General features: G+C 54.6%; 1 protein-coding gene across 5 annotated transcripts; it reads right to left on the reverse strand.

Annotated features, from left to right (window-relative positions):
- Nucleotides 1–6,076: 6,076 nt before the first annotated feature.
- On the reverse strand, nt 6,077–49,009 carry LOC137846115 (uncharacterized). 5 transcript variants are annotated; one of them, XM_068663813.1, is made up of 5 exons: nt 48,823–49,009; nt 48,566–48,622; nt 48,090–48,383; nt 6,457–6,501; nt 6,077–6,358 (listed from the first exon to the last, which is right to left on the reverse strand). In XM_068663813.1, the coding sequence occupies exons 1-5, from the start codon at nt 48,887–48,889 to the stop codon at nt 6,087–6,089; spliced, it is 735 nt and encodes a 244-aa protein (XP_068519914.1). In that variant the 5' UTR covers nt 48,890–49,009; the 3' UTR covers nt 6,077–6,086. The 5 variants fall into 5 exon arrangements, with proteins under 5 accessions (XP_068519914.1, XP_068519913.1, XP_068519915.1 ...); XM_068663812.1 differs by lacking the exons at nt 48,090–48,383; nt 48,566–48,622; nt 48,823–49,009 and adding exons at nt 7,021–7,314; nt 7,497–7,553; nt 7,754–8,818; XM_068663814.1 differs by lacking the exons at nt 48,090–48,383; nt 48,566–48,622; nt 48,823–49,009 and adding exons at nt 7,021–7,314; nt 7,497–7,553; nt 7,754–8,813 and having other exon boundaries at nt 6,457–6,495.
- Nucleotides 49,010–70,335: the final 21,326 nt, after the last annotated feature.

Genomic DNA, 70,335 nt, shown 5'->3' on the forward strand with positions numbered 1-70,335 from the left:
AGGTCCCAGCTGAACTGCAAGCCTGTGCCCCACCGTCCCCAGCTCAGAGCAAAGCAGAAACTCGAAGGAGATGGTGCTCCCCAAAAGCAGCACCCAAAAGATGCTGGGGCAGGTGCCATGGGCAAGGCTGTCTCTTTCTGGCCCTGCCATCCTGCTGCTGGCACTCTGTGAGTTGGGGCATTGCTGGGTGTTGGGGCTGAGGGCTGGAAGGCTGCTGTTAGGGGCAGGACAAGCCCGTGGTGGGCACAGGGGAGGATGGGGACAGCGTGTGTGGGGCAGTGTTGCAACAGTGTGGGGCAGAGTTTGTTTGGGGAAGGCAGGATTGGGATGGCTTCCTCCAGGAATGATACAGATATGAGCAAGGGGCACACATCTCCAGCACCATGGATTGTTCTGGAGTGTTGCTCTGAGGCTCTAGGACTGCTGAGTTTTTTAAGGACATAAGGGACTTACCTGGAACAAAGAAATCCACACAAAATAGGATTGGGTTTGGGATTGTTCAAGAGGTTATTGAAGATATACAGCATGAGAACACGCAGGTGTGATGATGCCTGCTTAGCAGTGAGGATTTGGTCAGGGGCATCAGGATGAGCCTGGACACTGCCCCTCTCAGGGAATCCCTCTCTGCCCCTTGGTACAGGTGGCAGCATGAGCTCCCAGGACATCTGCAGCTCCCCAGGTACTCGTGAGTCCTTCCCTCCCAGACCCAGGGCACTTGGAAGCCCCACCACTGTGAGCTCTGCCCTATGGCAACCCTTCACTGCTGTGTCTCCTCCAGGGGATCTCCGAGCTCCTGTTCTCCAAATGAACTCAATGTCTACTCAGCCAGGTAAAATAATTTTGCTTCAGTGTATTCTCCCTGTGGTGTCACCTGTAAGACGAATCATCTTCTGCAAGGATGGGAAGGAGCTGTACAGCCACAAAGCCCAGCAAGGGCAGCTGAGCTACTCCGTGGTCCTGAACATCACATCAAGAAGCACAGAAAGATATAGATTTGGGTACCGGGAGTGGAATGTGATTAAACAGAGGAGGAGCTCTGCCCTCAGTGCTGGCCGCATCCTGAATGTCCCTGGTGAGTCATGGCCCCGGGCTGGAGGGTTGAGAAGGGACGGAGGCACTTGCCACCACATGGCTGTGCTGAGGCTGGAGCTGTGTGCTGCAGCAGGCTCTGGGGTGGTTCCCCCATGGGAGTGTTCCCTCTCCTCCAAGGCACCCCCTAGAGAGAGAGAGTTGCTCTCAATGGATTCCCGTGTCCCTGCAGCACCACCTCTGCTTCAGAGATGGGGCTGTGCAGATCCCGGGTAGAGAGAGTAAAGACTGAGGATGTGTATGAATGCTGGATGAGCCAGGGATGCTCCAAGGTCTGCCCTGTACATTTATGAGCCTATGGCAAGGCAAGTGGGATGACTGTCATGAGCTGGGCAAGGACACAGAAGTAAGGACATGGCAAGGAGCCAGCAGCAGGGACATGGGCACAAGCGTGTGGGTGCCCCAGCTCTCACTCCCTCTAAACAAAACCCTCTGTGCCCCAAGGTGCAGCTGCTGGCGTGACCACCCAGGACATCGGCAGCTCCCCAGGTGAGGTTGAGCATGGGGATGGGTGACTGAAGAGAGGTGTGTGTGGGGTGGTGATGGCAAGGGAGAGGGAATTTGTTCTCTTTGTTTGAGCTCCTGGGAAGGAATCACTTCCCTGCATGGAACACAAAGCATTTTGTGTCCAGTTCTGGGATTCCCTGTTCAGGAGGGGCATAGAACTACTGGAGAGAGTCCAGAGGAGGTCTTAAAATATGATCAGAGGACCGGAGCCAAGAGAACTGAGCCTGTATAGCCTGGAAAAAAGGAGACTGAGGGGAGACCTCATCCGTGTCTATAAATATCTGAGGGGAGGGTGTTGAGAGAATGGAGCTGGTCTCTTTTCGGTTTTGTCCAGGAAAAGAGCGAGAGACAATGGTCTCAAATTGAAGCACAGAAAGTTCCATCTGAATATGAGGGGCATTTCTTTACTGGGAGGGTGACAGAGCACTGGAACAGGCTGCCCAGAGACGCTGTGGAGTCTCCTCTGTAGATATTCCAAATCCACCTGGATGCCATTCTGTGCAGTCTGTCCCAGCTGATCCTGCTCAGCACAAGGCTGGACTCCATGACTTTCAGAGGTCCCTTTCAACTTTGGCCATTCTGTGATTGTGTGATCCTCTAGCCCTCCAAATCACAGAGAGATGAGAGTGGTGGTGTTAAATAACAGGCACACCTCTGCCATGTCGTTTTTAATCATTCAGAAAAGCATTTAGACACTGGATCTGTAGTGGTCCAGGTTGGCTCAGATACCACGGACAATTTTGTGACTCCCCTGGGGATGGTGCTGGCTGTTGGTGGGGGGATGTGGCCACGGGGCTGAGGCTCATTCTGAGAAAGAGGTGGGTGCACTGTAGAGGCTAAGCCTGTCCTTTTATCCTGCCAGACTATGTGGCGAGTTCCCCAGCAAGTCCATCACCCACAGGTGAGTGATTCCCACCTACACCCCCAGAAACCCGAGCATTGGGAGTGGGAGTGCTGTGCTTTCTTCCCCAGTGCATGGGGACAAGCAGGAGCTTCACCAGGCAGGAGCTGTGCCAGCTGCATGGGCACGTCCTGCACCCTGCCTCTCCCCATCACACCCCGCTGCCCTCACACCCTCTGTCCCCCAGCTCCAAATTCCCGGATCCCACACGCCCTCCCCACAGGCACGGCGCTGGCAGTGGCGGCCGTCGGCCTCGTCCTCCTGGCTGCAGGCAGCTGGTTTGTCATCAGGAAAGGTGAGGGAGTGGGGGAAAGTGGGAGGAAAGGCTGAGGCTGTGGTGGTCCAGCTGCGGGACTGGTGCACTAGGAAATGCAGTGGGGGGAACCTGGGGGTGCGCAGCTGGGGCAGACGGTGCCTGGGGGCAATGGCTGTGTGCAGCCCAGCTGGGGAGGCTGCTGAGAGAGTTGAGGAGCTTCAGCCTTCGTCCCCCAGTCCCGAGATGGGAGCCAGGGCTGGGCAGCACCTTGGCCTGTGCGCCTCAGCCCCTGTTCTTCTTTCAGGTGCCTGCAGAGGGAGATGCCCAAGGTGAGCACCAAGGGCTGCTGGCTGTGGGGTATTGGGGAGGGAACTGGGGGCATGGCAGGGCCCTGGGGTGCTGCATGACCAGGGGCAGATTTGTCCTTCTGTGTGACTGCATTCCCTGTGCAGAAGGCATGGGAGAAGTGGCTTGCTGTGGGATGGACTTCAGCTGAATCCTGGAAGGATTATAGCATCATCCATGGGAATGGCCCAAATGGCCCTGTGCTTCTTTGTGGCAGTGGTGCTGCAGACCTTCAGGACATTTTTTCTCTCCTCTCTCTAGGCCTCTGTGTGGTGCTGGCAGTGCTCAGGACTCTTCTGCTGACCCCAGCCATTTCTGTAAGTGCCAGTCCCTTCTTCACCCTTCTCCTCTAGGCACTGTGTGAAGTGCTGATGCCTTTGCCATGGCAAGCTGTAGCCATGGGAGCTACTGTGGTGAGGGGTGGGAAAGCCCTACCTGCTGTGTGTGGCTGGACACTAACTCAGGTTCTCCCTCCAGATGCCAACGTGGATGAGATGGGCAGAGTGAAGGTGAGTTCAGCCCAAGCCCAGCCTTCCAGGCTGAGCGTGCACGTGATGGTTGTGAGAGGGCAGGCTGTTGGAGAGCAAATGGAAGCCAAAAGTGCATCCGAATGCAGGAGCCTGGGAGCTTCGCGTGGCTGTGCTCTGGCTGAATCTCCCTCCTTCCATGCTCCCAGCATTTTCCCATGGTGGGCACCGCCAGAGCAAGTCCACATCTTGTTCTCCCTTGTGTTTTGCAGCTCTCTCAATCCAACTGCTCTCAACACCCACTGCATGCCTAAAGCTGAGCAAGTGAGAGGTGATGCAGCTGGTTCTCTGAGAGGCAGAGAGCATTGGGGAAAGCCGTGCTGATCTGCGAGCTCTGAATAAAGCCACCTCAAACAGGAAGGAGCTGGTGTAGTTCTTCTCGGCAAGGTCTGTCTGCAAGGCTCTTCACATCCCTTCAGATCGATACCACCAGCCCTTTGTGTATCGGTGTCTGTCTGTCTGCTCTGTCACATTTCTGATATGGGTGCATGAGACGGAGGTGCCATCAGGAACACAAAGTCAGAGATGTGTATTTGTCATCAAAGCAAAACCACATCTGCAGTGCACACACACTATTGACACACACATGCGAGGACATCCCTGCAGTGATATCTGCCCATGTAGGTCAAAAATGGGCATCTCCGTAGGTGGGTAGAATAACATTCCCATGAAATTATAATGCAATTTAGGTTTACACGACATCCACTGAGCACAGCAAGATGTTTTCTTTTATTCAGAAAAAATCAATGCACTCACAGTAAGATTTGGTATAGCTCATATATTTTAGAAGTATTTATGTCTTGTAGATGGAGGTATGAGTCCTATATCGTCTTGGCTAGACACTCACAGCCCTTCCCTGTGACAAAAAAAAAGAAAAGAAACAAAGAAGACCAAAGTGCAACCCCAGCTCCACGTTATGGCTGCACAAGCCCTCTTGAACAGAGCAAAGGTATCTGTGGACAAGGCTCCTGTGCCCTTGCCCTGTGGCAGCTCTATCGGGTCTGGGTGTGGGTCACCGTGGCATACGTTGTGGTGTCGCTCATGTGCTGCACAGGACCAGGCTTTAGGGAGAAATGAAACCCTGTTACTTCAGCTGCTGACTGTGAGCCCTGCACAATGTGCGGGCACCAGGTTGCAGAATTGCAGAAAGGAGCTGTGCACAGCTGTGCCATGACTCACCCTGTCCCGTCGAACATGGGCGATGGTGGAGTCTGTGGGGGCAAAAAAAACACACCATGATCCCTTGCTGCCTGTTGGTGGAGGGCTGAAACTCACACTGACCTTGGGCAGCAGCTGCATGTGGTCAGCTCTCAAAGCCCGGCCACATTTCCTCTCCCATCACCCTGAACTGGGATGAAAATTAAGCAGCAGCGATGGAGCAGAGATGCTGAGGTTTTGGTGTATTTCCAGCTTTCTGTGGAATCTCCTCTCTTTGCACAGCCAGCACACCTTGCGAGCTGCTCTGTGCAAGCGTGGGTAAACAAGGTTGTGCTGCAACTTGAGTGAGGTGCAAGTAGGGTGGGGATATATATATAGCCTGTCACCCAACCACAACATCCTCCCTTGACTGCTGTCTGTGGTTTCAGAGCAAGCTCTAAAATGCTTTCCCCACCAGGGCAAGGAGCCACATCTTTCATTGCTGCGCGGTGCTTTTTGCTTCTCTGAGCAGAAATTCCTCTGACAGGAAACTGAAGAAAGGACAAAAGCAGAGGCTGGAGCAGGGGAATTGAAGCCTGGGGCTGGAGCTGGTGTGGAAGGAACCCCCACGCAAATGGGCTTTGTCCCTGGGAGCACTGGGATGCTGCCATGTCCCTTGTGCAGGCAGCAGCCATACTCTGCATGCAAGGAATAAGCAGGACATGAGGTGCTGGAGAGAAACCTGGCCTTGATGAACGGGCAGGGATTTTGTATGTCCCAGTGGGAAATGAAGTGGTGGGATTGCACAGGGAATGTACAAGCAGGGGTGACCATGGTCAGAGGGGCATGTGGCTTCCCCCAAGGGAGGAGGTAGTACTCACACTGGACTTCGCCTTTGCTGGTGTCTTCCATCTGTGGTCTGCCAACGTGCTGATGCCTGGAGAGGAATGGAATCATTCTGGAGTGTATATTTGTGGACAAGAGGCACAGTGAGAAACTCTTTCGGGTGGTGCTTTCCTACATGAGGTATGGAGCTGAAATCCACGCCTTGACAAACCCCGTCCTCCATGCCCCAGCACAGGGAATGCAGCCACACACACACAGAGAATGCTGCTCCTGCTCAGGAAGCACCCCACGACCTCAATATGCCCCCAACTACCTCCCCCATACCCCACAGCCAGCAGCCCTTGGTGCTCACCTTCGGCATCTCCCTCTGCACGCACCTGCAAGAAGAACAGGGGCTGAGGTGCACAGGCCAAGGTGCTGCCCAGCCCTGGCTCCCATCTCAGGGCTGGGGGATGAAGGCTGAAGCTCCCCAGCTCCCTCAGGAGCCTTCCCAGCTGGGCTGCCCACAGCCATCGCCCCCAGGCACCGTCTGGCCCAGCCGCACACACCCAGGTTTCCCCCCACCGCCTTTCCTAGCGCACCAGTCCCGCAGCAGGACCCCCACAGCCTCAGGCTTCCCTCCTTCTTCTCCCTCTCCCTCACCTTTCCTGATGGCAAACCAGCTGCCTGCAGCCAGGAGGACGAGGCCGACGGCCGCCACTGCCAGCACCGTGCCTGTGGGGAAGGTGTGTGGGATCCGGGCATGTGGAGCTGGGGGACAGAGGGTGTGAGTGCAGCGGGGTGTGATGGGGAGAGGTAGGGAGCAGGACGTGCCCATGTAAACCGCACACCCTCATGCTTGTCCTCACCTTTGGAGCTGTGGATATCAGTGGTGGTCTCACCAGCACCTGCACCTTTGGGCAAAAGGGGTTTTTCTTAGTGGGGCCAAGACCTGGCACGCCGCCACACCCGACTCCTTTTTCTTCCTGTTTGTTCTTGCTGAGCTGGCACCTTTCTGTGTCTCAAGCCAGCACCACTGTGGTCTCCATTCTGGAACCATCCCACACTGTTGCTGATGTACAGGCTATAGCCTGTCTCATGACAATCACACCACTTCCCCTGCCATAGGCTCATCAATGTACAGGGCAGATCTTGGAACATGCCAGGCTGAACCCAGGGTCCATCAACATCCCCAGCTCTTGCTCTCTCTGCATGGGAACTGCACAGCCCCATGCCTCGGCTGAGCTGCTGCTGCAGGGATGGGGACAGCCCTTGAGAGCAGCTTTCTCTCTGTAGGGGCTGCCTCTGAAGAGAGGGAACACTCCTGAGGGGGAACCATCCCAGAGCCATGCCCTGCCTGCTGCAGCACACAGCTCCAGCCCCAGCAGTTTTCTGAAAACTTCTACTCTCACCACCCTAAGGCCGTGTCTCACCTGCCACAGACAAGGTCTGGGGAGCACTGAGAGCAGAGTTCCTCACATAGTTTTTCTTGTTCCTCTGCTGGTACCCACACGTGTACGTCCCAGCACTTCTGGAGGTGATGTTCAGGACCAGAGTGTAGATGAGCCTGCCCTGCTGGGCTTTCAGGATGAACTCCTCCAGCCCATTCTTGCAGAAGACAACTCGTGTAGGAGGAAACTGCTCATCGAGGATACATTGAAGCAGCACTATTTCCCCCTCCTTGGCACTGGAAGCATTGAGGTACAGGACTGGAGTCTGGTCGTTACCTGGAGAGAAGGCAGAGGGATTCCCCAGGCAAGCATTAGTGATGGCCAGGTGGCAAAACCAACTGCATGCCAAGGCTGGAAGAATCTGCTCTCCTGGGGCTTCACAGGGGGAACTGCGAGGGAATAACCCCCTTCTCTCTTCCCACCTCCTTCCCCAGGACACGTTCATTTTTGGGACCCACCTCCATGCACCTGAAATCCTTGAGAGCTGCAGATGTCCTCGGTGATCACGCCAGTACCTGCAGCATGGGGCAGAGAGAGCTTTGCTTAGAGGGGTCATGGCCTCCTGCTTTCCCCCAAACAACGATGCCCCACAGTGCTGCACGCCTGCCCCACACACGCTATCCGCAACTTCCCCTGTACCCACCACGGATCTATCCTGCCCCCAGCAGCAGCCCTCCAGCCCTCAGCCCCAACACCGAGCAATGCCCCAACTCACAGAGGGCCAGCAGCAGGACGGCAGGACCAGAAGGAGACAGCCTTGCCCATGGCACCTGCCGTAGCATCATTTTGGCGCTGCTTTTGGGGAGCACCGTCTGCTTCGAGTTTCTGCTTTGCTCTGAGCTGGGGACGGTGGGACAGAGGCTTGTAGCGCAGCTGGGATCTGCCCTGTGGGCTTTCTGTGGCCGCCTGAGCCTGGCCCACAGCCAGAGGCTCTCTTCAATGAGTAACCTGCCTCAGCCCCTGCTACATCCGCTGCTTTTGTTGAGCTCCCGCTGTTATTTCTGTCCTCTCACACACTGCAACTCTTGCTGTTTTTACCTGTATCTCAAGGGCAGTATTCTTCCTACATGGCCTCCTGTCCCTTTTCCCTTTGCCAGATTTGTCTCGTAGTTTTGCAACTTTCCAATAATCTAGGAAGCATGTACAGCTTCTCCCAAATACATTTCTGTCCCTTCCACGGCTGCATCCCCTGCCGATGCTCAGCCTCTGTACTGTTGCTTGTGCAATGCTGTGCAGCCTGAGCCCCTCTGCCAGCCAGTGGTACTATTATCATCACTGTTGTTAATATTATTGTTGTAATAAATGGCTCAGTCTTCAAAATAGGACTATAATCAAAGTTTACAATTTATTAAAGGAATAGAGGTAAGCAAAGAGCGCTGGGTGCACCAGCAGCCTCTGCTCCACCAAGGTGCACACCGGTTACATCAAGCAGCTGATTTTTATGCTCTAGGCTAATACATATTCATAACCACTTCTGAAAAACCAGGGTTATTATAATTAGTTTCCGGAATCCAAACCCTCCAACTGGAGCATGCGTATCAGTCTCTGGTGGTCCCTCTGGGAGTCTGTCATGCTGAAGGCTCCTAGTCTTCCTCCCTCTTGTCCTTCTCCTTTGTCCTACTTGGCTGGATGTCAGAGACTTGTACAGAGTCCCCTGCAAGCTTTGTCTTTTAGTCGTTCTTCACCTTTCCCCTTCTCCTTAATCTCCTGGCCAGATATGAGAGACTTGCATAGAGTCCCATGCAATAGTCATAATAGTTAGCAGTTATTCTGAACACCCTCCCCCCCGTCCCCCGAGATATTAGAGACTTCAAGGAAAAGCCTACAAATACATTTCCCTTCAAGCTCTCTATTGACACGAATTGCTGGAGCATTCCTTTGCAAGATGCAAGAACGATATACATTAACCACTCTTGGTTAATGTATATTAACCAAGTCATTAACCAGATGAGCCTGGACACTGCTCCTCTCAGCAAATCCCTCTCTGCCTTTTGGTACAGGTAGCAGCATGAGCTCCCAGGACATCTGCAGCTTCCCAGGTACTCGTGAGTCCTTCCCTCCCACACCCAGGGCACTTGGAAACCCAACCACTGTGAGCTCTGCCCTATGGCAGCCCTTCACTGCTGTATCTCCTGCAGGGGATCTCCAAGCTCCTGCTCTCCAAATGAACTCAACTTCTGCTCAGCCAGATACCACAGTTGTGCTCCAGTGTATTCTCCATGTGGTGTCACATGCAAGACGAATCATCTTCTGTAAGGATGGGATGGAGGCGTACAGCCAGAAAGCCCATCAAGGGCAGCTGAGCTATTCCGTGGTCCTGAACATCACATCAGGAAATGCAGGAAGATATACCTGTGGGTACCAGGCACTGAATGAGAAGAAACATATGAGTTCTGCCCTCAGTGCTGGCCAAATCCTGGATGTCCCTGGTGAGTCATGGACCCGGGCTGGACTGGTGAGAAGGGACAGAGGCCCTTGCCACTACATGGCTGTGCTGAGAGTGGAGTTGTGTGCTGCAGCAGGCTCTGGGGTGGTTCCCTCACGGGAGTGTTCCCTCTCCTCAGAGGCAACCATGAGAGGAAACTGCTCTGAAGGGATCCCCGTGTTCCTGCAGCATCACCTCTGCTGCAGACATGGGGCTGTGCAGGGCCCAGGCACAGGGAACAAGGGCTGGGGATGTGGATGAATGCTGGGTTGAGCCAGGGATGCTCCAAGGTCTGCCCTGTGCATTGATGAGCCTATGGCAGGGCAAGTGGGATGACTGTCATGAGCTCTGCAAGGACACAGCAGTGAGGACATGGCAAGGACCCAGCAGCAGGGACATGGGCACAAGCATGTGGGTGCCCCAGCTCTCACTCCCTCTAAGCAAAACCCTCTGTGCCCCAAGGTGCAGGTGCTGGCGTAACCACCCAGGATATCGGAAGCTCCCCAGGTGAGGTTGAGCTTGGGGATGGGTGACTGAAGAGAGGTGTGTGTGGGGTGGTGATGGCAAGGGAGATGAAATTTGTTCCCTTGGCGAGAGCTCCTGGGAAGCAATCGTTTCCCTGCATGGAACACAAAGCATTTTGTGCCCAGTTCTGGGATTCCCTGTTCAGGAGGGGCATAGAACTACTGGAGAGAGTCCAGAGGAGGGCTGCAAAGATGGTCAGAGGTCTAGAGCTGAGAGAACTGAGCCTGTTTAGCCTGGAAAAGAGGAGACTGAGGGGAGACCTCATCCATACCTATAAATATCTGAGGGAAGGGTGTTGAGAGCTGGTCTCTTTTCAGTTGTGCCCAGGGAAAGGGTGAGAGGCAACAGGCCCAAATGGGAGCGCAGAAAGTTCCATCTGAATATGAGGGGCATTTCTTTACAGGGAGGGTGACAGAGCACTGGAACAGGCTGCCCAGAGAGGTTGTGGAGTCTCCTCTGGAGATTTTCCAAATCCACCTGGATGCCATTCTGTGCAAGGTGCTCTAGGTGATCCTGCTCAGCAGAAGGCTGGACTCCATGACTTTCAGAGGTCCCTTCCAACCTTGGCCATTCTGTGATTGTGGGATCCTCTAGCACCAAGAATCACAGACAGATGAGAGTGGTGGTGCCATATTTAATGGGCAGGCACACCTTGGCCAAGCTATACTTAACCACTCACGAGGGAATTTAGACAGCAGATCCATGGGGGCCCATGTTGGCACAACAGCCGCGGGCACTTTTATGCCTCCCCTGGGGATGGTGCTGGCTGTCGGTGGAGGGATGTGGCCATGGGGCTGAGGCTCATTCTGGGAAGGATCTGGGTGCACTGTAGACACTAAGCCTGTCCTTTTATCCTGCCAGGCAATGTGGTGAGTTCCCCAGCAAGTCCATCACCCCCAGATGAGTGATTCCCTCCTGCACCCCCAGAAACCCGAGCATGGGGAGTGGGCGTGCTGTGCTGCCTTCCGAAGGGCATGGGGACAAGCAGGAGCTTTACCAGGCAGGAGCTGTGCCAGCTGCAGGGGCACCTCCTGCTCCCTGCCTCGCCCCATCATACCCCATTGCCCTCACAACCTCTGTCCCCCAGCTCCACATAACTGGATCCCACACGCCCTCCCCACAGGCATGGCGCTGGCAGTGGCGGCCGTCGGCCTCGTCCTCCTGTCTGCAGGCAGCTGGTTTTCCATCAGGAAAGGTGAGGGAGTGGGGGAATGTGGGGAAAAGGCTGAGGCCATGGAGGTCCTGCTATGGGGCTGGTGCAGTGGCAGAGGAGTTGGGGGGAACCTGGGGGTGTGCAGCTGGGGGAGACGGTGCCTGGGAGTGATGGCTGTGGGCAGCCCAACTGGGGAGGCTGCTGAGGGAGCTGGGGAGCTTCAGCCTTTGTCCCCCAGCCCCGAGATGGGAGCCAGGGCTGGTCAGCACCTTGGCCTGTGCACCTCAGCCCCTGTTCTTCTTGCAGGTGCGTGCAGAGGGAGATGCCCAAGGTGAGCACCAAGGGCTCCTTCCTTTGGGGTATTGGGGAGGGATTTGGGGGCATGGCGGGGCTGTCGGGTGCTCCTTGGCAGGGGCAGCATTCTCTGTGTGTGTGTGGCTGCATTCCCTGTGCTGGAAACAGGGAGGATGGGGCTTGCTATTTGCTGCACTCCAGTTCACCACATGATGTAGGAAAGCACAACCCAAGTGCGTTTCTCATGTGGCAACCTCACCACAAATGCACACCGAACAACCATTCCATTCCTCTACAGGCAGCAGCAGGTTGACAGACCACAGATGGAAACCATAGACCATGGCGAAGTCACATGTGAGTACTACCTCCTCCACTGGCGGAATCCTACACCCGTCTCAGGTGGAATCCCACCACTTCATTTCCCACTGGGACATACAAAATCCCTGCCCGTTCATCAAGGCCAGGTTTCCCTCCAGCACCTCATGTCCTGCTTCTTCCTTGCATGCAGGGTGTGGCTGCTGGCTGCACAAGGGACATGGCAGCATCCCAGTGCTCCCAGGGACAAAGCCCATTTGCCTGGGGGGTCCTTCCACACCAACTCCAGCCCCAGGCTGCATTTCCCCTGCTTCAGCCTCTGCTTTTGTCCTTTCTTCAGTTTCTCTTCAGTGTCATTTCTGCTTCAAGAACTACACAAAGCACATCACAGCAATGAAAGATGTGGCTCTGTTTCCTTGCACTGCTGGGGAAAACATATTATAGCTCATTCTGAAACCAAAGGCAGTAGCCAAGGGAGGATGTTGTGGTTGGGTGACAGGCTACAGATATATACCTACCTGACGTGCACTTAGCTTGAGTTGCAGCTTGACCTTTTTTACCCACGCTTGCACAGCGCATTTTGCAAGGTGTGCTGGCTGTACAAAGAGAGGCAAGGCCACAGAAAGCTGGAAATACACCAAAACCTCAGCATCTCTGCTCCACTGCTGCTTAGTGCATATCGCAGATCAGGGTGATGGGAGGGGAAATGTGGTCAGGCGTTGAGTGTTAACCCCTGGCAGCTGATGCCCAAAGCTTGTGGGGGTTCACCCCACTCCAATCAGCAAGGGCTCATGGTGTGTTTTTTCCCCACATACTCCACCATAGCCCACGTTCGACGGGACAGGGTGAGTTGTGGCACAGCTGTGCACAGCTCCTTTCTGCACTCCTGCAGCCTGGTGCCCGCACATTGTGCAGGGCTCACAGTCAGCAGCTGAAGTAACAGGGTTTCTTTTCCTCCCTAAAGCCTCGTTCTGTGCAGAAGATGAGCGACACCACGACGTATGCCACGGTGGCCCACACCCAGACCCGATAGCGCTGCCACAGGGCAAGGGCACAGGAGCCTTGCCCACAGCTGCCTTTGCTCTCTTCAAGAGGGCTCATGCAGCTGTAAGGTGGGGCTGGGGTGTGCACTTTGTACTTCCTTGGGGTTTGTTGTCACAGGGAAGGGCTGTGTGTGTCTAGCCAAGACAATGTAGGAATCTCACCTCTACCTACAATACATTAATACTTCTAAAGCATATGAGTTATACCAAATCATAATGTGAGTGTATGTTTTCTGAATAGAAGAAAACAACTCACTGTGCTCAGTGGATTACGTGTACACCTAAATTGCACTATAACTTCGCAGGTGTGTTCTTTTACCCACCCATGGAGATGCACATTTGCACCTGCTGGGACAGATAGGACTGCAGGGATGTGCTGACATGTGTGTGCCAATAGGTGTGTACACTACAGATACGGTTTTGGTTAGATGACAAATAAACATCTCTGACTTGACCTGAGGTGCAGGTGGGAATCACTCTCCTGAGGATGATGGTCCTGCCAGGGAGTTGGACACACTGCCTGGCAGGACAAGGGGACAGGCTGAGAGTCCACGGTGCACCCAGTTCCTTCCCTGAATGAGCCTAAGCCCTCAGGAGCGAGGAACAGCCTTGCAGGTGCCAAGGGCAGTGAAGAAAGAGGGGCAGAGGTGCTCCAGGTGCCGGAGCAGAAGTCCCCTGCGGCCTGTGGTGAGGACCATGGTGAAGCAGGATGTCCCCCTGCAGCCCATGGAGTACCACAGTGGAGCAGGGTTCCACGCTGCAGCCCGTGGAGGAGACCACAGTGGAGCAGGTGGCCCTGCACCGACGGAGGCTGCCATCTGTGGAAGACCCCTGCCCGAGCAGATTCTGGGCGGGACCTGTAGCCGTGGAGAGGAGCCGATGCAGGAGCAGGTGACCTGGCAGGAGCTGCTGCCCATAGGGAAGCCAGGTTGGAGCAGTTTACTCCTGAGGGATGGACCCCGTGGTACGGACCCATACCTGGAGCAGCTCTGGAAGAGCTGCTGCCTGTGGGAAGCCCACGCCAGATCAGTTCGTCAAGGACTGCATCCAGTGGGTGGGACCCCACAGCACAGGGGTCGAGAGTGACCGAGAAGGAGTGGCAAAGACGCGCTGTAGACTGACCATAATTCCCATTCCCCCATTCCCCTGCGCCACTCGGAGGGAGGAGGTGGAAGAGGCTGGTTTGGGGGGAAGGTTCTTTTGGTTTCTTTTTTTTTATTTCTCACTTCTCTAGCTCGTTAATAACAGGTAATAAATCTTACTATCTCTCTATGCTGAGCCTCTTTTGCCCTCCATGATAATTACTGCGCCATATCCTCAACCTAATCTCAACCCTGGAGCCCTTTTCATCGTATTTTCTCCCCATTCCTCTTCCAGAAGGCGGATTGAGAGAGCAGTTGTGGTGGAGTTTGGCCACCCATCCAAGTAAAACCACCACAGATGTGCTCAAATGTGTGCCAATTGGTGTGTGCACTGCAGATGTGGTTTTGCTGTGATGACAAATAAACATCTCTGACTTTGTGTTCCTGATGGCACCTCCGTCTCATGCAGCCACACATGGAATGGGACGGAGCAGACAGACAGACACCGAGACACAAAGGGTTGGCGGTGTTGATCTGAAGGGATGTGAAGCACTTGCAGACAGGCCTTGCCGAGAAGAACGACACCAGATCCTTCTTGTTTGGGGTGGCTTTATTCACAGCTCGCAGATCAGCACGGCTTTCCCTAGTGCTCTCTGCCTCTCTCAGAGAACGAGCTGCATCACCTCTCCCTTGCTCAGCTTTTGGCATGCAGTGGATGTAGAGAGCAGCTGGATTAAGAGAACTGCAAAACACAAGGGAGAACAAGGAGTGGCCTTGCTCTGGCGGTGCCCACCATGGGAAAATGCTGGGGGCAAGGAAGGAGGGGGATTCAGCCAGAGCACAGCCACGCAAAGCTCCCAGGCTCCTGCAATCGGATGCACTTCTGGCTTCCATTTTTACCAATAGCCTGCCCTCTTGCAGCCATCACTGCTGGGCTGGGGCTGAACTCACCTTCACTCTGCCCATCTCATCCACGTTGGCATCTGGAGGGAGAACCTGAGTTAGTGTCCAGCCACACACAGCAGGTAGGGCTTACCCTTTCCCCACCACCATTGCCCCACAACCACGGCTTGCTATGGCAAAGGCATCAGTATTTTGCACAGTGCCTAGAGGAGAAGGGTGAAGAAGGGACTGGCACTTACAGAAATGGCTGGGGTTTTCAGAAGAGTCTTGAGCACTGCCAGCATCATGGAGAGGCCTAGAGAGAGGAGAGAAAAAATGTGTAGAGGGTCCGCAGCACCACTGCCACTAAGCAGCACAGAGCCATGTGGGCCATTCCCATGGATGACGCAATAATCCATCTGAGCTTCAGCTGAAGTCTAGCCCACAGCAAACCACTTCTCCCATGTCTGCAGCACAGGGAATGCAGCCATGCACAAGGAGAAATCTGCCCCAGGCCAAGTAGCACCCCAAGGCCCTACCATGGCCCTGACTCTTTCCTATCAGTTGCAAAGCCAGGAGCCTTTAGTGCTCACCTTGGGCATCTCCCTCTGCAGGCACCTGCAAGAAGAACAGGGGCTGAGGTGCACAGGCCAAGGTGCTGCCCAGCCCTGGCTCCCATCTCGGGGCTGGGGGACAAAGGCTGAAGCTCCCCAGCTCCGTCAGCAGCCTCCCCAGCTGGGCTGCCCACAGCCATCGCCCCCAGGCACTGTCTGCCCCAGCTGTGCACCCCCAGGTTCCCCCCACCGCCTTTCCCACTGCACCAGCCCTGCAGCAGGACCCCCACAGCCTCAGCCTTTCCCCCCGCCTTCCCCCTCTCCCTCACCTTTCCTGATGGAAAACCAGCTGCCTGCAGCCAGGAGGACGAGGCCGACAGCCGCCACTGCCAGCACTGTGCCTGTGGGGAGGGTGTGTGGGAGCCGGGGATATGGGGCTGAGGAACAGAGGGTGTGAGGGCAGCGGGGTGTGATGGGGAGAGGCAGGGAGCAGGACGTGCCCGTGCAGCAGCACACCTCCTGCCTGGTGAAGCTCCTGCATGGCCCTGTGCCCTGGGGACAGCACCCTGGAGTGACTGAGACCCATGCTGGTGGTGCTGGGGGTGTAGGAAGGAATCACTCACCTGTGGGTGGTGGAGTTGCTGGGGAACTGACCACATTGCCTGGCAGGACAAAAGGACAGGCTTAGTGTCTACAGTGCACCCAGATCCTTCCCAGAATGAGCCTCAGCCCCACGGGCACATCCCCCCACCGACAGCCAGCACCATCCCCAAGGGAGCTGTGCATGTGCCCAGGACCATTCTGCCAACCTGGGCCCCCATGGATCCAGTGTCTTTTGAGGGATTAGAAATGGCATGGCAGAGCTGCACTGGGGAGGCAGCCTGGCAGCCTGGCAGCACCTTGCTGTGTTCCCTGGGGGTACAGGAGGGAATCACTCACCTGGGGGCAACGGCCTTGCTGAGGAGCTGGACTCACTGCCTGGCAGGAGAAAGGAACAGGATGAGTGTCTGCAGCTTGCCCCGTACTGCCCAGACTAGGCACGTATTTATCTCGTGTCCTGCAACATCCCTGAGCACGTGTGTGTGGGGCAGGGGACACACAGCTCCATGGGCACATCCCCCCACCGACAGCCAACACCATCCCCAGGGAAGGCATAAAAGTGCCGAAAAAACACACTATTGTTGAGTATCCTAAACATTTCAGGGCACACGCCCTCGTCTGCTTCACAAAGTCTATCTATTGTGTAGATGCTGATGCAGGGACAGGGGCAGCCCTTGAGAGCAGCTTTCTCTCAAGGGGCTCCCTTGGAGGAGAGGGAACACTCCCAAGGGGGAACCACCCCAGAGCCATGCCCTGCCTGCTGTAGCACACAGCACCAGCCTCAGCACAGCCATGTGGTGGCAAGTGCCCGTGTCCCTTCTGCTACCACCACACTGGGGCCGTGTCTCACCTGGTACAGACAGGGTCTGGGGAGCACTGAGAGCAGAGTTCCTCACCCAGTTGCTCTCGTTCCTCTGCTGGTACCCACACTTGTACGTCCCAGCACTTCTGGAGGTGATGTTCAGGACCAGAGCATAGATGACCTTGCCCTGCTGGGCTTTCAGGCTGAACTCCTCCTGCCCATTCTTGCAGAAGACAACTCGCGTAGCAGGAAACTGCCAATCAATGGCACACTGAAAGAGAATTATTTCCCCCTCCTTGGCACTGGAAGCGTTGAGGTACAGGACTGGAGTCTGGTCGTTACCTGGAGAGAAGGCAGAGGGATTCCCCAGGCAAGCGTTAGTGATTGCTGGGTGGCAAAACCAACTGCATGCCAAGGCTGGAAGAATCTGCTGTCCTGGGGTTTCCAGGGGGAATTGTGAGGGAATAATCCCCTTCTCTCTTCCCATCTCCTTCCCCAGGACATGTTCATTTTTGGGACCCACCTCCATGCTCCTGCAATCCCGGAGAGCTGCAGATGTCCTGGGTGGTCACGCCAGCACCTGCAGCATGGTGCAGAGAGGGCTTTGCTTAGAGGGGCAGAGACCCAGCTCACCCCCACCTCCCTGCTCACATCCCAGTTTCTGAGTCCTGCCTGAACAGGGGACTCCCCACCCGCACATTTCCAATTGCGATTTGCTTCATCTGCACACTTGGCACCATCCCAAGCCTGGTCTGGATGTGCTTTATATTCCCGTATGAGTGCCCAGGATCTCTAAGGAATCCAGCATCCTGAACGTCTCACACAAAAGCTCCAGACAAACTTTTAGTACTGGAGAAGTGTGCCCCTTTCTCAGATCTGCATCGTAGCTGGAGGAAGCAATCTCAACCCGTCCTTCCCCAGACGCAACTGTGTCCTGCAGTTCTGCATGCCTGCCCCGCACAGAGGGGCAGTGACCTCCTGCCTTCCCCAAAACAACTCTGCCCTGCAGTTAAGCACGACTGTATCGCACACACTGTCCCCATCCTCCCCTGTGCCCACCACGGGCCTGTCCTGCCCCCAGCAGCAGCCCTCCAGCCCTCAGCCCCCACACCCAGCAATGCCCCAACTCACAGAGTGTCAACAGCAGCAGGACGGCAGGGCCAGAAGGAGACAGCCTTGCCCATGGCGCCTGCCCCAGCATCTTCTGGGGCACTGCTTTTGGGGATCAGCGTCTGCTTCAGGTATCTGCTTTGCTCTGAGCTGGGAGCGGTGGGGCAGAGGGTTGCAGTGCAGCTGGGACCTGTGCTGTGGGCTTGCTGTGGCCGCCTGAGCCTGGCCCACACTGAGCGTCTCTCATCAGTGACGGCCATGCCTCAGCCCCTGCTACATCCGCTGCTTTTGTTGAGGACCCGCTGTTATTTTTGTCCTCTCGCATACTGCAGCATGCTCTGTTTGTCTGTTTTTTCCTGTGTCTCAGGGGCAGCATCTTCCTTGCAAAGCCCTCCTGCCTTTTGTCCCCATGTTCTTTGCCTTCTTCTGACCAGGTCACTCCGCTTTTCTTCAATCTCCATACCAATAGTTGTGCCAGGGGCATCCTGCACCAAGGTCAAAGTGACTTGAGAGCTCTGGGGCAGTTGCCAAGGCTGTGGGAAGATCTCTCCTTCATCCCATTGATGAATGTTGGTGAATCATCTTATGAAGAACTCTCAGGGAGTCTCAGCTGGGGCCATAGTGCTGCCAGCACAGCACTGTGGGAGCCATCTGCACCCACTGGTCTTCAACTCTCTTGGGCATGACTGCCCATCACTCTTGTTTTCATTTGGAGGATCATGGGCTTCTAATCCTCAACAGCCCCGCTCCAGAAGTCCAGAGGATGACCTCAGCTTTCTCCTGGTCTTTCCTGCCAGAGGCTCACAGCCAGGCCTTGTTCCCTGCCTGCAGTGCAGCACCAGAGGCAGAGCTGGGCCTGTGCGCATGGGCCCAAGGGCTCCCACCACAGCCTTTTGGACGTCCACTTCATCTCTTCCCACTTCACAGAATCACAGAATCACAGAATTTCTAGGTTGGAAGAGACCTCAAGATCATCGAGTCCAACCTCTGACCTACCACTAAGAGTCCCCACTAAACCATATCCCTAAGCTCATCTAAACGTCTTTTAAAGACTTCCAGGGATGGTCACTCCACCACCTCCCTGGGCAGCCTGTGCTAACAACCCTTTCAGTAAAGAAGTTCTTCCTAACATCTAACCTCAAACTCCCCTGGTGCAACTTAAGCCCATTCCCCCTCGTCCTGTCACCAGGCACGTGGGGGAACAGACCAATCCCCACCGCTACAGCCTCGTTTAAGGTATCTAGGGAGAGTGATAAGGTCGCCCCCGAGCCTCCTTTTCTCCAGGCTGAACAAGCCCAGCTCCCTCAGCCGCTCCTCGTAGGACTTGTTCTCCAGGCCCCTCACCAGCTTCGTCGCCCTTCTCTGGACTCTCTCAAGCCCCTCGATGCCCTTCTTGTAGCGAGGGGCCCAAAACTGAATACAGTACTCGAGGTGCGGCCTCACCAGAGCCGAGTACAGGGGGACGATCACCTCCCTAGCCCTGCTGGTCACACTGTTTCTGATACAAGCCAGGATGCCGTTGGCCTTCTTGGCCACCTGAGCACACTGCTGGCTCATATTCAGCCGACCATCCACCATCACTCCCAGGTCCTTCTCTGCCTGGCAGCTTTCCAACCACTCATCTCCCAGCCTGTAGCTCTGCTTGGGGTTATTTCTCCCCAGGTGCAGGACCCGGCACTTGGCCTTATTGAACTTCATACAGTTGACCTCAGCCCAGAGCTCCAGCCTATCCAGATCCTCCTGCAGAGCCTTCCTACCCTTGAGCAGATCGACACACGCACTTAACTTGGTGTTTAAATTTGTGATTCTGTGATTCAGAATCAACCAACCCCTGTTGTTGGTGACGACAAGATCTAGCAGCACTCCTCTCCCAGTTGGCATGTTCACCATTTCCATCAGGAAGTTATCATCAATGCACTGGAGGAACCAGTACTGGAAAAACTTCCTGGACTGTGGGTGACTGGCTGAGTAGGCCTGCCAGCAAATGTCAGGGTAGTTGAAATCCTCCATGATAACCAGGGCCTGTGATCAAGAGGCTGTTCTCAGCTGCCTGTAGAAGGCCTCGTCAGCTTCCTCATCCTGGTCTAGTGGCTTGTAACAGACACGCACAACAGCATCCCCCATGCCAGCCTGCCCCTTAATTCTCACCCACAGACTCTCAACTCGCTCCTCATCTACCCCTGGACAGTACTCAATACAATGGAGTTGCTCTCTCATGAGAAGAGCAGTTCCGCCACCTCACCTTGCTGGCCTGTCTTCCTGAGCAGGACATAGCCATCCATGACCACATTCCAGCCATGTGAGCTGTCCCACCATGTCTCTGTAACTGCCACCAGATCTCAGTCTTCTGACCAAACACAGATTTCTAACTCCTCCTGCTTATTCCCCATGCCACATGCATTGGTGTCCAGGCACTTCAGGGAAGGAGCTGAGCACGGTGATTTCACCCCATGAGGGGTGGGAGGCCTCCTGGTCTTCATGTCTGCGGGGGCACTGCCCCACTGCTACAAGCCCTGCTACAACCCCATCCCCCTGCGGATATAGCTTGAAGCTCTCCAAATGAGCCCTTCTAATTGCTGTCACAAAACCCTCTGGACCCTGTGAGATAAACCTTTCCCAAGTATTCCTCTCAGGCCTGCTGTCTTATAACACCAGCCATTACCAAACAACCCAAAGCTGGGCCTGTAGCACCAGTCACGGAGCCAAGCATTTATGGACCAGATCCTTCTATTCCATCCAATGTCACCACCCCAGAATAGATGGAGGGAAGAGAAAGGTACTTGTACTACAGACTCTTTCACCAACCGTCCCAAGGCATTGAAGTCTTTCTACATTACCCTCAGACTACAGGACGCAGCTTCCTCCACAGCTGTCTGCAATATCGTCAGTAGATAGTAGTATGTGAAGCACATCAGGCTGATGTGTGTCCTGGTGGTATCTCTGATCCAGGCTCTGATAGACCACAGACTTCCCTGGGAATGAAGGGGATGCTCCGTGTCCTCATGGCCAGTCCCCAGTCAATTTGGGTGCTCTCCTTTCAGTGCTCCTTGGACCCTGTCTGTGCCAGGTGATACTCGACCCTTCATCTTGGCTGTGGGGTCAGTGGGATGTGGACAGTGCAGAAGCTGGAGCTGTGTGCTTCATCATACAGGGCATGGCTCAGGTGTGATTCCTCCTCAAGAGTGTTCCCCCTACTCCACAGGAGACCCTGGACAGAGAACTGCCTCAAGGGTTCCCCTGTAGCTGCAGTATCACCTCTGCTGAGACATGGGGCTCTGCAATGGCCATGTAAAAAAAGCAAGAGTTGGGGATATCAGAAGGCCCTGGCCTGTGCCACTACTGCTCCAAGCTCTCCCTCACGCTTTTACTACCCTATGTCTGGGAATCTATGTGAGCTCAGTTGTTAATGCTCACCATGTACTCAAGAAAGCAAGACACAGGCTCAGGGTCTGCTCAGCATCTGGGATTGTCCCAGCACAAAGGTCCAGAAACTCACAGCATGGTCATGTCTCCCACAGGCAGCAGCCCCTCACACAAGGCCCAGCTCCCTTCCAGAGGTGAGACATTGCTCATCAGCCCTTCCCAGCAAGGCTGTCCTCCAAGGCTTGCCTTGGCCACACTGTGTTCCTCCTCTCTCCCAGGGTCAGCCATGCCCCTGGAGGTCTGGATCCTGCGCTCTGCCTTCAGCCTGCTCCTGCTGCTGTCTGCCCCCATCATCACCCTCCTCCTGGAGAGATGCAGCCACGGTGGCCGTGAGGCCAGGCAGCCTGGAGACATCCCTGTCCCCATGGATCTCTGATGTCCCCCTGGGCTCCATGCTGTCCCCAGTCTGCTCCCTCGTGCTCAGAGCATGACCCCCACACATTTGTCAGACTCCCAGTGACGTTGGGTTCAGGGCAGCTGTGGCAGCATGCCCAAGGGATGTGCTGCCACTGTTCTCCTTCCCTTGGCTCAGCGCCTTCCTTTGAGGAAGGGAATTGAGAGAGCAGCGTGGGGGAGCTCAGGTGCCTTCAGGACAAAGCCTCTGCCTTTCCTGGTTGTTGTGTGGTCGCACGAGGGTCAAAGTGTGGGTGCAGATGGCTCCCACAGTGCTGTGCTGGCAGCACTATGGCCCCAGCTGAGACTCCCTGAGAGTTCTTCATCAGCTGATTCACCAACAGGGTGAAGAAGAAATCTGCCCACAGCCTTGGCAACTGCCCCAGAGCTCTGGCGTCACTTTGGCCTTGGTGCAGGATTCCCCTGATGCCATCATTTGTCTAGACATTGAAGAGAAGCAGAATGATGTGGTCCAAAGAGGGCAAATCCGAGTGGGGACAAGGGGCAGGAGCTCTTTACAGGGACAATGTTGCCGCTGAGATACAAGTAAAACTAGCGTGTGCTGCAGTGTGTGAGAGGACAGGAAAAACAGTGGGGGCTCAACAAAAGCAGCGGATGTAGCAGGTTCTTAGGCAAGGCCCCCACTGATGAGAGCCTCTGGCTGTGGGCCAGGCTCAGGTGGCCACAGAATGCTAACAGCACAGCTCCCAGCTGAACCGCAAGCCTCTGCCCCACCGTCCCCAGCTCACAGCAAAGCAGAAACTTGAAGGAGACGCTGCTCCCCAAAAGCAGTGCCCCAAAAGATGCTGGGACTGGCGCCATGGGCAAGGCTGTCTCCTTCTGGCTGTGCCATCCTGCTGCTGGTGCTCTGTGAGTTGGGGCATTGCTGGTTGTGGGGGCTGAGGGTTGGAGGACTGCTCCTGGGGGTAGGACAGGACAGTGGTGGGCAGAGGAGAGGATGGAGACAGCCTGTGTGGGGCTGCGGTGCAGCAGTTTCGGACATCGTTGCTCTGGGGAAAGCAGGATGGGGATGGCTTCCTCCATGTATAATACACATTTGAGGAAGGGGCAGGCTTCTCCAGCACCATAAATTTTCTGGCGTGTTGTTCTGAGACTCTAGGACTGCTGAATTTTTTAAGGAGATATGGGATTTACCTGGAACAAGACATCCACCAAAAATGGGATTGGAATTCACATTTTGTGAGGGCATATTTAAGAGATACAGCATGAGAACACGCAGATGTAATGATGCCTGCTTAGCAGTGAGGGTTTGGTCAGGGAGGATATGGGAGCAGGGAAATCAGGATGAGCCTGGACACTGCTCCTCTCAGCAAATCCCTCTCTGCCCCTTGGTACAGGTGGCAGCATGAGCTCCCAGGACATCTGCAGCTCCCCAGGTACTCGTGAGTCCTTCCCTCCCAGAGCCAGGGCACTTGGAAGCCCAACCACTGTGAGCTGTGCCCTATGGCAGCCCTTCACTGCTGTGTCTCCTCCAGGGGATCTCCCAGCTCCTGCTCTCCAAATGAACTCAACTTCTGCTCAGCCAGGTACCACAGTTGTGCTCCAGTGTATTCTCCCTGTGGTGTCATATGCAAGACGAATCATCTTCTGCAAGGATGGGATGGAGGCGTACAGCCAGAAAGCCCAGCAAAGGCAGCTGAGCTACTCCGTCGTCTTGAACATCACATCAAGAAGCGCAGGAAGATATACATGTGGGTACCAGCAGAGGAATGAGATGAAACAGAGGAGGAGCTCTGCCCTCAGTGCTGGCTGCATCCTGGATGTCCCTGGTGAGTCCTGTCCCCGGGCTGGAGGGTTGAGAAGGGACGGAGGCTTTTGCCACCACATGGCTTTGCTGAGGCTGGAGCTGTGTGCTGCAGCAGGCTCTGGGGTGGTTCCCTCACGGGAGTGTTCCCTCTCCTCCAAGGCAGCCCCTAGAGAGAGAGAGCTGCTCTCAAGGGATCCCCGTGTTCCTGCAGCATCACCTCTGCTGCAGAGATGGGGCTGTGCAGATCCCGGGCAGAGAGAGTAAAGACTGGGGATGTGGATGGATACTGGTTTGAGCCAGGGATGCTCCAAGGTCTGCCCTGTACATTGATGAGCCTATGGCAGGGCAAGTGGGATGACTGTCATGAGCTGGGCAAGGACACAGCAGTGAGGACATGGCAAGGAGTTAGCAGCAGGGACATGGGCACAAGCGTGTGGGTGCCCCATCTCTCACTCCCTCTTAACAAATCCCTCTGTGCCCCAAGGTGCAGGTGCTGGCGTAACCACCCAGGATATCGGAAGCTCCCCAGGTGAGGTTGAGAGTGGGGATGGGTGACTGAAGAGAGGTGTGTGTGGGGTGGTGATGGCAAGGGAGAGGGAATTTGTTCTCTGGGCGTGAGCTCCTGGGAAGGAATCGTTTCCCTGCATGGAACGCAAAGCATTTTGTGTCCAGTTCTGGGATTCCCTGTTCAGGAGGGGCATAGAACTACTGGAGAGAGTCCAGACGAGGGCTGCAAAGATGGTCAGAGGTCTGGAGCTGAGAGAACTGAGCCTGTTTAACCTGGAAAAGAGGAGACTGAGGAGAGACCTCATCCATGTCTATAAATATCTGACGGGAGGGTGTTGAGAGGATGGAGCTGGTCTCTTTTCGGTTGTGTCCAGGGAAAGGGCAAGAGACAATGGGCTCAAACTGAAGCACAGAAAGTTCCATCTGAATATGAGGGGCATTTCTTTACAGGGAGGGTGACAGAGCACTGGAACAGGCTGCCCAGAGACACTGTGGAGTCTCCTCTGGAGATATTCCAAACCCACCTGGATGCCATTCTGCGCAGTCTGTCCTAGCTGATCCTGCTCAGCACAAGGCTGGACTCCATGACTTTCAGAGGTCCCTTCCAACCTTGGCCATTCTGTGATTGTGTGATCCTCTAGCCCCCCGAATCACAGACAGATGAGAGTGGTGGTGCCATATTTAATCGGCAGGCACACCTTGGCCAAGCTATACTTAACCACTCACGAGGGAATTTAGACAGCAGATCCATGGGGGCCCATGTTGGCACAACAGCCGCGGGCATTTTATGCCTTCCCTGGGGATGGTGCTGCCTGTCGGTGGAGGGATGTGGCCATGGGGCTGAGGCTCATTGTGGGAAGGATCTGGGTGCACTGTAGACACTAAGCCTGTCCTTTTGTCGTGCCAGGCAATGTGGTGAGTTCCCCAGCAAGTCCATCACCCTCAGGTGAGTGATTCCCTCCTTCACCCCCTGAAACCCAAGCATGGGGAGTGGGCGTGCTGTGCTGCCTTCCCAAGGGCATGGGGACAAGCAGGAGCTTTACCAGGCAGGAGCTGTGCCAGCTGCAGGGGCACGTCCTGCTCCCTGTCTCTCCCCATCACACCCCGCTGCCCTCACACCCTCTGTTCCCCAGGTCAAAATTCCCGGATCCAACACACCCTCCCCACAGGCACGGCGCTGGCAGTGGCTGCCGTCGGCCTCGTCTTCCTGTCTGCAGGCAGCTGGTTTGCCATCAGGAAAGGTGAGGGAGTGGGGGAAGGAGGGAGAAAGGCTGAGGCCGTGGGGGTCCTGCTGCAGGGCTGGTGCAGTGGGAAAGGTGGGGGGGGACCCTGGGGGTGCACAGCTGGGGCAGACAGTGCCTGGGGCTGATGGCTGTGTGCAGCCCAGCTGGGGAGGCTGCTGAGGGAGCTGGGGAGCTTCAGCCTTCATCTCCCAGCCCCGAGATGGGAGCCAGGGCTGGGCAGCACCTTGGCCTGTGCACCTCAGCCCCTGTTCTTCTTGCAGGTGCCTGCAGAGGGAGATGCCCAAGGTGAGCACCAAGGGCTGCTGGCTGTGGGGTATGCGGGAGGGAGTTGGGGGTATGACGGGGCCCTGGGGTGCTCCTTGGCCAGGGCCAGCATTCTGTGTGTGTGTGTGGCTGCATTCCCTGTGCTGGAAACAGGGAGGATGGGGCTTGCTATTTGCTGCACTCCGGTTCACCACATGATATAGGAATGTACCACCCAAGTGCGTTTGTCATGGGGCAACCTCACCACAAACGCACACCCAACAACCATTCCATTCCTCTCCAGGCAGCAGCACGTTGACAGCCCACAGATGGAAACCACAGACCATTGCGAAGTCACATGTGAGTACTACCTCCTCCCTTGGGGGAAGTCATGCACCCGTCTCAGGTGGAATCCCACCCCTTCATTTCCCACTGGGACATACAAAATCCCTGCCTGTTCATCAAGGCCAGGTTTCTCTCCAGCACCTCATGTCCTGCTTCTTCCTTGCATGCAGAGCGTGGCTGCTGGCTGCACAAGGGATATGGCAGCATCCCAGTGCTCCCAGGGACAAAGCCCATTTGCTTGTGGGGTCCTTCCACACCTGCTCTAGCCTCAGGCTGCATTTCCCCTGCTTCAGCCTCTGCTTTTGTCCTTTCTTCAGTTTCTCTTCAGTGTCATTTCTGCTTCAAGAACTACACAAAGCACATCACAGCAACGAAAGCTGTTGCTCTGTTTCCTTGCACTGCTGGGGAAAATATTTTAGATCTTGCTCTGAAACCACAGGCAGTAGCCAAGGGAGGATGTTGTGGTTGGGCGACAGGCTACATATATATACCTACCTGACGTGTACGTAGCTTGAGTTGCAGCTTGACCTTTTTTACCCACTCCTGCACAGCGCATTTTGCAAGGTGTGCTGGCTGTGCAAAGAGAGGCGATGCCACAGAAAGCAGGAAAGACACCAAAACCTCAGCATCTCTTCTCCACTGCTGCTTAATGCACATCGCAGATCAGGCTGATGGGAAGGGAAATGTGGTCAGGCGTTGAGAGCTGACCTCAGGCAGCTGATGCCCAAAGCTCATGGGGGTTCACACTCTCCAAACAGCAAGGGCTCATCGAGTGTTTCTTCCCCACAGACTCCACCATCGCCCACGTTCGACGGGACAGGGTGAGTCGTGGCACAGCTGTGCACAGCTCCTTTCTGCACTCCTGCAGCCTGGTGCCCGCTCATTGTGCAGGGCTCACAGTCAGCAGCTGAAGTAACAGGGTTTCTTTTCCTCCCTAAAGCCTCGTTCTGTGCAGAAGATGAGCGACACCACGACGTATGCCACGGTGGCCCACACCCAGACCCCATAGCGCTGCCACAGGGCAAGGGCACAGGAGCCTTGCCCACAGCTGCCTTTGCTCTCTTCAAGAGGGCTCATGCAGCTGTAAAGTGGGGCTGGGGTGTGCACTTTGTACTTCCTTGGGGTTTGTTGTCACAGGGAAGGGCTGTGTGTGTCTAGCCAAGACAATGTAGGAATCTCACCTCTACCTACAATACATTAATACTTCTAAAGCATATGAGTTATACCAAATCATACTGTGAGTGTATGTGTTCTGAATAGAAGAAAACAACTCACTGTGCTCAGTGGATTACGTGTTGTCGTGGTTTAACCCGGCCGGCAGCTAAACACCACGCAGCCGTTCGCTCACCCTCCCCCCTCCCTCTCTGGGACGGGGGAGAGAAATGGAAAGTGAAGCCCGTGAGTTGAGATAAAGACAGTTTAATAAGACAGGAAAATAATAATAACAAAATAATAATAAAATAATAATAACAATAATAATACAATGGTGATAATAGGAAAGTAATAATAGTATGTACAAACAAGTGATGCACAATGCAATTGCTCACCACTCGCTGACCGATGCCCAGCCTAACCCCGAGCAGTCCGGCCCCCTCCCCCCGGCTAGCCACCCCTATATATTGTTTAGCATGACGTCAGATGGTATGGAATACCCCTTTGGCTAGTTTGGGTCACCTGTCCTGGGTCTGTCCCCTCCCAGCTCTTACTGCACCCCCAGCCTGCCCGTTGGCAGGACAGAGCAAAAGGCTGAGATGTCCTTGGCTTAGTATAAGCACTGCTCTGCAACAATTAAAGCATCGGGGTGTTATCAGCACTCTTCTCATCCTAAGCCAAAACACAGCATTCCACCAGCTACTAGGAAGAAAATTAATTCTGTGCTAACTGAAACCAGGACACGTGTACACCTATATTGCACTATAACGTTGCAGGTGTGTTCTTCTACCCACCCATGGAGATGCACATTTGCACCTGCAGGGTCAGATAGGTCTGCAGGGATATGCTCACATGTGTGTGCCAATAGGTGTGTACACTACAGATGTGGTTTTGGTTAGATGACAAATAAACATCTCTGACTTGACCTGAGGTGCAGGTGGGAATCACTCTCCTGAGGATGATGGCCCTGCCGGGGAGTTGGACACACTGCCTGGCAGGACAAGGGGACAGGATGAGGGTCCACGGTGCACCCAGTTCCTTCCCTGAATGAGCCTAAGCCCTCAGGAGTGAGGAACAGCCTTGCAGGTGCCAAGGTCAGTGTAGAAGGAGGAGGAGAGGTGCTCCAGGCGCCGGAGCAGAAGTCCCCTGCAGCCTGTGGTGAGGACCATGGTGAAGCAGGATGTCCCCCTGCAGCCCATGGAGTACCACGGTGGAGTAGGGTTCCACGCTGCAGCCCATGGAGGAGACCACAGTAGAGCAGGTGGCCCTGCACCGACGGAGGCTGCCATCTGTGGAAGACCCCTGCCCGAGCAGATTCTGGGCCAGACCTGTAGCCCGTGGAGAGGAGACCACGCAGGAGCAGGTGACCTGGCAGGAGCTGCTGCCCGTGGGGGAGCCAGGTTGGAGCAGTTTACTCCTGAGGGATGGACCCCGTGGTACGGACCCATACCTGGAGCAGCTCTGGAAGAGCTGCTGCCTGTGGGAAGCCCACACCGGATCAGTTCATCAAGGACTGCATGCTGTGGGTGGGACCCCACAGCACAGGGGACGAGAGTGACTGAGAAGGAGTGGCAAAGACGCGCTGTAGACTGACCATAATTCCCATTCCCCCATTCCCCTGCACCGCTCAGAGGGAGGAGGTGGAAGAGGGTGGGTGGGGGGAAAGGTGCTTTTGGTTTCTTTCCTTTATTTCTCACTTCTCTAGCTTGTTAATAACAGGTAATAAATCTTACTATCTCTCTATGCTGAGCCTCTTTTGCCCTCCATGATAATTACTCTGCCATACCCTCAACCTAATCTCAACCCTTGAGCCCTTTTCATCGTATTTTCTCCCCATTCCTCTTCCAGAAGGCGGATTGAGAGAGCAGTTGTGGTGGAGTTTGGCCACCCATCCAAGTAAAACCACCACAGATGTGCTCAAATGTGTGCCAATTGGTGTGTGCACTGCAGATGTGGTTTTGCTGTGATGACAAATAAACATCTCTGACTTTGTGTTCCTGATGGCACCTCCGTCTCATGCAGCCACACATGGAATGGGACGGAGCAGACAGACAGACACCGAGACACAAAGGGTTGGCGGTGTTGATCTGAAGGGATGTGAAGCACTTGCAGACAGACCTTGCTGAGAAGAACTACACCAGATCCTTCTTGTTTGGGGTGGCTTTATTCACAGCTCGCAGATCAGCACGGCTTTCCCCAGTGCTCTCTGCCTCTCTCAGAGAACGAGCTGCATCACCTCTCCCTTGCTCAGCTTTTGGCATGCAGTGGATGTAGAGAGCAGCTGGATTAAGAGAACTGCAAAACACAAGGGAGAACAAGGAGTGGCCTTGCTGTGGCGGTGCCCACCATGGGGAAATGCTGGGGGCAAGGAAGGAGGGGGATTCAGCCAGAGCACAGCCACGCGAAGCTCCCAGGCTCCTGCAATCGGATGCACTTCTGGCTTCCATTTTTACCAATAGCCTGCCCTCTTGCAGCCATCACTGTTGGGCTTGGGCTGAATTCACCTTCACTCTGCCCATCTCATCCACGTTGGCATCTGGAGGGAGAACCTGAGTTAGTGTCCAGCCACACACAGCAGGTAGGGCTTACCCTTTCCCCACCACCATTGCCCCCACAACCACGGCTTGCTATGGCAAAGGCATCAGTATTTTGCACAGTGCCTAGAGGAGAAGGGTGAAGAAGGGACTGGCACTTACAGAAATGGCTGGGGTTTTCAGAAGAGTCTTGAGCACTGCCAGCATCATGGAGAGGCCTAGAGAGAGGAGAGAAAAAATGTGTAGAGGGTCCGCAGCACCACTGCCACTAAGCAGCACAGAGCCATGTGGGCCATTCCCATGGATGACGCAATAATCCATCTGAGCTTCAGCTGAAGTCTAGCCCACAGCAAACCACTTCTCCCATGTCTGCAGCACAGGGAATGCAGCCATGCACAAGGAGAAATCTGCCCCAGGCCAAGTAGCACCCCAAGGCCCTACCATGGCCCTGACTCTTTCCTATCAGTTGCAAAGCCAGGAGCCTTTAGTGCTCACCTTGGGCATCTCCCTCTGCAGACACCTGCAAGAAGAACAGGGGCTGAGGTGCACAGGCCAAGGTGCTGCCCAGCCCTGGCTCCCATCTCGGGGCTGGGAGATGAAGGCTGAAGCTCCCCAGCTCCGTCAGCAGCCTCTCCAGCTGGGCTGCCCACAGCCATCGCCCCCAGGCACCGTCTGCCCCAGCTGTGCACCCCCAGGTTCCCCCCACCGCCTTTCCCACTGCACCAGCCCTGCAGCAGGACCCCCACAGCCTCAGCCTTTCCCCCCGCCTTTCCCCTTTCCCTCACCTTTCCTGATGGAAAACCAGCTGCCTGCAGCCAGGAGGACGAGGCCGACAGCCGCCACTGCCAGCACTGTGCCTGTGGGGAGGGTGTGTGGGAGCCGGGGATATGGGGCTGAGGAACAGAGGGTGTGAGGGCAGCGGGGTGTGATGGGGAGAGGCAGGGAGCAGGACGTGTCCGTGCAGCAGCACACCTTCTGCCTGGTGAAGCTCCTGCATGGCCCCGTTCCCTGGGGACAGCACCCTGGAGTGACTGAGACCCATGCTGGTGGTGCTGGGGGTACAGGAGGGAATCACTCACCTGGGTGTGATGGCCCTGCTGGGGAGTTGGACACACTGCCTGGCAAGACAGAGGGACAGGCTGAGAGTCTGCAGTGTACCCAGCTCCTTCCCAGAATAAGCCTCAGCCCCACGGGCACATCCCCCCACTGACAGCCAGCACCATCCCCAAGGGAGCTGTGCATGTGCCCAGGACAATTCTGCCAACCTGGACCCCCATGGATCCAGTGTGTTGTGAGGGATTAGGAATGTCATGGCAGAGCTGCACTGGGGCAGCAGCCTGGCAGCACCTTGCTGTGTTCCCTGGGGGTACAGGAGGGAATCACTCACTTGGGGGCAATGGCCTTGCTGGAGAGCTGGCCACACTGCCTAGAAGAAGTAAGGGACAGGATGAGAGTCTGCAGCATGCCCTGTACTGCCCAGACTGGGCACATATTGATCTCGTGTCCTACAGCAGCCCTGAGCATGTCTGTGCGGGGCAGGGGACACACAGCCCCAAGGGCACATCCCCCCATCAACAGCAGGCACCATCCCCAGGGGAGGCATAAAAGTGCCGAAAACACACTGAGTATCCTAAACATTTCAGGGCACATGCCCTCGTCTGCTTCACAAAGTCTACCTATTGTGTAGATGCTGATGCAGGGACAGGGGCAGCCCTTGAGAACAGCTTTCTCTCAAGGGGCTCCCTCGGAGGAGAGGGAACACTCCCAAGGGGGAACCACCCTAGAGCCATGCCCTGCCTGCTGTAGCACACAGCACCAGCCTCAGCACAGCCATGTGGTGGCAAGTGCCCATGTCCCTTCTGCCACCACCACACTGGGGCCGTGTCTCACCTGGTACAGACAGGGTCTGGGGAGCACTGAGAGCAGAGTTCCTCACCCAGTTGCTCTCTTTCCTCTGCTGGTACCCACACTTGTACGTCCCAGCACTTCTCGAGGTGATGTTCAGGACCAGAGCATAGATGACCTTGCCCTGCTGGGCTTTCAGGCTGAACTCCTCCAGCCCATTCTTGCAGAAGACAACTCGTGTAGCAGGAAACTGCCAATCAATGGCACACTGAAAGAGAATTATTTCCCCCTCCTTGGCACTGGAAGCGTTGAGGTACAGGAATGGAGTCTGGTCGTTACCTGGAGAGAAGGCAGAGGGATTCCCCAGGCGAGCGTTAGTGACTGCCGGGTGGCAAAACCAACTGCATGCCAAGGCTGGAGGAGTCTGCTGTCCTGGGGTTTCCAGGGGGAATTGTGAGGGAATAATCCCCTTCTCTCTTCCCACCTCCTTCCCCAGAACACGTTCATTTTTGGGACCCACCTCCATGCTCCTGCAATCCTGGAGAGCTGCAGATGTCCTGGGTGGTCACTCCAGCACCTGCAGCATGGGGCAGAGAGGGCTTTGCTTAGAGGGGCAGAGACCCAGCTCACCCCCACCTCCCTGCTCACATCCCAGTTTCTGAGTCCTGCCTGAACAGGGGACTCCCCACCCGCACATTTCCAATTGCGATTTGCTTCATCTGCACACTTGGCACCATCCCAAGCCTGGTCTGGATGTGGTTTATATTCCCGTATGAGTGCCCAGGATCTCTAAGGAATCCAGCATCCTGAACGTCTCACACAAAAGCTCCAGACAAACTTTTAGTACTGGAGAAGTGTGTCCCTTTCTCAGATCTGCATCGTAGCTGGAGGAAGCAATCCCAACCCATCCTTCCCCAGACGCAACTGTGTCCTGCAGTTCTGCATGCCTGCCCCGCACAGAGGGGCAGTGACCTCCTGCCTTCCCCAAAACAACTCTGCCCTGCAGTTAAGCACGACTGTACTGCAGACACTGTCCCCATCCTCCCCTGTGCCCACCACGGGCCTGTCCTGCCCCCAGCAGCAGCCCTCCAGCCCTCAGCCCCCACACCCAGCAATGCCCCAACTCACAGAGCACCAGCAGCAGGATGGCAGGGCCAGAAGGAGACAGCCTTGCCCATGGCGCCTGTCTCAGCATCTTTTTGGGCGCTGCTTTTGGGGAGCAGCGTCTGCTTCAAGTGTCTGCTTTGCTGTGAGCTGGGGATGGTGGGACAGAGGCTTGCAGTGCATCTGGGACCTGCCCTGTGGGCTTGCTGTGGCCGCCTGAGCCTGGCCCACACTGAGCGTCTCTCATCAGTGACGGCCATGCCTCAGCCCCTGCTACATCCGCTGCTTTTGTTGAGGACTCGCTGTTATTTTTGTCCTCTCGCACACCTCAGCACGCTCTGTTTTTCTGTTTTTTCCTGTGTCTCAGGGGCAGCATCTTCCTTGCAAAGCCCTCCTGCCTTTTTTCCCCATGTTCTTTGCCTTCTTCTGACCAGGTCACTCCGCTTTTCTTCAATCTCCATACCAATAGTTGTGCGAGGGGCATCCTGCACCAAGGTCAAAGTGACTTTAGAGCTCTGGGGCAGTTGCCAAGGCTGTGGGCAGATTTCTCCTTCATCCTGTTGGTGAATCAGCTTATGAAGAACTCTCAGGGAGTCTCAGCTGGGGCCATAGTGCTGCCAGCACAGCACTGTGGGAGCCATCTGCACCCACTGGTCTTCAACTCTCTTGGGCATGACTGCCCATCACTCAACAGCCCCACTCCAGAAGTCCAGAGGATGACCTCAGCTTTCTCCCACCACAGCCTTTTGGACATCCACTTCATCTCTTCCCACTTCACAGAATCACAGAATTACAGAATTTCTAGGTTTGAAGAGATCTCAAGATCATCGAGTCCAACCTCTGACCTAACACTAACAGTCCCCATTAAACCACATCCCTAAGCTCTACATCTAAACGTCTTTTAAAGACTTCCAGGGATGTTGACTCCACCACCTCCCTGGGCAGCCTGTTCCAGTGTCTAACAACCCTTTCAGTAAAGAAGTTCTTCCTAACATCTAACCTAAAACTCCCCTGGCACAACTTAAGCCCATTCCCCCTCGTCCTGTCACCAGGCACGTGGGAGAACAGACCAATCCCCACCTCACTACAGCCTTCTTTAAGGTACCTGTAGAGAGCGATAAGGTCGCCCCTGAGCCTCCTTTTCTCCAGGCTGAACAAGCCCAGCTCCCTCAGCCACTCCTCGTAGGACTTGTTCTCCAGGCCCCTCACCAGCTTCGTTGCCCTTCTCTGGACTCACTCGAGCACTTCTATGTCCTTCTTGTAGCGAGGGGCCCAAATCTGAACACAGTACTCGAGGTGCGGCCTCACCAGAGCCGAGTACAGGGGGACAATCACCTCCCTAGCCCTGCTGGTCACACTGTTTCTGATACAAGCCAGGATGCCGTTGGCCTTCTTGGCCACCTGAGCACACTGCTGGCTCATATTCAGCCGACTATCAACCATCACTCTCAGGTCCTTCTTTGCCTGGCAGCTTTACAACCACTCATCTCCCAGCCTGTAGCTCTGCTTGGGGTTATTTCTCCCCAGGTGCAGGACCCGGCACTTGGCCTTATTGAACTTCATACAGTTGACCTCAGCCCAGAGCTCCAGCCTATCCAGATCCTCCTGCAGAGCCTTCCTACCCTTGAGCAGATCGACACACGCACTTAACTTGGTGTTTAAATTTGTGATTCTGTGATTCAGAATCAACCAACCCCTGTTGTTGGTGACGACAAGATCTAGCAGCACTCCTCTCCCAGTTGGCATGTTCACCATTTCCATCAGGAAGTTATCATCAATGCACTGGAGGAACCAGTACTGGAAAAACTTCCTGGACTGTGGGTGACTGGCTGAGTAGGCCTGCCAGCAAATGTCAGGGTAGTTGAAATCCTCCATGATAACCAGGGCCTGTGATCAAGAGGCTGTTCTCAGCTGCCTGTAGAAGGCCTCGTCAGCTTCCTCATCCTGGTCTAGTGGCTTGTAACAGACACGCACAACAGCATCCCCCATGCCAGCCTGCCCCTTAATTCTCACCCACAGACTCTCAACTCGCTCCTCATCTACCCCTGGACAGTACTCAATACAATGGAGTTGCTCTCTCATGAGAAGAGCAGTTCCGCCACCTCACCTTGCTGGCCTGTCTTCCTGAGCAGGACATAGCCATCCATGACCACATTCCAGCCATGTGAGCTGTCCCACCATGTCTCTGTAACTGCCACCAGATCTCAGTCTTCTGACCAGAGTTTTCCAACTCCTCCTTCTTATTCCACGTGCTGAATGCATTTGTGTCCAGGCACTTCATGGAAGGATCTGAGCACGCTGATTTCACCCCGAGAGGAGTGGGAGGCCTCCTGGATTTCATGTCTGCGGGACCACTGCCCCACTGCTACAAGCCCTGCTACAACCCCATCCCCCTGCGGATATACATGTAGCTAGAAGCTCTCCAAATGAGCCCTGCTAATTGCTGTCCCAGAACCCTCTGGACCCTGTGAGATAAACCTTTGCCAAGTATTCCTCTCAGGCCTGGTGTCTTATAACACCAGCCATTACCAAATAACCCAAAGTTGGGCCTGTAGCACCAGTCACGGAGCCAAGCATTGATGGACCAGATCCTTCTATTCTATACAATGTCACCACCCCAGAATGGATGGAGGGAAGAGAAAGGGACTTGTGCTCCAGACTCTTTCACCAACCGTCCCAAGGCCTCAAAAACTTTCTTCATTCCCCTCAGACTAGAGGATGCAGCTTCCTCCACAGCTGTTTGCAATATTGTCAGCTGATGAGGTGATATCTCTCCTCCAGGCTCTGATAGACTGCAGACTTCCCTGGGAATGAAGGGAATGCTCCGTGTCCTCATGGCCAGTCCCCAGTCAGTTTGGGTGCTCTCCTTTCAGTGCTCCTTGGACCCTGTCTGTGCCAGGTGAGACACCACCCTTCATCAGGGCTGTGGGGTCAGTGGAATGTGGACAGTGCAGAAGCTGGAGCTGTGTGCTTCATCATACAGGGCATGGCTCAGGTGCAATTCCCCCTCAGGAGTGTTCCCCCTACTCCACAGGAGACCCTGGAGAGAGAACTGCCTCAAGAGTTCCCCTGTAGCTGCAGTAGCACCTGTGCTGAGACATGGGGCTCTACAGTGCCCATGTAAAAAACAATGGCTGGGGATATCAGCAGGCCCTGGCCTGTGCCACTACTGCTCCAAGCTCTCCCTCACACTTTTACTAACCTCTGTCTGGGAATCTACATGAGCTCAGTCGTTAATGCTCACCATGTATTCAAGGAAGGAAGACACGAGTTCAGGGTCTGCTCAGCATCTGGGATTGTCCCAGCAAAGAGCTCCATCAACTCACAGCATGTTCATGTCTCCCACAGGCAGCAGCCCCTCACACAAGGCCCAGCTCCCTTCCAGAGGTGAGACATTGCTCATCAGTCCTTCTCAGCACAGCTGTCCTCCAAGGCTTGCCTTGGCCACACTGTGTTCCTCCTCTCTCCCAGGGTCAGCCATGCCCCTGGAGGTCTGGATCCTGCGCTCTGCCCTCAGCCTGCTCCTGCTGCTGTCTGCCCCCATCATCACCCTCCTCCTGGAGAGATGCAGCCACGGTGCCCGTGAGGCCAGACAGCCTGGAGACGTCCCAGTCCCCATGGATCTCTGATGTCCCCATGGGATCCATGCTGTCCCCAGTTTGCTTCCCCATGATCAGAGCATGACCCCCACACATTTGTCAGACTCCCGCTGCTGTTGGGTTCAAGGCAGCTGTGGCAGCATGCCCAAGGGATGTGCTGCCACTGCTCTGCTTCCCTTGGCTCAGCACCTTCCTTTGAGGAAGGGAATTGAGAGAGCAGCGTGGGGGAGCTCAGGTGCCTTCAGGACAAAGCCTCTGCCTTTCCTGGTTGTTGTGTGGTCGCATGAGGGTCAAAGTGTGGGTGCAGATGGCTCCCACAGTGCTGTGCTGGCAGCACTATGGCCCCAGCTGAGACTCCCTGAGAGTTCTTCATAAGCTGATTCACCAACAGGGTGAAGGAGAAATCTGCCCATAGCAACTGCCCCAGAACTCTGGCGTCGCTTTGGCCTTGGTGCAGGATTCCCCTGATGCCATCATTTGTCTCGACATTGAAGAGAAGCAGAGTGATGTGGTCAGACGAGGGCAAATCCTAGTGGGGACAAGGATCAGGAGCTCTTTACAGGGACAATGTTGCCGCTGAGATACAATTAAAACTAGCGTGTGCTGCAGTGTGTGAGAGGACAGGAAAAACAGTGAGGGCTAAACAAAAGCAGCGGATGTAGCAGGTTCTTAGGCAAGGCCCCCACTGATGAGAGCCTCTGGCTGTGGGCCAGGCTCAGGTGGCCACAGAAAGCTAACAGCACAGCCCCCAGCTGAACCGCAAGCCTCTGCCCCACCGTCCCCAGCTCAGAGCAAAGCAGAAACTCGAAGCAGACGCTGCTCCCCAAAAGCAGCGCCCCAAGAGATGCTGGGGCAGGCACCATGGGCAAGGCTGTCTCCTTCTGGCCCTGCCGTCCTGCTGCTGGTGCTCTGTGAGTTGGGGCATTGTTGGGTGTGGGGGCTGAGGGCTGGAGGGCTGCTGCTGGGGGCAGGACAGGACAGTGGTGGGCACAGGGGAGGATGGGGACAGCGTGTGTGGAGCAGGCGTGCAGTACTGTTGGGCAGAGTTGCACTGGGTAAAGCAGGATGGGGATGGCTTCCTCCAAGTATAAAACACATCTGAGCAAGGGGCACACTTCTCCAGCACCATAAATTTTTCTGGAGTGTTGCTCTGAGGCTCTAGGACTGATGAGGTGTTTACGGAGCTATGGGACTTACCTGGAAAAAGGAATCCATCCAAAATGGGATTGGAAGTGGCATTGTTTGAGGCGGTATTGAAGAGGTACAGCATGAGAACATGCAGGTGTGATGGTGGCTGCTTAGCAGTGAGGATGTGGGCAGGGGCATCTGGATGAGCCTGGACACTGCTCCTCTCAGCAAATCCCTCTCTGCCCCTTCGTACAGGTGTCAGAATTACCTTCCAGGACATCTGCAGCTCCCCAGGTACTCGTGAGTCCTTCCCTCCCAGACCCAGGGCACTTGGAAGCCCAACCACTGTGAGCTGTGCCCTATGGCAGCCCTTCACTGCTGTGTCTCCTCCAGGGGATCTCCCAGCTCCTGCTCTCCAAATGAACTCAACTTCTGCTCAGCCAGGTAAAATAATTTTGCTCCAGTGTATTCTCCCTGTGGTGTCACATGCAAGACGAATCATCTTCTGCAAGGATAGGATGGAGGCGTACAGCCAGAAAGCCCAGCAAAGGCAGCTGAGCTACTCCGTCGTCTTGAACATCACATCAAGAAACGCAGGAAGATATACATGTGGGTACCAGCAGACTAATAACATGAAACACATGAGGAGCTCTGCCCTCAGTGCTGTCCGCATCCTGGATGTCCCTGGTGAGTCCTGTCCCCGGGCTGGAGGGTTGAGAAGGGACGGAGGCTTTTGCCACCACATGGCTTTGCTGAGGCTGGAGCTGTGTGCTGCAGCAGTCTCTGGGGTGGTTCCCCCACGGGAGTGTTCCCTGTCCTCCAAGCAAACCCCTAGAGAGAGAGAGTTGTTCTCAGGGGTTACCCGTGTTCGTGCAGAACCACCTCTGCTGCAGAGATGGGGCTGTTCAGAGCCCATGCACAGTAAGCAAGGGATGGGGATGTGGATGGATGCCAGGGATGCTCCAAGGTCTGCCCTGTGCATTGATGAGCCTATGGCAGGGCAAGTGGGATGACTGTCATGAGCTGGGCAAGGACACAGCAGTGAGGACATGGCAAGGAGTTAGCAGCAGGGACATGGGCACAAGTGTGTGGGTGCCCCAGCTCTCACTCCCTCTAAGCAAAACCCTCTGTGCCCCAAGGTGCATTTGCTGGCGTGACCACCCAGGACATCTGCAGCTCCCCAGGTGAGGTTGAGCGTGGGGATGGGTGACTGAAGAGAGGTGTGTGTGGGGTGGTGATGGCAAGGGAGAGGGAATTTGTTCTCTGAGTGAGAGCTCCTGGGAAGGAATCACTTCCCTGCATGGAACACAAAGCATTTTGTGTCCAGTTCTGGGATTCCCTGTTCAGGAGGGGCATAGAACTACTGGAGAGAGTCCAGAGGAGGGCTGCAAAGATGATCAGAGGTCTGGAGCCAAGAGAACTGAGCCTGTTTATCCTGGAAAAGAGGAGACTGAGGGGAGACCTCATCCGTGTCTATAAATATCTGAGGGGAGGGTGTTGTGAGGATGGAGCTGGTCTCTTTACGGTTGTGCCCAGGGAAAGGGCGAGAGACAATGGGCTCAAATTGGGGCACAGAAAGTTCCATCTGAATATGAGGGGCATTTCTTTACCGGGAGGGTGACAGAGCACTGGAACAGGCTGCCCAGGGACGCTGTGGAGATATTCCTCTGGAGATATTCCAAACCCACCTGGGTGCCATCCTGTGCAGTCTGTCCCATCTGATCCTGCTCAGCAGAAGGCTGGACTCCATGACTTTCAGAGGTCCCTTCCAATCAATGGCCATTTTGTGATTGTGTAATCCTCTAGCACCAAGAATCACAGACAGATGAGAGTGGTGGTGCCATATTTAATTGGCAGGCACACCTTGGCCAAGCTATACTTAACCACACACGAAGGAATTTAGACAGCAGATCCATGGGGCCCATGTTGGCACAACAGCCGCGGGCATTTTATGCCTTCCGTGGGGATGGTGCTGGCTGTAGGTGGAGGGATGTGGCCATGGGGCTGAGGCTCATTCTGGGAAGGATCTGGGTGCACTGTAGACACTAAGCCTGTCCGTTTGTCGTGCCAGGCAATGTGGTGAGTTTCCCAGCAAGTCCATCACCCCCAGGTGAGTGATTCCCTCCTGCACCCTCAGAAACCCGAGCATGGGGAGTGGGTGTGCTGTGCTGCCTTCCGAAGGGCATGGGGACAAACAGGAGCTTTACCAGGCAGGAGCTGTGCCAGCTGCACGGGCACGTCCTACTCCCTGCTTCTCCCCATCACAGCCCGCTGCCCTCACACCCTCTGTCCCCCAGCTCCCCATGCCTGGCTCCCGCACGCCCTCCCCACAGGCACAGCGCTGCCAGTGGCGGCCGTTGGCCTCGTCCTCGTGTCTGCAGGCAGCTGGTTTGCCATCAGGAAAGGTGAGGGATTGGGGGAATGTGGGGGAAAGTCTGAGGCCATTGGGGTCCTGCTATGGGGCTGGTGCAGTGGCAGAGGAGTTCGGGGGAACCTGGAGGTGCACAGCTGGGGCAGACGGTGCCTGGGAGTGATGGCTGTGGGCAACCAAGCTGGGGAGGCTGCTGAGGGAGCTGGGGAGCTTCAGCCTTCATCCCCCAGCCCCGAGATGGGAGCCAGGGCTGGGCAGCACCTTGGCCTGTGCACCTCAGCCCCTGTTCTTCTTGCAGGTGCCTGCAGAGGGAGATGCCCAAGGTGAGCACCAAGGGCTGCTGGCTGTGGGTTTTTTTGTAGGGACTGGGGGGCATGGCAGGGCCCTCGGGTACTGCATGCGCAGGGGCAGATTTGTCCTTCTGTGTGACTGCATTCCCTGTGCAGAAGGCATGGGAGAAGTGGCTTGCTGTGGGGTGGACTTCAGCTGAATCCTGGAAGGATTATAGCATCATCCATGGGAATGGCCCAAAAGGCCCTGTGCTTCTTTGTGGCACTGGTGCTGCAGACCTTCAGGACATTTTTTCTCTCCTCTCTCTAGGCTTCTCCATGGTGCTGGTAGTGCTCAAGACTCTTCTGCTGACCCCAGCCATTTCTGTAAGTGCCAGTCCCTTCTTCACCCTTCTCTAGGCACTGTGTGAAGTGCTGATGCCTTTGCATGTCAAGCCGTAACCATGGGGGCAACGGTGGTGAGGGGTGGGAAGCCCTGCCTGCTGTGTGTGGCTGGACACTAACTCAGGTTCTCCCTCCAGATGCCAACGTGGATGAGATGGGCAGAGTGAAGGTGAGTTCAGCCCAAGCACAGCCTTCCAGGCTGAGCGTGCACATGATGGCTGCAAGAGTGCAGGCTGTTGGAGAGCAAATGGAAGCCAAAAGTGCATCCGATTGCAGGAGCCTGGGAGCTTCACGTGGCTGTGCTCTGGCTGAATCCCCCTCCTTCCATGCTCCCAGCATTTCCTCATAGTGTGCACTGTGAGAGCAAGGCCACTCCTTGTTCTCCCTTGTTTTTTGCAGCTCTCTCAATCCAACTGCTCTCAACAGCCACTGCATGCCAAAAGCTGAGCAAGGGAGAGGCGATGCTGCTGGTTCTCTGAGAGAGGCAGAGAACACTGGGGAAAGCCTTGCTGATCATCGAGCTGTGAATAAAGCCACCCCAAACAGGAAGGAGCTGGTGTAGTTCTTCTCGGCAAGGTCTGTCTGCAAGGCTCTTCACATCCCTTCAGATTGACACTACCACCCCTTTTGTGTATCTGTGTCTGTCTTTCTGCTCCGTCCTATTCCATGTGTGGCTGCATGAGACGGAGGTGCCATCAGGAACACAAAGTCAGAGATGTGTATTTGTCATCAAAGCAAAACCACATCTGCAGTGCACACACACTATTGTTCCGGGGCAGACGCGTTCTGCAGCGGAGCGGGGGATCGGGCCAGGCAGGGCTAACTTTCCGGCATCGAGCCGACTTCAGGGAGCCGCCAGGAGCCGGCAGCCCTCGTGAGGGAGGCTGACGAGGCGAAGGCGGAGCCAGCAGCGCCCCCTCCCCGGCCGTTCAAAAGCAGCCCCTAGGGAGCGCGGCGAACAGGACGGGCAAACAGGGCGTGGCGCGTCAGAAGGGAGTGGCGCGGCAGTTAGTGCGGCAGTTCGCGCAGGCAGGGCGAGCAGGCAGGGCGGAGAGCTACCCCCTCCCATACGAACACCTGTTAACGACAGCCGTTAGCTAGGTGATAATGGTCTCCACCAGGCACGGAGCGCTCTGCAGGAGGTCGGTACACACCCAGACCGAGTACCCGCTAAAGAATGCAGCGGTTCAGGTCACGGGATGCAGGGAGTGTCAGAGCCTGTTCCTGCCATCGGCGGGAGGCAGAGACGCTGCGTGTGTGAGGTGTGAGCAAGTGGATGACCTGATCCGCATGGTGGCGGAGCTCAAGGAGGAGGTAGAGAGGTTGAGGGCCACCAGGGAGTGTGAGCGGGAGATAGACTGGTGGAGCAACTCCCTACAGGGCCTCAAGGAGAGGTACCGGGGTGAGACACCCCAAATGGGGGTGGAGCCCCTGCCCTGTCGCCGTCGGGCAGAGGGAGGGGATCTGGGAGGTGAGGAGGAATGGAGACAGGTCCCTGCTCAACATGGCAGGCGATGCCCTCCCCTTCCGGCCCCACCTTCCCAGGTGCCCTTACAAAACAGGTTTGAGGCCCTGGAGACTGAGAGACCAGCAATTGAGGAAGAGATAGAAAGTGTACCCAGGAGGATGCCTAGGGCGAGGAGGTCGACTCCACGCATCAGGACTGCCTCCACCAAGAAAGACAGGAAGGTGATTGTTGTGGGAGACTCTGTCCTTAGGGGAACAGAGGGCCCTATTTGTCGGCCTGACCCTACCCGTAGGGAAGTCTGCTGCCTCCCTGGGGCCAGGGTCAGGGACGTTGCCAAGAAAGTCAAGCGCCTGGTACGGCCCACTGACTACTACCCGCTACTGGTCTTTCAGGCTGGTAGCGATGAAGTAGCAAAGAGAAGTCCGGAGGCGATCAAAAGAGACTTTAGGGATTTGAGGCGACAACTTAGAGGTTCAGGTGCGCAGGTTGTGTTTGCCTCTGTCCTTCCGATAGGGGGGATCGAAGCTGAAAGGTGTGCTGTTCGCATAAACTCGTGGCTTCGAGACTGGTGTGACCAGCAGAACTTTGGGTTCTTTGACCACGGGAAGGTCTATGCTACGCCGGGCCTGATGGCACCGGATGGGATGGGCCTCTCTCGGAGAGGGGTAAGGATCTTTGGTCAGGAGTTGGCAGGGCTGATAGGGCTTTAAACTAGAGTCGAAGGGGGAAGGGGCTAAAACCAGGCACGCCGGTGAAGACCTAAGTACGCTAGAATCAGAGGGGCTGTGTGCCAGTGAGGTCCTTCGGTTAGATCCACAAGGTGCTGAGTGTAAGGAGACGCACCTGAAATGCTTCTACATGAACGCACGCAGTATGAGGAATAAAATGGATGAGCTAGAAGTCCTGGCCCAGTCCCGCAACTACGACATCATCGGCATAAGCGAAACCTGGTGGGATGAGTCCTGTGACTGGGGTGTTGCGATAGATGGTTACAGGCTCTTCAGGAGGGACAGGCAGGGTAGGCGAGGTGGTGGGGTGGCGATGTATGTGAAGCAGGGGCTGGACTGTGTGGAACTCCAGGTCGGAGAAGGCAAAGTTGAGAGCCTCTGGGTAAGGATCAAGGGACGAACGAATAAAGGGGATGTCGTTGTGGGAGTCTATTACAGACCGCCTGGCCAGGACGATAGCGCCGATAACTTATTCTTTACAGAACTAAGAGAGGCCTCGAGATTAACTCCCCTTGTCCTTATGGGGGACTTCAACTTGCCAGACGTTAACTGGGAGTGCCACACGGCTGACACGAGCAAGTCCAGGAGGTTCATGAAGCACCTAGATGATAACTTCTTGGTGCAGGTGCTAACGGAGCCAACTAGGAAAGGCGCCCTCCTTGACCTGTTGCTGGAAAACAGAGAGGGTCTGGTGGGAGATGTGGTTATTGGTGGCCGCCTCGGTCATAGCGACCATGAAGTGGTTGAGTTCAAAATTTACGGTGACAGAAGGAAAAGTGCCACCAAAACCTCATCCCTAGATATGGGGAAGGCAGACTTCAGGCTGCTCGGGGAACTAGTCAGCAAGGTCCCCTGGGAAGCTGCTCTTGAAGGCCTTGATGTCCACCAGTGCTGGTCACTCTTTAAGCGATGCCTCCTAGAAGCACAAGATCAGGCAATTCCTAAATATCGCAAGTCAGGCAGGCGGGGCAGGAGGCCGGCGTGGCTGACCAGGAACATTCTTATGGAGATTATGCGGAAACAGAGAGTGTTTCACTACTGGAAGGAGGGCCGGGTGACATGGAAAGAATACAGGGATGCTGTTCGTGTTTGTAGGAAGAAAATTCGTGTGGCTAAAGCACACCTAGAGTTGAAGCTGGCTGTGTCTGTGAGAGAAAATAAAAAGGGTTTTTTTAAATATGTGAATGGAAAAAGGAGAACTAAAGAATACATAGGGCCGCTCCTTGATAGGGAAGGTCTTCTCACAGACGATGACATAGGCAAAGCAGAGACGCTTAACGCCTTCTTTGCCTCTGTCTTCAATGCCGATGATGGGCTTTGGGACCCAGGGTGCCCTGAGCTGGAGGACCGGGACGGTGGGGATGACAAACTCCCAACCAACCCTGAACGTGTGCGGGATTTGCTACTCCACCTGGATCCCTACAAGTCCATGGGTCCAGATGGGATTCATCCCCGGGTGCTGAAAGAGCTGGCGGACGTCATCGCAGAACCTCTCTCAATTATTTTTCAACGATCCTGGGAGTCTGGAGAGGTCCCGGTAGACTGGAAGCTGGCAAATGTTGTGCCGATTTTCAAGAAGGGTCAGAAAGAAGCCCCTAGCAATTACAGGCCTGTCAGTCTCACGTCAGTGCCTGGTAAAATCATGGAGAAGATGGTTCTCGAACTTATTGAGGTGCACCTGAGGGACAAAGCAGTCATTGGTCCCAGCCAGCATGGGTTTGTGAAGGGTAGGTCCTGCCTAACTAACCTGATTTCCTTTTATGATAAGATCACCCGTATGGTAGACCAAGGGAAACCAGCTGATGTGATTTTTTTGGACTTCAGCAAGGCTTTTGACACGGTTTCCCATAGGATCCTACTGGACAAAATGTCCACCATACAGCTAAATAAAAACATCATACAATGGGTGAGCAATTGGCTAACGGGCAGGGCCCGAAGGGTTATGGTGAATGGCGCTGCGTCAGGCTGGCGGGCGGTCACTAGTGGGGTCCCTCAAGGCTCCATTTTAGGGCCGGTACTTTTCAATATTTTTATAAACGATCTGGATGTAGGAATAGAAGGTATTTTGAGCAAGTTTGCCGATGACACCAAACTTGGAGGAGTTGTGGACTCGAATGAGGGTGGAAAGGCCTTGCAGAGGGATCTGGATAGGTTGGAGAGCTGGGCCATCGCCAACTGCATGAAGTTCAATCAGAGCAACTGCCGGGTCCTGCACCTGGGACGGGGAAACCCTGGCTGCACGTACAGACTGGGCGATGAGACGCTGGAGAGCAGCCTAGAAGAGAGGGATCTGGGGGTCGTGGTAGACAGCAAGTTGAATATGAGCCAGCAGTGTGCCCTGGCAGCCAGGAGGGCCAACCGTGTCCTGGGGTGCATCAAGCACGGCATCGCTAGTAGGTCGAGGGAGGTGATTGTCCCGCTCTACTCTGTTCTGGTGCGGCCTCACCTCGAGTACTGTGTGCAGTTCTGGGCACCACAGTATAAAAAGGACATGAAACTGTTGGAGAGTGTCCAGAGGAGGGCTACGAAGATGGTGAAAGGCCTGGAGGGGAAGACGTACGAGGAACGGCTGAGGGCACTGGGCCTGTTCAGCCTGGAGAAGAGGAGGCTGAGGGGAGACCTCATCGCAGTCTACAACTTCCTCGTAAGGGGGTGTCGAGAGGCAGGAGACCTTTTCTCCATTAACACTAGCGACAGGACCCGCGGGAACGGGGTTAAGCTGAAGCAGGGGAAGTTTAGGCTTGACATCAGGAGGAAGTTCTTCACAGAGAGAGTGGTTGCACACTGGAACAGGCTCCCCAGGGAGTGGTCACTGCACCGAGCCTGACTGAATTTAAGAAGAGATTGGACTGTGCACTTAGTCACATGGTCTGAACTTTTGGGTAGACCTGTGCGGTGTCAAGAGTTGGACTTGATGATCCTTAAGGGTCCCTTCCAACTCAGGATATTCTATGATTCTATGGTTCTATTGACACACACATGCGAGGACATCCCTGCAGTGATATCTGTCCATGTAGGTCAAAAATGGGCATCTCTGTGGGTGGGTAGAATAACACCCCCACGAAATTATAATGCAATTTAGGTTTACACGTCATCCACTGAGCATAGCAAGATGTTTTCTTTTATTCAAAAAAAATCAATACATTCACAGTAAGATTTGGTATAGGTCATGTATTTTAGAAGTATTTATGTCTTGTAGATGGAGGTATGAGTCCTATATCGTCTTGGCTAGACACTCACAGCCCTTCCCTGTGACAAAAAAACAAACAAACAAAGAAGACCAAAGTGCACCCCCAGCCCCATGTTATGGCTGCACAAGCCCTCTTGAACAGAGCAAAGGTAGCCATGGGCAAGGCTCCTGTGCCCTTGCCCTGTGGCAGCGCTATTGGATCTGGGTGCGGGTCACTGTGGCATATGTCGTGGTGTTTCTCATGTGCTGCATGGGAGGAGGCTTTAGGGGGAAATGAAACCCTGTTACTTCAGCTGCTGACTGTGAGCCCTGCACAATGAGCAGGCATCAGGTTGCAGGAGTGCAGAAAGGAGCTGTGCACAGCTGTGCCATGACTCACCCTGTCCCGTCGAACATGGGCGATGGTGGAGTCTGTGGGGGCAAAAAAAACACACCATGATCCCTTGCTGCCTGTTGGTGGAGGGCTGAAACTCACACTGACCTTGGGCAGCAGCTGTCTGTGGTCAGCTCTCAAAGCCTGGCCAAATTTCCCCTCCTATCATCCTGCTCTGGGATGAGCATTAAGCAGCAGTGGAGCAGAGATGCTGAGGTTTTCGTGTATTTCCAGCTTTCTGTGGCATCTCCTCTCTTTGCACAGCCAGCACACCTTGCGAGCTGCTCTGTGCAGGCGTGGGAAAACAAGGTTGTGCTGACACTCGAGGGAGGTGCAAATAGGGTGGGGATATATCTATAGCCTGTCACCCAACCACAACATCCTCTCTTTGGTGCTGCCTGTGGTTTCAGAGCAAACTATAAAATGCTTTCCCCAGAAACACAAGGAAACAGAGCCACATCTTTCATCGCTGCTGTGTCTTTTCAACTACATGAAAACCGAAATCGCTTTGTAGGAAAAGTGAAGAAAGGACAAAAGCAGAGGCTGGAGCAGGGGAATTGAAGCCTGGGGCTGCAATAGGTGTGGAAGGACCCCCCAGGCAAAGGGGCTTTGTCCCCATGAGAACTGGGATGCTGCCATGTCCCTTGTGCAGCCAGCAGCCGCACGCACTCTGCATGCAAGGAAGAAGCAGGACGTGAGGTGCTGGAGAGAAACCTGGCCTTGATGAACGGGCAGGGATTTTGTATGTCCCAGTGGGAAATGAAGTGGTGTGATTGAATGGGGGCTTGCAGAGTATTTTCGTGGGGAGAGGAGCATGTGGCTTCCCCCAAGGGAGGAGGTAGTACTCACACTGGATGTCACCATAGTTGGTGTCTTCCGTCTGTGGGCTGTCAACGTGCTGCTGCCTGGAGAGGAATGGAATGGTTCTGGGATGTGCATATACTGAGGAGGGGTCTGGAGGCTTATGCCCTTTGGTGTTGCTTTCCTGCATTTGTCATTGAACTGGAGGGCAGCCCAAGACAAGCCCCATCCTTCCTGACTTCTGCACAGGAGATGCCCCTGAACAAGGAGCACCCCAGGGACCTTTCATTCCCCCAACTCCCTCCCGCATACCCCACAGCCAGCAGCCCTTGGTGCTCACCTTGGGCATCTCCCTCTGCACGCACCTGCAAGAAGAACAGGGGCTGAGGTGCACAGGCCAAGGTGCTGCCCAGCCCTGGCTCCCATCTCGGGGCTGGGGGATGAAGGCTGAAACTCCCCAGCTCTCAGCAGCCTCCCCAGCTGGGCTGCCCACAGCCATTGCCCCCAGGCACCGTCTCCCCCAGCTGTGCACCACCAGGTTCCCCCCCCACCTTTCTCTCTGCACCAGCCCCACAGCAGGACCCCCACGGCCTTAGCCTTCCCCCCAACTTCCCCCACTCCCTCACCTTTCCTGATGGCAAACCAGCTGCCTGCAGCCAGGAGGATGAGGCCAAAGGCTGCCACTGCCAGCACTGGGAAGGTGTGCGGGATCCAGGCTTGGGGAGCTAGGGGAGAGAGGGTGTGAGGGCAGCGGGGTGTGATGGGGAGAGGCAGGGAGCATGCAACTGGCACACCCTCATGCTGGTCCTCACCTGGGGAGCTGTGGATATCAGTGGTGGTCTCACCAGCACCTGCAGCTTGGGGCAAAAGGGGTTTTTCTTAATGGGGCCAAGATCTGGCACACCGCCACACCCGAGTCCTTTTTCTTCCTGTTTGTTCTTGCTGAGCAGGCACCTTTCTGTGTCTCAAACCAGCACCACTGTGCTCTCCCTTCTGGAACCATCCCACACTGTTGCTGATGTACAGGCTATAGCCTGTCTCATGACAATCACACCACTTCCCCTGCCATAGGCTCGTCAATGTACAGGGCAGATCTTGGAACATGCCAGCCTCAACCCAGGGTCCATCAACATCCCCAGCTCTTGCTCTCTCTGCATGGGCACTGCACAGCCCCATGCCTCAGCCGAGGTGTTGCTGCAGGGATGGGGACAGCCCTTGAGAGCAGCTTTCTCTCTGTAGGGGCTGCCTCTGAGGAGAGGGAACAGTCCCGAGGGGGAACCACCCCAGAGCCATGCCCTGCCTGCTGCTGCACACAGCTCCAGCCTCAGCAGTTTTCCAAAACCTTTCACCCTCACCACCCTGGGGCCATGTCTCACCTGCCACAGACAAGGTCCGGGGAGCACTGAGAGCAGAGCTCCTCACCCAGTTTTTCTTGTTCTTTTGCTGGTACCCACACGTGTACGTCCCAGCACTTCTGGAGGTGATGTTCAGGACCAGAGTGTAGATGAGCCTGCCCTGCTGGGCTTTCAGGCTGAACTCCTCCTGCCCATTCTTGCAGAAGACAACTCGTGTAGGAGGAAACTGCTCATCAAGGGTACATTGAAGCAGCACTATTTCCCCCTCCTGGGCACTGGAAGCGTTGAGGTACAGGACTGGAGCCTGGTTGTTACCTGGAGAGAAGGCAGAGGGATTCCCCAGGCAAGCATTAGTGATGGCCAGGTGGCAAAACCAACTGCATGCCAAGGCTGGAAAAATCTGCTCTCCCAGGGCTTCACAGGGGGAACCATGAGGGAATAATTCGCTTCTCTCTTCCCATCTCTTTCCACAAGACACGTTCATTTTTGGGACCCACCTCCATGCTCCCGAAATCCTGGAGAGCTGCAGATGTCCTGAGTGGTCACTCCAGTACCTGCAGCATGGGGCAGAGAGAGCTTTGCTTAGAGGGGTCATGACCTCTTGCTTTCCCCCAGACAACTCTGTCCCACAGTGCTGCACTTCTGTCCCACACACACTGTCCCCATCCTCTTCTGTGCCCACCATGGATCTATCCTGCCCCCAGCAGCAGCCCTCCTGCCCTCAGCCCCCACACCCAGCAATGCCCCAACTCACAGAGTGCCAGCAGAAGGACGGCAGGGCCAGAAGGAGACAGCCTTGCCCATGGCACCTGCCCTAGCATCTTTTTGGGCGCTGCTTTTGGGGAGCAGCGTCTGCTTCAGGTGTCTGCTTTGCTGTGAGCTGGGGATGGTGGGGCAGAGGCTTGCAGTGCATCTGGGACCTGTGCTGTTAGCTTGCTGTGGCCTCCTGAGCCTGGCCCACAGCCAGAGGCTCATCAATGATTAACCTGTCTCAGCCCCTGCTACATCCGCTGCTTCTGTTGAGCCCCCGCTGTTATTTCTGTCCTCTCACACACCGCAACTCTTGCTGTTTTTATCTGTATCTCAAGGGCAGTATTCTTCCTACATGGTCTCCTGCCCCTTTTCCCTTTGCCAGATTTTTCTCGTAGTGTTGCAGATCTCCATCAGGCTAGCAATCATCTGCAACCTGTCCAAAATCCATTTCTGTCCCTTCCACACCCACGTGGGCACAGCACTGCTCCATCCCCTGCTGATGCTTAGACCCTGTACTCTTGTTGCTTGTGCAATGCTCTGCAGCCTGAGCCCCTCTGCCAGCCAGTGGTACTATTATCATCATTATTGTTATTGTTGTTGTAATAAATGGCTCAGTCTTCAAAATAGGACTATAATCAAAGTTTACAACTTATTAAATTGATACAGGTAAGCAAACAGCACTTGGTGTGCCGGGAGTCTCTGCTCCACCAAGACACACACCACTTACATCAAGCAGGTGATTTTTATGCTCCTAGGCATAATACATATTCATTACCAGTTCTGACAAAACAGGGTTATTATAATTAGTTTCCGGAATCCAAACCCTCCTACTGGAGCATGCGTATCAGTCTCCAGAGGTCAATCTGGGGGTCTGTCATGCTGAAGGCTCATAGTCTTCCTCCCTCTTGTCCTTCTCCTTTGTCCAACTTGGCCGAATGTCAGAGACTTGTGCGGCGTCCCCTGCAAGCTTTGACTTTTAGTCATTCTTGAGCTTTCCCCTTCTCCTTAATCTCCTGGCCAGATATCAGAGACTTGCATAGAGTCCCATGCAATAGTCATAATAGGTAGCAGTTATTCTGAACCCCCCCCAGATATCAGAGATTTCAAGGAAAAGCCTACAAATACATTTCCCTTCAAGCTCTCTATTGACACAAATTGCTGGAGCATTCCTTTGCAAGATACAAGAACTGTATACATTAACCACTCTGTTTTTCTTAGACTTGTGGTTATTTAAGTGTATGTAAGACAGAAGGTCACATTCATAACATCATGAGGCCCTAGGATTGTTCCATATTGACACGAATCAGATGAACAAATTTCACATTTTTGTTATTATTATTTGCCTGTCTGAATAAACTGTCTTTATCTCAACTCACAGGCTTCACTTTTCCGTTTTGCTCTCACATCCTGGAGCACGAGCTGGGAGGGTGAGTTAACGGCTGTGTGGTGTTTAGCTGCCGGCCGGGTTAAACCATGCCAGGGCACCCACCTCTTTCATCAGAGGGCCTCCATTGCCTCTAGTGTACCTTTTAACTGCAATGTATTTGTAGAAGCCCTTTTGGTTGTCCCAAGGGATTTCCTCTAGCAATTGCGTGAAAAGGCCTAAGGTGTCCCTACTGAAGTCCAGGGTTGCAATTCTGCTTGCTGTTCTGTTCCTGACACATGAGGTCCTGAACTGCACCATCTCATGGTCTCTGCAACCAAGACTGGCCTCAACCTTCAGCCTTGAGAAGAGGAGGCTGAGAGGAGACCTTATCAATGTATACAAATACCCTAAGTGTGGGAGACCGTGGGATTTGGCCAACATTCTTTTCAGTTGTTTCTGGGGATAGGAGAAGGGGAAACTCATCTGCCGGCCGGGTTAAACCATGCCAGGGCACTTACATCTTTCATCAGAGGGCCTCCGTTGCCACTAGTGTAACTTTTATCTGCAATGGATTTGTAGAAGCCCTTTCTGTCTCTTGCAAGGTTTAATTCTAGGGAGGCCTTACCTTTCTAGTTCCCTTCCTTATAAGACAACAGTCTTATATTCCTCCCAAGTGGCCGCACCCTCCTTCCATGATCTGTAGACTGTCCTCTTCCACTTGAGTTTGCCTAGCAATCCCCTCTTTAACAAGTCTCCAGGCTCTCTTTCCTGACTTCCAACCTGTTGGGATGCTCGGATCTTGAGCTGGGAAGAAGCAGTCCTTGAACACTAACCAACTGGTTAGTCCTTGAATACTAACCAACTGTCTTGGCCCCCACACATTTAAGTACCTTGCCCCATGGGATTTCCCCTAGCAATTGCGTGAAAAGGGCAAATTTTTCCCTACTGAAGATCAGGGTTGTGATTCTGCTTGCTATTCTTGTGGGTAGTTAGGGTCTGGCGGCCGGAAGATGTCGCGCTGTATGGAAAGGTGGAGCCCCTCCCTTGATGGACAGTAGCATGTGGTCTGTGATGTATGCAAGCGGAAGTGACGCTATGGGCCTCGGGTATATAACCCCATGTGACTCGACAATAAACGCCATTTGCCATCCACCACATTGGTGTCTGTGAGCCGATGGACTGAGCGGCCTGGGGTTGGTCGCCGTGCCATTCCTGAACCAGGTCGCCACTGCCCCCTGAAGGCAATAAGTGGTGCCAAAACCCAGGACAACTCCTGGTTTCGGGTGAACGGTGGCCGAAGCGGCGGGACCAGCCCGGCGGTGAGGACGCTCCCGGACCAACAAGGAAGATGGAAACCCTTGTGAAGGTTGTATCAAAATTGTGGAAGCTATGGGGTGGCTCAGCTGAGGAAGCCAGGGGTGCCGGTGGGGAACCAGAGCCTGAGGAAATCTGGGAAAGACCACGGCCATGTGCGCCCCAGTACGGCGCCGAACTAGAAGACGTAGAGTTGGGTGAAGAAGCCTCCGGCGGGAACGGGGATGAAGTGCTAGGTTTTACTAACACATGGAAATGCGAGAAAGAGAACAGTTGCAGGGACGACCGGGGAGGAGGTAGAAGCGCGAGAGAGGAGCAGAGAGCTGATCGGAACGGCCATCCAAAAAAACGCTCCTGTGGGGCAAACGCCTCACTGAGAAGGCGAGGGAGAGAGCGGCCCACCCACAGGGGTGGTGGGCGGGGCACGAACACGATGGGAGGGTACCGTAACTCGAAGGTGACCAGTCAGTCGAGCTCCGACCCAGATCGCATACCAATTCACATTCGGAGGAGGAAATGGGGACAGATAGCAAAAACATCCCCATCCGAAATAAAGCTGCACCGCGAGGGCGAGAAATTCCTCTCATGGATTGGAGGAAAATTAAGATTGCGTGTGCCGTCTGGGCTCTATCGTCCATGTTAGCGTTCCCGGTCTGGGTGACAGATGGGGGGCAGAGGGTTCACTCACCAATAAAACCTAAGGATGTACAAGCAATTGTTAAAGCCATTGTGGATAAAGGGCTTCATTCTGCAATGGTCTCCACCCTTGTAGATGGTGTTTTCAGGGGAGACGACATGCTCCCGTTTGATATAAAACAAACTTGTCGACTGATCTTTGATGGGGAGTGGATGATCGTTTTTAAACAAGAATAGAAGGACAACTGTATGAGACTACTGGCCCAAGTAACTGGGGTGGATCACCCACTGTATGGCTCTAGCCTGCAGCGGCTAATGGGTATGGACCCAACAGTGATCACCCCCCAGGTGCAAGCCCAGGGCCTGTGGGCCCATGAAGTTATGGCAACTCGTGCGGCCAGAGAAGCTCCAAACAGCCAACGCTCCAACTTCCAGTGGAAAATGCAGCCTCAAGGAATGATCAACTCGCCTACTATTTGCCAGATCACAGTGGATTGGGCGCTGGCACCTGTTTGGCGCATTGACCCAACTGCGACTCAGAATAAAACTAATGAAAACTGAGTTTCTGTTCACAGGAACAGATCATCGGACAACCCCGTAATCTGTATACCCTGGTGACAAGAAAAGACAGCAAATCTTAGTCTTCTTCTCTTCCTCTCATGCTGAAGGCTCATAATCTTCCTCCCTCTTTTCCTTCTCCTTTGCCCAACTTGGCCGGATGCCAGAGACTTGTGCAGCATTCCCTGCAAGCTTTGTCTTTTAGTGGTCCTTTGGGTTTCCCCTTCTCCTTAATCTCTTGGCCACTTACAAGAGACTTGCATAGTGTCCCATGCAATAGTCATAATAGGTAGCAGTTATTCTGAAATCCCTTTGTTCTCTTATCCCCTATTGACACAAATTGCTGGAACATTCCTTTGCAACATACAAGAACTATATGCATTAACCACTCTGTTTTTCTTAGACTTGGGTTATACAAGAGTATGAAAGACAGAAGGTCACATTTCTTCATACCATGTGGCCCTAGGATTGTTCCATATTGACACAAATCGGATGAACACATTTCACACTATCATGGGTAGGAACAATGCATTCAAGTGCGATTTATTACAGCAGCAGGTACACAGGTTCTTTGGATTGCCAGCCATAGTTACTGTCTGCAAAAGCAAGCTAGCATGCATGAAATACAAAGGTGACACAGGTGACACAGGTGACACAGGTGTGCAGCCTGGAAATGCGTTAAAAGTCACAAAGACTCTATAGAGATTACAAAGTTTCCGCGGAGACACACAGTATAACCAAGTGTTCAAATCTCACCCAAAGGCCTCCCAATGGAACAGAGGGTGGAAGAGAAGCTCAGCCCGACAACTTATCCCAGGAGTCAGGAGGCCTTCAGGATGCTGTATTCCCTCGGGGTGGTATCTCCCCTGACAGCGATATCTTCTCCAACATCCCCTCTCTCTTAGGCCAATTTATATTATTTTCTATCTTTTAGGTGGAGCTTGAGTGACTCTAGTCAAGCATATCTTAGTTATGATTGGTGAAAAGTTCTCCCATTTCGGTTAAACTAATAGGCTCTGAGAAACTCAGAGTGCATGCTGAGTAAGGGGTGGTCGCACATTGGAGGCAGGTAGCTTTTAGGATGGAGGTGTGTTTTGGTATTATAATGATATTACAATGAGGAAAAGTACACTAGGATACAGCATTTGTCAAAACATGACAGGTCCTTGGCTGAAGGTTGTAAAAAGTGTGGCTTATTGGTCTTGGTGTGCACAAGAACAATCAAGTCCCCACCTGGTCACAGAGCCTAGCTGCGGTGTCTCCACTCCACTCTATGCTCCGTGCTGCTCCTTAGAGCTAGCACACCAGGTTCCCCCAGTGTGATAGTATCTAAGCGTGGAAGCTTAGGGAACGCTTAGGTAATGCAGCTACACCCTACCCTGAAAGCCTCTTTAAAGCTGTACATTTTCTTTAAAACATGAATGTTAATTTTATTTTCCTAGTTACTTTAGGCAATTGCACCACACTAGCTGAAGGCTGCTCACTAGTAGTGTACTCCAGAGTTCCAAATTACGTCCAATTCCATTCAACATCTTCATTACTCTCAGGATGCTGGTCAGGGGTTACCCGCAGAAAGTTTGCAGCTGGCACCACAGTGTGATTCGCTCACCAGGGAGGTTTGGAGGCTGTATGAGAATGAGGGAGTGGCTCCATCCACCCAACTCTGTATATTCCCTTTGAGGAAGAGTATCCTGGAGGCTTGTGCTGTGAAACATGCATGCATGGGCCTGTAGGAAGCTGTGAGACAAGTGCTTTGATGAAGGCATGGGAGGTGAGGGACTGTGCTTGCAGGAAGGAGCCTGAAACCCACATCCCCTCCTGCTCTGCCTCCAAGCAGCTCTTGCTGAGCTTTGAACCCATTTTCCTATCCCCTATTCTATCCATGCAGTCCTGCATCCTCGTGCCTCCCAGCTGAGCAGCTCCTCTCCTGCCTGAACCCATCTTATCCCAAAGTCCCCCACTGCACACCAAGGCCCCAGATGTCAGCACTGGGAGCTGCAGAGAAGGGACACCTTGGCTCCTTCTTGGTATTGGTGTGGGATGGCTAAAAGCCCATAGTGCAAGGCTGGGGATGGTGTGTGGGTGTTGGGGCCAGCCATGCTGAGACCCCGTCCCCACCTGGCCCACAGCTGGATGCCCCCATGCACAATGTCCCTGCTCAGGGCTGTCTCCTGGAGATGGCGCATTGAGAGACAGAAGATCCAGCACAGGGATGGGTGGGCATGGGGTGCAGAGTGCCAGGCAAGGCCACCCCCTGGACCTCTACATGGCGTCAGCCATCCTGGGATCTCAGGCAGTTTTCCATGACACATCTGCCAGGGCAATGCCAGTAGGTAGGGGAACTCTTGGGTGGCAGGGCAAAGGGAACAGCAGCTCCCTCGCAGGACACATGGCCCCATATGGCAGTCATAGAGCAGCTCTCCCAGCTCTGCTCTCTCGATTCCCTCTGAAATACAGAGCAGCAACATCAGCTGGTTCATTCTGAACCAATCCTTTATAACTTGCCTCCCACAGGACCAATACCCACCAAGGTGCCTTGAGAGGGGGCACTGTAATCACTTGGGGATGTGCCCATTGCGGCCAGCACCACCTTGGGCACAGGGAGGTGCTGGAGTGATGCAGGAGCTGCAGAGCATGGCTGCCTGGGGGTGCAGCTGTGACTCCTTCCCCTTGTGTTCTCCCGGTATGCAGAGATGGATCCTGTGATGTAGATGTGATTCTGTGAGCAGGCAGGGCAGCCATGTGGGTGCTGGGTTTGAACCCAGCTGGGAGGGTCTGCGATCCAGTGTTAATCCTTGATGGGAGCAGAGAGCAGGCGCTGAGCCAAGGGAAGCAGAGCAGTGGCAGCACATCCCTTGGGCATGCTGCCACAGCTGCCTTGAACCCAACAGCAGCGGGAGCCTAGCCATGGTGGGGGTCGTGCTCTGAACATGGGGGAGCAGGCTGGGGACAGCATGGAGCTCAGGGGGACATCAGATCTCCATGGGGACAGGGACGTCTCCAGGCTGCCTGGCCTCGTTGGCACCGTGGCTGCATCTCTCCAGGAGGAGGGTGATGATGGGGGCAGACAGCAGCAGGAGCAGGCTGAGGGCAGAGCGCAGGATCCAGACCTCCAGGGGCATGGCTGACCCTGGGAGAGAGGAAGAACACAGTGTGGCCAAGGCAAGCCACGGAGGACGGCTGTGCTGGGAAGGGCTGATGAGCGATGTCTCACCTCTGGAAGGGAGCTGGGCCTTGTGTGAGGGGCTGCTTCCTGTGGGAGACATGAACATGCCGTGAGTCCTTGAAGTCCGTTTTAGGACAATCCCAAATGCTGAGGAGATGCTGAGCTCATGTCTTGCTTCCTTGAGCACACAGGGAACATGAGCAAGCCTTTCCATGTATGTTCCCAGACACAGATTTGTAAAGGTTAGAGGGACAACCTAGAGCGGTAGTGGAACACCCCAGGGTCCATAGACAACCCCAGCCCTTGTTCTCAATTTCAGTGCCCGATGCAGCCCTATCTCTGCTGCAGAGGCACTACAGGAGGGACAGGGGCACGTCTGGGAGCAGCTCTTTCTCTAGCGGCTGCCTTAGAGGACAGGGAACACTCCCATGGGGGATCTACACCACAGCCATGCCCTACTTGCTGCAGTACACAGCTCCAGCCTCTGCAGTATCCCCATCCCTTCTGCTCAAACCAAACTTGGGCCGTATCTCACCTGGCACAAACAGGCTGCCCAGTCCTGGCTCCCATCTCGGGGCTGGGGGATGAAGGCTGAAGCTCCCTAGCTCCCTCAGCAGCCTCCCCAGCTGGGCTGCACACAGCCGTCACCCCCAGGCACCATCTGCCCCAGCTGCGCACCTCCAGGTTCCCCCGAACTTCTCTACCACTGTACCAGGCCTGCAGCAGGACCCCCAGGTCCTCAGCCTTCCCCCCTCCTTCCCCCTCTCCCTCAGCTTTCCTGATGGCAAACCAGCTGCCTGCAGCCAGGAGGATGAGGATGAGAGGCACCACTGCAAGCACCATGGCTGTGGAGAGGGAGTGTGGGAGCTGGGCATGGGGAGCCGGGGGACAGTGGGTGTGAGGGCAGCGGGGTGTGATGGGGAGAGGCAGGGAGCAGGACGTGCCCGTGCAGCTGGCAAACCCTCATGCTTGTCCTCACCTGGGGAGCTCTGGATATCAGTGATGGTCTCACCATCACCTGCACCTTGGGGCAAAAAAGGTTTTTCTTAGTGGGATCAAGACCTGGCACACCGCCACACCCGAGTCCTTTTTCTTCCTCTTTGTTCTTGCTGAGCAGGCACCTTTCTGTGTCTCAAACCAGCACCACTGTGCTCTCCCTTCTGGAACCATCCCACACTGTTGCTGATGTACAGGCTATAGCCTGTCTCATGACAATCACAGCACTTCCCCTGCCATAGGCTCATCAATGTACAGGGCAGATCTTGGAACATGCCAGGCTGAACCCAGGGTCCATCAACATCCCCAGCTCTTGCTCTCTCTGCATGGGAACTGCACAGCCCCATGCCTCAACCGAGGTGCTGCTGCAGGGAGGGGGACAGTCCTTGAGAGCAGCTTTCTCTCTGTAGGGGCTGCCTCTGAAGAGAGGGAACACTCCCGAGGGGGAACCACCCCAGAGCCATGCCCTGCCTACTGCAGCACACAGCTCCAGCCTCAGCAGTTTCCCGAAAACTTTTACCCTCACCACCCTGGGGCCATGTCTCACCTGCCACAGACAAGGTCTGGGGAGCACTGAGAGCAGAATTCCTCACCAAGTTGCTCTCTTTCCTCTGCTGGTACCCACACTTGTACGTCCCAGCACTTCTCGAGGTGATGTTCAGGACCAGAGCATAGATGACCTTGCCCTGCTGGGCTTTCAGGCTGAACTCCTCCAGCCCATTCTTGCAGAAGACAACTCGCGTAGCAGGAAACTGCCCATCAATGACACACTGAAAGAGAATTATTTCCCCTTCCTTGGCACTGGAAGCGTTGAGGAACAGGACTGGAGTCTGGTCGTTACCTGGAGAGAAGGCAGAGGGATTCCCCAGGCAAGCGTTAGTGACTGCCAGGTGGCAAAACCAACTGCATGCCAAGGCTGGAGGTGTCTGCTGTCCTGGGGTTTACAGGGGGAATTGTGAGGGAATAATCCCCTTCTCTCTTCCCATCTCCTTCCCCAGGACACGTTCATTTTTGGGACCCACCTCCATGCTCCTGTAATCCTGGAGAGCTGCAGATGTCCTGGGTGGTCACTCCAGCACCTGCAGCATGGGGCAGAGAGGGCTTTCCTTAGAAGGGCAGAGACCCAGCTCACCCCCACCTCCCTGCTCACATCCCAGTTTCTGAGTCCTGCCTGAACAGGGGACTCCCCACCCGCACATTTCCAATTGCGATTTGCTTCATCTGCACACTTGGCACCATCCCAAGCCTGGTCTGGATGTGCTTTATATTCCCGTATGAGTGCCCAGGATCTCTAAGGAATCCAGCATCCTGAACGTCTCACACAAAAGCTCCAGACAAACTTTTAGTACTGGAGAAGTGTGTCCCTTTCTCAGATCTGCATCATAGCAGGAGGAAGCAATCCCAACCCATCCTTCCCCAGACGCAACTGTGTCCTGCAGTACTGTATGCCTGCCCCGCACAGAGGGGCAGTGACCTCCTGCCTTCCCCAAAACAACTCTGCCCTGCAGTTAAGCACGACTGTATCGCACACACTATCCCTATCCTCCCCTGTGCCCACCACGGGCCTGTCCTGCCCCCAGCAGCAGCCCTCCAGCCCTCAGCCCCTACACCCAGCAATGCCCCAACTCACAGAGCACCAGCAGCAGGATGGCAGGGCCAGAAGGAGACAGCCTTGCCCATGGCGCCTTCCCCAGCATCTTTTGGGGCGCTGCTTCTGGGGAGCAGCGTCTGCTTCAAGTGTCTGCTTTGCTGTGAGCTGGGGACGGTGGGACAGAGGCTTGCAGTGCAGCTGGGACCTGTCCTGTGGGCTTTCTGTGGCCACCTGAGCCTGGCCCACACTGAGCGTCTCTCATCAGTGACGGCCATGCCTCAGCCCCTGCTACATCCGCTGCTTTTGTTGAGGACTCGCTGTTATTTCTGTCCTCTCGCACACCTCAGCACGCTCTGTTTTTCTGTTTTTTCCTGTGTCTCAGGGGCAGCATCTTCCTTGCAAAGCCCTCCTGCCTTTTTTCCCCATGTTCTTTGCCTTCTTCTGACCAGGTCACTCCGCTTTTCTTCGATCTCCATACCAATAGTTGTGCGAGGGGCATCCTGCACCAAGGTCAAAGTGACTTTAGAGCTCTGGGGCAGTTGCCAAGGCTGTGGGCAGATTTCTCCTTCATCCTGTTGGTGAATCAGCTTATGAAGAACTCTCAGGGAGTCTCAGCTGGGGCCATAGTGCTGCCAGCACAGCACTGTGGGAGCCATCTGCACCCACTGGTCTTCAACTCTCTTGGGCATGACTGCCCATCACTCAACAGCCCCGCTCCAGAAGTCCAGAGGATGACCTCGGCTTTCTCCCACCACAGCATTTTGGACATCCACTTCATCTCCTCCCACTTCACAGAATCACAGAATTACAGAATTTCTAGGTTTGAAGAGATCTCAAGATCATCGAGTCCAACCTCTGACCTTACATTAACAGTCCCCATTAAACCATATCCCTAAGCTCTACATCTAAACGTCTTTTAAAGACTTCCAGGGATGGTGACTCCACCACCTCCCTGGGCAGCCTGTTCCAGTGTCTAACAACCCTTTCAGTAAAGAAGTTCTTCCTAACATCTAACCTAAAACTCCCCTGGCACAACTTAAGCCCATTCCCCCTCGTCCTGTCACCAGGCACGTGGGAGAACAGACCAATCCCCACCGCTACAGCCTCGTTTAAGGTATCTAGGGAGAGTGATAAGGTCGCCCCTGAGCCTCCTCTTCTCCAGGCTGAACAAGCCCAACTCCTTCAGCCGCTCCTCGAAGGACTTGTTCTCCAGGCCCCTCACCAGCTTCGTTGCCCTTCTCTGGACTCGCTCAAGCACCTCGATGTCCTTCTTGTAGCGAGGGGCCCAAAACTGAACACAGTACTCGAGGTGCGGCCTCACCAGAGCCCAGTACAGGGGGACGATCACCTCCCTAGCCCTGCTGGCCACTCTGCTTCTTATACAAGCCAGGATGCCGTTGGCCTTCTTGGCCACCTGAGCACACTGCTGGCTCATATTCAGCTGACTATCAACCATCACTCCCAGGTCCTTCTCTGCCTGGCAGCTTTACAACCACTCATCTCCCAGCCTGTAGCTCTGCTTGGGGTTATTTCTCCCCAGGTGCAGGACCCATCACTTGGCCTTATTGAATTTCATACAGTTGACCTCAGCCCATCGGTGCAGCCTATCCAGATCCTCCTGCAGAGCCTTCCTACCCTTGCGCAGATCGACACACACACTTAAGTTGGTGTTTAAATTTGTGATTCTGTGATTCAGAATCAACCAACCCCTGTTGTTCGTGATGACAAGATCTAGCAGCACTCCTCTCCCAGTTGGCACGTTCACCATTTCCATCAGGAAGTTAGTATCAATGCACTGGAGGAACCAGTACTGGAGAAACTTCCTGGACTTCGGGTGACTGGCTGAGTAGGCCTGCCAGCAAATATCAGGGTAGTTGAAATCCCCCATGCTTGAAGAGCAGTTCCGCCACCTCACCTTGCTGGCCTGTCTTCCTGAGCAGGACATAGCCATCCATGACCACATTCCAGCCATGAGAGCTGTCCCACCATGTCTCTGTAACTGCCACCAGATCTCAGTCTTCTGACCAAACAGAGTTTTCCAACTCCTCCTGCTTATTCCACGTGCTGAATGCATTTGTGTCCAGGCACTTCAGGGAAGGAGCTGAGCACGCTGATTTCACCCCATGAGGGGTGGGAGGCCTCCTGGTCTTCATGTCTGCGGGGGCACTGTCCCACCAGTACAAGCCCTGCTACAAGCCCATTATCCTGCGGATATACATGTAGCTTGAAGCTCTCCAAATAAGCCCTGCTAATTGCTGTCCCAGAACACTCTGGACCCTGTGAGATAAACCTTTCCCAAGTATTCCTCTCAGGCCTGGTGTCTTATAACACCAGCCATTACCAAATAACCCAAAGCTGGGCCTGTAGCACCAGTCACGGAGCCAAGCATTTATGGACCAGATACTTCTATTCCATCCAATGTCACCACCCCAGAATGGATGGAGGGAAGAGAAAGGGACTTGTACTACAGACTCTTTCATCAACCGTCCCAAGGCCTTGAAAGCTTTATCCATTCCCTCAGACTACAGGATGCAGCTTCCTCCACAGCTGTCTGTAATATCATCAGTAGATAGTAGTATGTGAGGCATAGCAGGCTGATGAGTGTCCTGGTGATATCTCTGATCCAGGCTCTGATAGACCACAGACTTCCCTGGGAATGAAGGGAATGCTCCGTGTCCTCATGGCCAGTCCTCAGTCAGTTTGGGTGCTCTCCTTTCAGTGCTCCTTGGACCCTGTCTGTGCCACGTGAGACACCACCCTTCATCAGGGCTGTGGGGTCAGTGGGATGTGGACAGTGCAGAAGCTGGAGCTGTGTGCTTCATCATACAGGGCATGGCTCAGGTGCAATTACCCCTCAGGAGAGTTTACCCTATGTCCACAGCAGACCCTGGACAGAGAACTGCCTCAAGGGTTCCCCTGTAGCTGCAGTAGCACCTGTGCTGAGACATGGGGCTCTGCAGTGGCCATGTAAAAAAAGCAAGAGTTGGGGATATCAGAAGGCCCTGGACTGTGCCACTACTGCTCCAAGCTCTCCCTCACACTTTTACTAATGTAGGTCTGACAATTGAGAAGGGCTCGGTTGTTAATGCTCAACATGTACTCAAGGAAGCAAGACACGAGCTCAGGGTCTGCTCAGCATCTGGGATTGTCCCAGCAAAGAGCTCCGTAAACTCACAGCATGTTCATGTCTCCCACAGGCAGCAGCCCCTCACACAAGGCCCAGCTCCCTTCCAGAGGCGAGACATTGCTCATCAGCCTTTCCCAGCACAGTCGTCCTCCAAGGCTTGCCTTGGCCACACTGTGTTCCTCCTCTCTCCCAGGGTCAGCCATGCCCCTGGAGGTCTGGATCCTGCGCTCTGCCCTCAGCCTGCTCCTGCTGCTGTCTGCCCCCATCATCACCCTCCTCCTGGAGAGATGCAGCCACGGTGCCCACAAGGCCAGGCAGCCAGGAGACGTCCCTGTCCCCATGGTGCTCTGATGTCCCCCTGGGCTCCATGCTGTCCCCAGCCTGCTCCCCCATGCTCAGAGCATGACCCCCACACATTTGTCAGACTCCCGCTGCCGTTGGTCTCAAGGCAGCTGGGGCAGCATGCCCAAGGGATGTGCCGCCACTGGTCTGCTTCCCTTGGCTCAGCGCCTTCCTTTGGGGAAGGGAATTGAGAGAGCAGCGTGGGGAACTCAGGTGCCTTCAGGACGAAGCCTCTGCCTTTCCTGGTTGTTGTGTATTCTCATGAGGGTCAAAGTGGTGGTGCAGATGGCTCCCACAGTGCTGTGCTGGCAACAGTATGGCCCCAGCTGAGACTCCCTGAGAGTTCTTAATAAGCTGATTCACCAACAGGGTGAAGGAGAATTCTGCCCACAGCCTTGGCAACTGCCCCAGAGCTCTGGCGTCACTTTGGCCTTGGTGCAGGATTCCCCTGATGCCATCATTTGTCTAGACATTGAAGAGAAGCAGAGTGATGTGGTCAGACGAGGGCAAATCCTAGTGGGAACAAGGAGCAGGAGCTCTTTACAGGGACAATGTTGCCGCTGAGATACAATTAAAACTAGCGTGTGCTGCAGTGTGTGAGAGGACAGGAAAAACAGTGGGGGCTAAACAAAAGCAGCGGATGTAGCAGGTTCTTAGGCAAGGCCCCCACTGATGAGAGCCTCTGGCTGTGGGCCAGGCTCAGGTGGCCACAGAATGCTAACAGCACAGCTCCCAGCTGAACCGCAAGCCTCTGCCCCACCGTCCCCACCTCAGAGCAAAGCAGAAACTTGAAGCAGACACTGCTCCGCAAAAGCAGTGCCCCAAAAGATGCTGGGGCAGGTGCCATGGGCAAGGCTGTCTCCTTCTGGCTGTGCCATCCTGCTGCTGGTGCTCTGTGAGTTGGGGCATTGCTGGTTGTGGGGGCTGAGGGTTGGAGGACTGCTCCTGGGGGTAGGACAGGACAGTGGTGGGCAGAGGAGAGGATGGAGACAGCCTGTGTGGGGCTGCGGTGCAGCAGTTTCGGACATCGTTGCTCTGGGGAAAGCAGGATGGGGATGGCTTCCTCCATGTATAATACACATTTGAGGAAGGGGCAGGATTCTCCAGCACCATAAATTTTCTGGCGTGTTGTTCTGAGACTCTAGGACTGCTGAATTTTTTAAGGAGATATGGGATTTACCTGGAACAAGATGTCCACCAAAAATGGGATTGGAATTCACATTGTTTGAGGGCATATTGAAGAGATACAGCATGAGAACACGCAGATGTAATGATGCCTGCTTAGCAGTGAGGGTTTGGTCAGGGAGGATATGGGAGCAGGGAAATCAGGATGAGCCTGGACACTGCTCCTCTCAGCAAATCCCTCTCTGCCCCTTGGTACAGCTGCCAGCATGAGCTCCCAGGACATCTGCAGCTCCCCAGGTACTCGTGAGTCCTTCCCTCCCAGAGCCAGGGCACTTGGAAGCCCAACCACTGTGAGCTGTGCCCTATGGCAGCCCTTCACTGCTGTGTCTCCTCCAGGGGATCTTCCAGCTCCTGCTCTCCAAATGAACTCAACTTCTGCTCAGCCAGGTAAAATAATTTTGCTCCAGTGTATTCTCCCTGTGGTGTCACATGCAAGACGAATCATCTTCTGCAAGGATAGGATGGAGGCGTACAGCCAGAAAGCCCAGCAAAGGCAGCTGAGCTACTCCGTCGTCTTGAACATCACGTCAAGAAACGCAGGAAGATATACATGTGGGTACCAGCAGACTAATAACATGAAACACATGAGGAGCTCTGCCCTCAGTGCTGGCCGTAACCTGGATGTCCCAGGTGAGTCCTGTCCCCGGGCTGGAGGGTTGAGAAGGGACGGAGGCACTTGCCACCACATGGCTGTGCTGAGACTGGAGCTGTGTGCTGCAGCAGGCTCTGGGGTGGTTCCCCCATGGGAGTGTTCCCTCTCCTCCAAGGCAGCCCCTAGAGAGAGAGAGCTGCTCTCAAGGGATCCCCGTGTCCCTGCAGCATCATCTCTGCTGCAGAGATGGGACTCTGCAGATCCCGGGCAGAGAGAGTAAAGACTGGGGATGTGGATGGATGCTGGTTTGAGCCAGCGATGCACCAAGGTCTGCCCTGTACATTGATGAGCCTATGGCAGGGCAAGTGGGATGACTGCCATGAGCTGGGCAAGGACACAGCAGTGAGGACATGGCAAGGAGTTAGCAGCAGGGACATGGGCACAAGCGTGTGGGTGCCCCAGCTCTCACTCCCTCTAAACAAAACCCTCTGTGTCCCAAGGTGCATTTGCTGGAGTAACCACCCAGGATATCGGAAGCTCCCCAGGTGAGGTTGAGCGTGGGGATGGGTGACTGAAGAGAGGTGTGTGTGGGGTGGTGATGGCAAGGGAGAGGGAATTTGTTCTCTTTGTTTGAGCTCCTGGGAAGGAATTGTTTCCCTGCATGGAACACAAAGCATTTTGTGCCCAGTTCTGGGATTCCCTGTTCAGGAGGGGCATAGAACTACTGGAGAGAGTCCAGACGAGGGCTGCAAAGATGGTCAGAGGTCTGGAGCTGAGAGAACTGAGCCTGTTTAACCTGGAAAAGAGGAGACTGAGGGGAGACCTCATCCATGTCTATAAATATCTGAGGGGAGGGTGTTGAGAGGATGGATCTGGTCTCTTTTCGATTGTGTCCAGGGAAAGGGCAAGAGACAATGGGCTCAAACTGAAGCACAGAAAGTTCCATCTGAATATGAGGGGCATTTCTTTACTGGGAGGGTGACAGAGCACTGGAACAGGCTGCCCAGAGATGCTGTGGAGTCTCCTCTAGAGATATTCCAAATCCACCTGGATGCCATTCTGTGTAGTCTGTCCTTGCTGATCCTGCTCAGCAGAAGGCTGGACTACATAACTTTCAGAGGTCCCTTCCAACCTTGGCCATTCTGTGATTGTGTGATCGTCTAGCCCCCACAATCACAGACAGATGAGAGTGGTGGTGTTAAATGAAGAGGCACACCTCTGCCATGCCGTTTTTTATCCTTCACAACAGCACTTAGTCACTGGATCTGTGGGGGTCCAGGTTGGCACAGATACCGCGGACAATTTTGTGACTCCCCTGGGGATGGTGCTGGCTGTCGATGGGGGCATGTGGCCATGGGGCTGAGGCTCATTCTGGGAAGGATCTGGGTGCACTGTAGACACTAAGCCTGTCCTTTTATCCTGGCAGGCAATGTGGTGAGTTTCCCAGCAAGTCCATCACCCCCAGGTGAGTGATTCCCTCCAACACCCTCAGAAAACAGAGCATGGGGAGTGGGCGTGCTGTGCTGCCTTCCCCAGGGCATGGGGACAAGCAGGAGCTTTACCAGGCAGGAGCTGTGCCAGCTGCACGGGCATGTCCTGCTCCCTGCCTCTCCCCATCACACCCCACTGCCCTCACACCCTCTCTGCCCCAGCTCCACATGCCCGGATCCCGCACGCCCTCCCCACAGGCATGGCGCTGGCAGTGGCGGCCATCGGCCTCGTCCTCTTGTCTGCAGGCAGCTGGTTTGCCATCAGGAAAGGTGAGGGAGTGGGGGAAAGTGGGGGGAAAGGCAGAGGCCGTGGGGGTCCTTCTGGGGCTGGTGCAGTGGGAAAGGTGGTGGGTGACCCTGGGGGTGCACAGCTGGGGGAGACGGTGCCTGGGGGTGATGGCTGTGGGCAGCCCAACTGGGGAGGCTGCTGAGGGAGCGAGGGAGCTTCAGCCTTCATCCCCCAGCCCCGAGATGGGAGCCAGGGCTGGGCAGCACCTTGGCCTGTGCACCTCAGCCCCTGTTCTTCTTGCAGGTGCCTGCAGAGAGAGATGCCCAAGGTGAGCACCAAGGGCTGCTGACTGTGGGGTATGGGGGAGGGAGCTGGGGCATGGCAGGGCCCTGGGGTGCTCCTTGGCCAGGGGCAGTGTTCTCTGTGTGTGTGTGGCTGCATTCCCTGTGCTGGAGGCAGGGAGAATGGAGCTTGCTATTTGCTGCACTCCAGTTCACCACATGAAGTAGGAAAGCTCGACCCAAGAGCGTTTCTCATGTGGCAACCTCACCATAAACGCACACCCAACAACCATTCCATTCCTCTGCAGGCAGCAGCACGTTGACAGCCCACAGACAGAAGACACCAACTATGGTGACATCCAGTGTGAGTACTACCTCCTCCCTTGGGGGAAGCCACATGCTCCTCTCCCCATGAGAATCCTGTGTGAGCCCCCATGCAATGCCACCCCTTCATTTCCCACTGGGACATACAAAATCCCTGCTCGTTCATCAAGGCCAGGTTTCTCTCCAGCACCTCACGTCCTGCTTCTTCCTTGCATGCAGAGTGCGTGCGGCTGCTGGCTGCACAAGGGACATGGCAGCATCCCAGTGCTCAAAGGGACAAAGCCCATTTGCTTGGGGGGTCCTTCCACACCAGCTCCGGCCTCAGGCTACATTTCCCCTGCTTCAGCCTCTGCTTTTGTCCTTTCTTCAGTTTCTCTTCAGTGTCATTTCTGCTTCAAGAACTACACAAAGCACATCACAGCAATGAAAGCTGTCGCTCTGTTTCCTTGCACTGCTGGGGAAAACCTTTTATAGCTCATTCTGAAACCACAGGCAGCAGCCAAGGGAGGATGTTGTGGTTGGGTGACAAGCTATAGATATATCCCCACCTGATGTGCTCTCAGGACGAGTTGCAGCACAACCTTTTTTACCCATGCCTGCACAGAGCAGTTTGCAAGGTGTGCTGGCTGTGGAAAGAGTGGCGATGCCACAGAATGGTGGAAAGACCCCACACCCTCAGAATCTTTGCTCCACTGCTGCTTAATGCACATCGCAGATCAGGGTGATGGGAGGGGAAATGTGGTCAGGCATTGAGTGTTAAACCCAGGCAGCTGATGCCCAAAGCTCGCGGGGGTTCACCCGCCTCTAATCAGCAAGGGCTCATCGAGTGTTTCTTCCCCACAGACACCACAATCACCCACGTTCGACGGGACAGGGTGAGTCATGGCACAGCTGTGCACAGCTCCTTTCTGCACTCCTGCAGCCTGATGCACGCTCATTATGCAGGGCTCACAGTCAGCAGCTGAAGTAACAGGGTTTTATTTATCCCTAAAGCCTCCTCCCATGCAGCAGATGAGCGACAGCACAACGTATGCCACAGTGACCCGCACCCAGACCCGATAGCACTGCCACAGGGCAAGGGCACAGGAGCCTTGCCCATGTTTGCCTTCACTGTCTTGTAGGAAGCTCTTGCAACCATACCGTTGGGCTGGGGGGTGCACTTCGGGGTTCTTTGGGATTTTCTGTCACAGGGAAAGGCTGTGTGTGCCTAGCCAAGATGTTGAAGGATTCATATCTCAGTTTGCAATAAATCAATACCTCTAAAATATATCAGGTGTACCAAGTAATATTGTGAGTGTATCAATGGTTATTCCTCATGTGAAACCATCTCCCTGTGCTCACTGGAAATTATGTATTCCTAAACTGCATGATAAAGTCACAGGGCTGCTCTTCTATGCACCCACACAGATGGACATTTGGACCTATAGGGACCGGTATCACTGCAGGGATGTGCTTGCATGTGTCTGCCAAGTGGTGTGTGTGCTGCAGATGTGGTTTTGTTTAGAAGAAAAATAAACATCTCTGGACGTCCATAAATCCACGGGTCATGATGGGATGCTCAAGATGCTCATGCCAGGAGGTGAAGGAGTTGGTGGAAGTCATTGCTAGGCCATTGTCCATCATGTGTGGTAAGTCATGGGCATCAGGAAAGGTGCCTGAGGACTGGAGGAAAGCAAATGTTAGTCCAGTCTTCCAAAGGGGAAAGAAGGATGACCCAGGTAACTATAGACCAGTCAGCCTCACCTCCATCCCTGCAAAGCTGATGGAACAATTTAGACCTGGCGTTGTCTCTAGTTATATGAAAGATAAAAGTGTCATTAGGGGCATTCAGCATGGGGAAGTCATGCTTGACCGAACTGAGAGCCTTTTATGAGGATATAGGTGGGGGGATAGATGGTATTAAAGCAGCGGATGTGGTCTATCTTGATTTCAGTAAAGCCTTTGACAGCATCTCCCATACACAGCATCCTCACAGCTAACCTGAAGTGTGTGAATGGTCATTTGGTAGTGAGGTGGACTGTGATCTGTCTGAAGGGAAGAAGCCAGAGGGTTGTGGTCAATGGGGTAGAGGCGAGTTGGAGGCCTGTATCTGGTGGAGTCCCTCAAGTACTGGGACCAGCTAACTAGTCAATATATTCATTGTGACTTGGATGAGGGAATGGAGTGCACTGTCAGGAAGTTTACTAATGACACTAAACTGGGAGGAGTGGCTGACACGCCAGAAGGCTGTGCTTCCATCCGTTGAGACCTAGACAGGATGGAGAATTGGGTGGGGAGAAACGTAATGAAATCACAGAATCACAGAATCACAGAAAGGTCTCTTCCTAGGTTGGAAGAGACCTTCAAGATCACCTAGTCCAACCTCTGACCTAACACTAACAAGTCTTTCACTAAACCATATTTCTAAGCTCAACATCTAAACATCTTTTAAAAATCTCCAGGGATGGGGACTCAACCACTTCCCTGGGCAGCCCATTGCAATGCCTAACAAGCCTTTTGGTAAAGAAGTTTTTCCTAACATCCAACCTAAACCTCCCCTGGCACAACTTAAGCCCATTCCTCCTCATCCTGTCACCAGGCACATGGGAGAATAGACCAATCCCCACCTCGCTTCAACGTCCTTTAAGGTATCTAGAGTGAGCAATAAGGTCGCCCCTGAGCCTCCTTTTCTCCAGGCTGAACAAACTCAGCTCCCTCAGCCACTCCTCATAAGACTTGTTCTCCAGATCCCTCACCAGCTTCATTGCCCTCCTCTGGACTTGCAAGAGCACCTCCATTTCCTTCTTGTAGCGAGGGGCCCAAAACTGAACACAGTACTCGAGGTGTAGCCTCACCAGAGCCGAGTACAGGGGGACAATCACCTCCCTAGCCCTGCTGGTCACACTGTTTCTGATACAAGCCAGGATGCTCTTGTCCTTCTTGGCCACCTGAGCACACTGCTGGCTCAAATTCAGCCAACTATCAACCATCAGTCCCAGGTCCTTCTCTGCCTGGCAGCTTTCCAACCACTCATCTCCCAGCCTGTAGTGCTGCTTGTGGTTATTGCGCCCCAGGTGCAGGACCCAGCACTTGGCCTTGTTGAACTTTATACACTTGTCCTCAGCCCAGCGGTCCAGCCTATCCAGATCCTCCTGCAGAGCCTTCCTACCCTCGAGCAGATAACTTGGTGTCATCTGCAAACCTACTGAGGGTGCACTCGATCCCCTCATCCAGATCATCGATAAAGATATTAAAGAGGACTGGCCCCAGTACCGAGCCCTGTGGGACACCACTAGTGACCAGCCTCCAACTGGATTTGACTCCATGCACCACAACTCTTTGGGCCCGGCTATCAAACAAACTAACCCAACTAACCAGCTAACCCAACAAAAGCATATGCCAATCCATGCCATGAGCAGCCAGTTTCTTTAGGAGAATGCTGTCGGAAATCATAGAATCATAGAATATCCTGAGTTGGAAGGGACCCTTAAGGATCATCAAGTCCAACTCTTGACACCGCACAGGTCTACCCAAAAGTTCAGACCATGTGACTAAGTGCACAGTCCAATCTCTTCTTGAATTCAGACAGGCTCGGTGCAGTGACCACTTCCCTGGGGAGCCTGTTCCAGTGTGCAACCACTCTCTCTGTGAAGAACCCCCTCCTGATGTCAAGCCTAAATTTCCCCTGCCTCAGCTTAACCCCATTCCCGCAGGTCCTGTCACTGGTGTTAATGGAGAAAAGGTCTCCTGCCTCTCGACACCCCCTTACGAGGAAGTTGTAGACTGCGATGAGGTCTCCCCTCAGCCTCCTCTTCTCCAGGCTGAACAGGCCCAGTGCCCTCAGCCGTTCCTCGGACGTCTTCCCCTCCAGGCCTTTCACCATCTTCGTAGCCCTCCTCTGGACACTCTCCAACAGTTTCATGTCCTTTTTATACTGTGGTGCCCAGAACTGCACACAGTACTCGAGGTGAGGCCGCACCAGAACAGAGTAGAGCGGGACAATCACCTCCCTCGACCTACTAGCGATGCCGTGCTTGATGCACCCCAGGACATGGTTGGCCCTCCTGGCTGCCAGGGCACACTGCTGGCTCATATTCAACTTGCTGTCTACCACGACCCCCAGATCCCTCTCTTCTAGGCTGCTCTCCAGCGTCTCATCGCCCAGTTTGTACGTGCAGCCAGGGTTTCCCCGTCCCAGGTGCAGGACCCGGCACTTGCTCTTATTGAACTTCATGCGGTCAAAATGCTGTCAAAATGCGGTCAAAATGGTGTCAAAAGCCTTGCTGAAGTCAAGGTAGCCGACATCCACAGCCTTTCCCTCATCCACTCAGCGCGTCA

The sequence above is a fragment of the Anas acuta genome, chromosome 30 (assembly GCF_963932015.1).
Source record: "Anas acuta chromosome 30, bAnaAcu1.1, whole genome shotgun sequence".
Classification (NCBI taxonomy): Eukaryota; Metazoa; Chordata; class Aves; order Anseriformes; family Anatidae; genus Anas; species Anas acuta.

What these genes read in the sequence shown, in the direction of transcription:
- LOC137846115 (XM_068663811.1), bottom strand. Translation starts at nt 48,872, where the DNA reads ATGGGCAAGGCTGTCTCCTTCTGGCCCTGCCGTCCTTCTGCTGGCACT. An exon ending in CGTCCTTCTGCTGGCACTCT is followed by an intron (nt 48,623 to 48,822) that starts GTGAGTTGGGGC and finishes CCCATGCTGCAG; the next exon opens with GTACTGGAGTGACCACTCAG. An exon ending in CCGGACCTTGTCTGTGGCAG is followed by an intron (nt 6,502 to 48,089) that starts GTGAGACATGGC and finishes TTTTGCCCAAAG; the next exon opens with GTGCAGGTGCTGGTGAGACC.